Source organism: Gossypium hirsutum, chromosome D02 (assembly GCF_007990345.1).
Source record: "Gossypium hirsutum isolate 1008001.06 chromosome D02, Gossypium_hirsutum_v2.1, whole genome shotgun sequence".
NCBI classification, from domain to species: Eukaryota; Viridiplantae; Streptophyta; class Magnoliopsida; order Malvales; family Malvaceae; genus Gossypium; species Gossypium hirsutum.
In genome coordinates this window covers 55,246,265-55,318,353 of record NC_053438.1, presented here as the reverse complement: position 1 = coordinate 55,318,353, position 72,089 = coordinate 55,246,265, and the positions used below count along the sequence as shown (strand labels likewise).

General features: G+C 32.2%; 1 protein-coding gene and 2 long non-coding RNA genes across 3 annotated transcripts; 1 reads left to right on the top strand and 2 right to left on the bottom strand.

The window, feature by feature from the left end:
* The first annotated feature begins 35,982 nt into the window (after positions 1-35,982).
* On the top strand, positions 35,983-37,366 carry LOC107908299 (uncharacterized). The gene is made up of 2 exons (XR_001686963.2): positions 35,983-36,631; positions 36,978-37,366. It is a non-coding gene; the product is annotated as an uncharacterized lncRNA (long non-coding RNA).
* A 23,583-nt stretch (positions 37,367-60,949) lies between these two features.
* On the bottom strand, positions 60,950-62,962 carry LOC107908300 (uncharacterized). The gene is made up of 2 exons (XR_001686964.2): positions 62,606-62,962; positions 60,950-61,353 (listed from the first exon to the last, which is right to left on the bottom strand). It is a non-coding gene; the product is annotated as an uncharacterized lncRNA (long non-coding RNA).
* A 5,926-nt stretch (positions 62,963-68,888) lies between these two features.
* Positions 68,889-70,148, bottom strand: LOC107910021 (uncharacterized). The gene is made up of 3 exons (XM_016837753.2): positions 70,074-70,148; positions 69,308-69,960; positions 68,889-69,223 (listed from the first exon to the last, which is right to left on the bottom strand). The coding sequence occupies exons 2-3, from the start codon at positions 69,926-69,928 to the stop codon at positions 69,002-69,004; spliced, it is 843 nt and encodes a 280-aa protein (XP_016693242.2). The 5' UTR covers positions 69,929-69,960; positions 70,074-70,148; the 3' UTR covers positions 68,889-69,001.
* Positions 70,149-72,089: the final 1,941 nt, after the last annotated feature.

Below are 72,089 nucleotides of genomic sequence, written 5' to 3'. Positions count from 1 at the left end.
GATAGCCAAGACTAGTCATCTCTCTAATTGAAATTGTAGACGACATAATAATGCTTCTCAGTATTTGAATCAAATGCTCACTTCGATTCTTTTACTGGATTACAGACTTATTTAGATTATTTACTAAAGTTAGTTGTCTTTCTCGTAATGTAAATATTCTTACAATGTCACTTATCTTCATTTTGAACTTAGACAATCAATAAGCTAATATTTGTTTGTCACAATTTCGTTATGCATGTCAAATATAAAATATAAAAGAAAGAAATACAAAAGACATAATAGTGAAATGTGAAATTAACTTTATTTATTTATTCATTGTTCAAATAAATAGAAAACAGTTACATGTTTACTACAATATTGACATATTTCCCAACAACCGATACCTTTAACCTTCATTTTTATTCGAAGGCTAGCACCATCATAGACATAAGAGGACTCTTAGGCGGGGAGCGGTTGTTGCGGTGTAGTAAAAGTGAGGCTCTTTTTGGGGCAACGACGGTTGTCATTATTACACAACCCATTAATAACTACAACCGTTGTCGCGTCGGCTCGAGTTTGACCTCTACTGTACCGAAACATCCACTCTCCACCTGAGAGCCCTCTTGTGTCCACCTCAGTGTCAACCTTCGGATAAGAATGAAAGGTTAAAGATACCAACTGCTTGGAAATAGAGAAAAAAATTACGTTGATTACACTAGAAGTTCCTAGAGTTTTTTGTATGATTATGGCATCAATCTTATGTATGATATATATAGGGCATTGTTTATGAGTATGCAAAAAGCTTGAACTCTTAACTGCGTAACGACCGTCACCTAATCCCCCGGTTATACTCGAACCCGTGATCGCATCACGGCCACTGACTGGGATCTCCACCTAGACTTTGACCCCTGATCATATCAAGCATTATTACCCCGAAATCGGATTTCCCCACAATGGGTTTCTAAGGTGAGGATCCTATCCCGCCATGACATATGAAATGTATGTGTGTTGAGGCGTGTTATCACATCCCTAGCCCCTCAAAACTACCTAAGAACTTCTGTTATTTTAGTCAGAAACCCTGAACACTTTCAAAATACCCTAAACCATAAAAATCCCTAACCCTAGAGAGAGAAAAGGAAAGTGCACCCAGCTGGACACGCTTTCACTTTCTCTCCTAAAAACGACCTATTTCCCCAATTAAATTTAAAATCGGCCTAAAGGCCTAATTAAAATTTTTTTTGGCCTATTCGCCTTATTTAGCCATTAAAATTTACTCTAGAAATTTTGAAATCTTCCAATATATTTACTCAAACACGTAAATTCATATTTTAGAATTTTGAAAATGTTGATACAAATTAAATCCCTCTTACAAATTTCTCACCCGAACACACCCTAAATTATTTTCTTACAACCAAATAATTTTAAAAAAAAACCCAAATAAATCAATATATCATTTTTATGTTTTAAAACATGTTTAAATAAACAAATATGGTGTCCTCTTTTTTTTTGTTTTAAAACATGTTTTATTTGGGAAATTATTTAAAAAAGTATAATGAAATATTAAAAAAATAAATATTTAAAAAAGGACACATGTCAATTTTTTAAATTTTTTTGTGAAATAAAAAAAATACACTGCTAGTGTGCCAAATACTCACCTTTTTTTTTATTTTTGGATCTTAGTTACATTCAATAAGGTAGTATTGGAAAGCCACCTAGTAATTGGATTTAAATGTATTGCTTGTAATTACACAAGGATGACATGTTTGGGTAACCATTGTAATTGGTGGGTCTCATTGAATTGGGTGTAATAGGAGCACCCATATTACACTTTCCAATTCTTAGGGAGAGGTTGAGAATTGGACACTCAAATCCAATTTTTAAAAAATATTATAAGCATAAACATTTATAAGTGTTTGACATGGTTATGATAAAAAAATTTATTATATTATGAATACTAAAAAATCATATTATAAAATTAATTTGTGTATTTATAAATTTATAACAAAAAATTATAAGAGAGTGTAATTACCACCATAATAATTACATTTTCATTCAATTATTGTACTTTCCAAACAGATTCTAAATCATTTGTTCTATAATGAGCTTAAGGTATGTTTAAAATGTATTGATTATCTTTTATTGGTTTAAGGGTCAAAAAAGTCAAAAGAGCCCAATTGAGCACTTGGTAACCCAAATAGAATAGTTAGTTCATTCATTAATAGAAATTATTAGTTGACTGATTTGACTGTTAATATTATTGATATGATTGATTAAAGCCAATAAAAACTATCATGTGGCATGTCACATAAGCGAAAAAATAAACAAAAAAATTAAGATAAATAATTAAAATGTGCATACAAAATAAATTAGACAATCATTTGGAAATATATTAAAATTTGAGGTAAATATAATTTTAAAATGTACTGATTATTTTTTATTAGAATTTTTGTTGTCTAAATTCTTTTTGAATGAGTGCAAAATTAAAAATTAAAAAATAATAAAAGAAATTCTAAAGCATATATAAAAGCATCAAGTATGTAAAAACTCAAAAAAAATTATTAGAACTATATTAAGGAAAAAAAATAGTAAAATATAATAAATAAATACTCTTGCAGCATTGTTAATGGCGCCTGCAATTCTGGGCTTCGTCCCAGAAATGCTTTCAAAGAAGAAAAAGCAGGTATTGAAGAAACTTCCATGTTTGAAATGTGGGTTTCTTAGGAAAGTTGAGGAGCAGCTTGATGTTGCAGCGAAGGGAACTTATGTCTGGAATCGAGATTCCGATACACTGAGTCAGCTGGTTTCTAGGTTAAATGATGAAGTTGAACACAAGAAGGAAACGATAGGGATTTGTTTGGAGAGGCAGAGGGAAGATCATAGATTTCTGTAAATTGTGAAGGAGTTGAAGAAGAGCAATGGTGGATTCTAGAAACAGGTGCAGGAGCTTGACATGTTTATTTGTGTCTTGTAACAATCTATCGAGCAAAGGCATTAGTAATCAAGGAAATGATTGCATCTTTTACGCAAGGTTTCATTATTGTCAAGACCAAACATCCCTGGCTAAATTGCATTTTTTTTAATTTGGTTAAATAGATTTTTTTTTAAGATTTAAGAAAATAAGTCGATTTTGAAGAGATAGTGTGAAAGTGCATCCAGTTGGATGAACTTTTCTAATAATTATACAGAAAGTGCACTTACCTGAAAGCGTTTTCTGAAAATTCCAAATAAAACACGTACAATTGGACGCGCTTTCCCTGACATGTCAGCAAAAACTCTTCCAACTAAAAGTGTTTTCCTCAACTGTTTCATATCTTAAAAAAAAAAAAGCCTATTTAACCAATTTGCATTCACTAATTAATAATTAAATTTAAGTTAGAAACTATTATAAAAAAGTTACAAACTATATATAAAATTTTATTTTCTCACAATCTACTATTATAATATTTATGTATTAAAAACAATTTCAAAATATGGCTACTTAAATCCAGTCTAATATCATTTATCATGTTTTTAAAAATAAATTTATATATTATTATACTTTAATTGCATAACCATAATATTAATGAAACATTACAAACTTTATTATTTAAAAAAATGTAATTTATTTAATACATACAATACATTACATGAATAAAAAAACCTAATTTAATATATTTTAACAATTTACATTGACTAATTAATAATTCAAAAGCAGTTAGAAACTATATATAAAATTGGGTAACTTACACCATTAATCACTAAATTATAGGTAAGTCTTCGAAATTTTTTTCTAGGTCACCTGACTATTAAGTAGCACTATTTTAGTTGGTATAATAACAATTTTAGTACTCAACTTTTATAATTTCTGTCAATTTGATCCTGCTTATATATAAAATGAAAAAAAAATGAAATTCTTTTACAAAATTCTAAAAATTAAAATAAAAATAAAAGTAGATAAAGTGAGAGAAAATAAGGGAAAATTATTTTTAAACCCTCTAAAATTTCTCTTTGTATCATCTGTATAAAAATATCCAATGCCCATTCTTTAAAAAAATATAGAAGAAAATAAAAACATTAAGCAAAATTATTGGCTATTTGTTTTTTACCTCTTCTATTTCTTGACATACCTGTTTTGTTATAAGAAAAGAAAAAATTCAGAATATAATTTGTTTTTTACAATTTGGGTTTTGAGAAATAATTTAAATAAATTTATTTGAATTGAGTTTGAAAAAGAAAATTTTATGGTCTATTTTGTATATTTTAGGTAAAAAAAATGACATCAAAGTCAATTTCACAAGCCTCTATAATATCAATTTGGGATGTTCTTCAGGCGAATGAAACTTGATGTTAGCTCGATTGATCACCGGAAATAGCCAAAATGGGAGAAGAGGTGAATTGGCATTTTTAAATTTTGGAAAGAAAGAGTAAAAATAGAGACTATGAACACGACGATATATAGTGGTTCAGCCCCAATTTCCTACTCCACTACCTTAACTTTCCACAACTAAGGATTTTCCTAAATTCACTAATTTGACAACCTTTGAGGATGAGGTTTAACCTAACAATTCCCTTAAGATTTCTACACAAATCTTAAGATTGCAACTCGCTTAAGGTTTCTACCCAAACCTTAAGAATCAACCTTCTCAAAGAGAATAACAAATAAGCAAACAAAGAAATAATCGTTACAAGATTAGGATGTTTCCAATTAAGCACAAATACAAGAAAAACACTTGAGCTAGTAGAAAATACAATGAATGCTCACAAGTGTTTATAAGAAGAAGATAAATAATTGAAGCACAAAGTGATTGGTAATAGATTTTTTATGTATCTTGAATCACTTGATCTATTGTAATCTCACTTGTTGTGGTAGAGCCTTTAGAAGCTAGTATTTATACCTTCTAATTGATTTCCAACCGTTGTGGTTGTTGAGGAATTTAATAGAGTCGTTGGGGATGAAAATACCAGATCATTAAATTCACCTGCAACAAAAGGTATCGATACTTTTTCTACGAGTATCGATACTATTATCATTTAATGTTTGATTCAATGATCGTTAAATTTGGCTTACAACGATACCAAAGACATTTTATTGATACCTGGTAAAAGATATCGATACTTTTTATGATTGTTTGAAAAATCATCAAGTCAGAATGCAAAAACAATATCGATATCAAATATGGAATCCATAAAAAATACAATAGGTATTGATACTTTTTGAACAGTATTAATAATTTTTGCTTTTGTTCAATTTTTTGTTTAAAGTGAGTAAGCAAGTTTTGTATCGATCTTGAAAAATGTATTGATAAAAATTGTATGGGTATCAAGACTTTATGAAAGGTATTGATATTTTTTTGTAGGGAGTAATTTTTATCACATCCTGAAAATTGGGTTAGTGAAACCAATGGCATATTTGGTTGGGTGTAATGGCATAGCCATTACAACCCAATTCTGTGGGCCCACTAGAAACCATAGTTTGGTTTAATGGAATGCCTATTATGGGCTTATTCCATTACAACCCAATTCTGTGTTTAAGCATAGAAAGAGGCATTCCTATTCTGTTTCTTTTTCACTAAATAACTATTGAATATAGGTCTCCTTTCCATTTTACCCTCCTATTTTCTCACGCAAAAAAAGTTCTCACTCAGCTCAATCTCAGTCCCGACCTCCCTTGCTTCTTTCGTCTTTGGCCAGTAGTAGTCCTCCCTTAGGTAAACCTTTCGATTTCCTTATTCATTTAGATTTCCTCTTTGCCTCTTTTAGTAACCCTAACAAGACTGGTTCAAAGTCTTGAAATTGGAAATGGAAAATATGTGTTTTGCTAAAAGGGTTATCTATATCTCCATCTGAATCTTTAATATTCTAAAATTTTCCCCAGATTTGCAGTCGATTCATCTACTTATCTCTTCTCCCATTTTAATTTCTTTTTTTTTTTTTTTCATGTCTATCTGTTTGTCTGTCCATTTCTTTCCTCTCTTTTTAATCCATGGAATTAAGTAACATCTAATCACAACTAGTTTGTTCTTCTTCTTTTCCCACATCTTATACTTATAAACAAGGCTCATTTCCCTTGCATGCTATGGCTAGCTTTCTTCGAAATATTTCATCTCTTAAACGTTCTCTCTTCGCTCCACAGGTTTTAAAAACCTTACCATTTTCTTTATTTTCTTCCATAACTTCATATCCTTTGTTTCTCTCATGTTTAATCTGATTGTCTTGCACTATGTTCATTTTTTATATAAAAAAAGTAGTTTAATAATAGTAGAAATATATATATGAAACCGTGAATCAACTTTTTTCATTTTTTCCTTTTTGTAGGTTTGTGGAGGAGGGGTGTTAAGGTCATCTTTTCAGCTGTGTAACTTTTCTTCTAAAGGTAACCGAAATTCCATCAGAAAGCTTCAATTTGAATGTCGGTACTCAAATATTTTTATTTGGGTATCTAGTATTCTAATTCTATGTTTGGTTAAATCACGTTTTGGTTTTTGAGTAGTATTTTTTATTTAGGTAATCATCTGAATGTGATTGTAGAAGAGTGTTTTGTCATGGGATTTTTATTAAATTAATAAATCTTTGAATTCTATAATGATATTTAATTGAAATAAGTTAGCTGTACTGTAAAGTGTAGTGCTTAAAGTAGTGTCATCTTTTATCTAACGATAAAAATCATAAATTCATGTCACATAAAAGATGGAGTTCTTTGGCTATTTTTGTTGAACTTGATTCATTTGAGTTAAAAAGTGAAATCTAATACTTTTTTTTGAATAAATAAAATCTGTGTTCGTTTATTTCTTTGTTTGTGTCCTATTGAAGGTAGAAGGAAATCCAAGTCAGATTCAAGTGATTCGTGCGATGAGAATATGTAACACCCCTGACCCGTATCCGTCGCCGAAATAAAGTTTCGAAGCATTACTGAATAAACATAAACTAAATCATTCATTTCAAAACATTTCAATAATCATAACAAAATCCATCATTAAACATACATATCATCCCTTATTCAAGCCCTCGAGGCCTTAGAATCACTTAAGAAACAATTTGGGGCTAAATCAGGAACATTTGAAAAATTGAGGAAAAAGATAGAAAAATTCAACTGTAGAGGTCATATGGCTGAGACACATGCCCATGTCTTAGGCCGTGTAACTCTCGAAATAGGGACACACGGTCGTGTCCCAACCCGTGTTCGTGCCTGTGTAACTTTTTGATTTGGGTTACACGGCCAAGCCACACGCCCGTGTGCTCGGCCGTGTACTAGCTAAATGGCTACCTAAGAAATCATCAGATGACACACGGCCGTGTCGCCTAGTGGTGTGTCCTACACGGCCAAGTCACACGCCCATGTGTCTAGCCGTGTGGACCTACAATGTACCTTAAACAACAAGTTTACCATTTCCTACTTGCTTGGGCATTAAGCAACTCAAAAACCAATCAATTAACCTATCTGAAATACGATCAAACATACTCCAAACATGTTAAAACAATCATCTTAGGTTCCTAACCAATGTACCCTCATTGGTACCACATTTATATCATCAAAACCTATCAACAAGGCATCATTCAAATCAAAGATTAAAACATACCGAAATCACTCAATTTATCCTAGTTTATAACTACCTAAAACATCAAGCTTAAGTTCACATACACCTAACAAGCATTTATTCAAAACAATATGCCAAATTATGGCTTCAAACACAAACATATAGTATATACTCAAACCAACATTAAACTTATAACTACATTTACAATCCATCCAAAAAATAACTATCAACTATGACATTTTAGGTACATGCCATCACAAAAGGTAAACATCACCACATTTGAGGTCGAGATTGTTGTTGGATGCTGAGTCAGCGATCAACAGAGAAGTACCTAGCCTGCACACGGGAAACAAAACTGTATGCTGAGTAAAACTCAGTGATATTTCTATAATCTGAACATTTAAAGACATAATAATACATGAATGCTCAAATTGAATTATTCAATCAGACTATTAACTAAGCATACCATTACAAGATATCATCATTTCAATTTCATGCATATTAATACATCATTTCATGTTGTACTCAATTTTTCACATGATTTCATACTTGATTTGACTTTAACAAATATCTTAATTCACATCACTTTCTATATAAATAGCTTTCCATATATCAATCAACATTGCATTTATACAATGGCACAACTCATTTCATATTCAATTCATGAGCACATAACTCATATATTTCATTTGTTCACAACAAATTTCATATTCCACTTTTCAATCCATTATCTAGTTTCCATTTCACATACCATGCCATTTCAATATCAAATATAAAACTTTATAATTTATTTACCCGTATTATCACGACTCGGACTTAGACAAATACACGGATCCAACTAACACACCAGTTTGGCACCTAGTGCCTCATCGGATAAATCTAAAGTAATAACTGCACCCAGCACTATATAAATTGAAACTCAGTGTCTCATCGATTAAACCGAAGCAAATTGGCATCCAGTGCCTCATCAACTCGAAGTCGAAGAAATCCTTGAACTCTTCATATCCTATGGCATGCCATCTATATCCGACTCAGCCTGATACAGTTAATAGGATTTTATTTCACTTTTCAAATACAACCAATATCCAATTCTCATATTTGCACATTATCGCATTTAAACATATATTCGTTTCAATTTCAATTACTCAATACATTCTTAACATATGCCAAATCAATCCAATTCAATCAACTATGAATTTAATTAAATTATAAAGCACATTAATTCTCACCTCCAATGCTTACCATATGCAATAATTCAAAATGCAATAATTTACAAGTTAGTTCGGATTATAGAAACACAAACCATGGATTCCGGGTTATTCGACGTCAATTTTATCATTCCCTTTTTTAGTTGAGGATTTCGGTACGACGTTAGCTACGAAATTAAAACAATTAAAATATATCAATACAACACAATTCAAATTCACATTGCATATTTCAATTTTTACTCAATGTTTGCTTAAATTCCAATTTAGTCCTTAAACTGGGACTAATTTTTATTCTTCATGTAACGCCCTGATTTATTTAATTTTGTTTCTGTGAATTTTGTCATAAATGTGTATCTAATTCAGTGGCTAAGTTCTGATTGTGTGTTTGAGGTATTGTATTCAAGTCCCACTTTTGGAAATTTTGTTATTTTTTATCCTAGCCTATTCCTTGGCAGTTTGGCTTATATTCTATTTCTGGTCAAATCCTATCAGAATGAGCTTGCTGGTTCAAGTGGTAAGGTGTTAGCTTACTGAAGGTCTCATGTTTGAATCCTTGTGTGAGCGTGAATGTTAATTTTTGTTTCGGTTGTGTAACACCCCGAACCCGAGACCGTCGCCGGAGTCGAACACGAGGTGTTAACAGACTTCAAACCACTTATTTGACATTTCCCAGACAAGCTGCCAATCTGCGTACTAGTCGCTTTAAAAATCATATCTTGAGTTCTGAAACTCAAAATCTAGTTCCGTAAATTTTCCCTAGAACTAGACTCATATACCTATATGGTAGAATTTTTGTAGAATTTTTGGTCTGGCCAATTAGTACATTTTATTAGTCAAAGTCTCCCATGTTACAGGGATCGACTACACTGACCTTTGTGCATTACGACTTGGATATCTCCCTGCACAGAGATTCAATACCGATGACGTTTATTTCTATAGAAACTAGACTCAGAGAGGAATCTGTACATATATGGCATGACTCCTAATTATCTCTGGTTAATTCATAATTAATTTCCAAAGTCGGAACAGGGAATCCAGAAACCGTTCTGGCCCTGTCTCACAAGAACCTGAATATCTCTTAACATACTGTCCATATGATCATTTCGTTACTTCTATATGAAAATAGACTCATCAAGCTTCGATTACATAATTTATTAATTAATTAATTCCACTCCTACTATTTTTAGTGATTTTTCAATCTCATGTCACTGCTGCTGCCAGCATCTGTTACGAAAGCAACTATGCCTATTTCGTGATTTCTCCTTGATCTAACTAGTAATTCATCATACATATCACCAATTATGATCATGACTAGCCATGCCAAAGGCTAATCATTGTAAAACATCTCCCTACTACACTATTGCCATATCATGAATTTTAACACCAAAAATAATCAACCATGACATATGGCATAAAAAGGTCGAATTATCAAGACTTACGACCTAACGTTATGAAACCAAACCCAACCGAACATTTATGCCATTTTCGCATGGCTAAAAGTTTACATACCAAATTTCAAACACAACATAATAGCCTATACATGCCGAAATGTTCTCCTAATCCGACTAAGAAGAAAGTACCAAAACTTGCTAGGCGGTGTGATGACTCCAATGACGGCCCGATCACACAAAAAGAGACGAGTCCAAGAAACCTAAAATAGGTGACAAGGAAACACCGAGTGAGTATATAACTCAGTAAGTCATAAGCAATGCACTACCATCCATTAATAACATTATCACAAGAGGAAGCAAAATGGAACGAGGCTAGTTACTCCATCCATACCGAACCATACCATAGTTCCTCAAACCTATCGGTTCAATCTCATACCAAGTCATGCATTCACATTCCATATACTAATCAATAGGATATTCGAGGCATTTTCATACATCATTTTATTTTCGTTACAATCATACCACTAAACGACCTTTCACCTATTCCACGATAAATCTTATGTACGTGACTTCAATTATAATTGTCACATAGGTTCAAACTTACCAAGCTCAACTTCAAATATAAACATAGCGCCTAGTAGTCACGAACTCAAGGTACTTACCCGATCCGCTGTCCATGATTAACTCAATAATGTCGCACACTTAGTGCCCATAGTGATTCAAAAATATATATTATGTCCGCACACTCAGTGCTATATAATCAACTCGCACACTTAGTGCTATATAATCAAACTCGCACACTTAGTGCTACATAATCAAGCTCGCACACTTAGTGCTACATAATCAAACTCGCACACTTAGTGCTACATAATCAAACTCGCACACTTAGTGCTGTACAATTTAAACCCGCACACTTAGTGCCAATCTCATGATCATAAATGTTTATACCGCACACTTAGTGCCGAGATCAACAACTCAATACATCTCACCTCTTTTCTTTCATTCAACACTTTCATCACCACATGCATACATGTATATAAATTTATCATTCCATTCGGCATAATTACATAGACATTATGTCTATTTAGATCAATACAAAATATATGCTTGATGACTTACTTTGTGTTGGGTAGGACGGTTCCAACTCGGCTACTCGATGATCTTTTCTTTGCCTTTGCTTGATTCTCCTCCTTTAACTCCTTGAGCTTAATCAATAAATCAACTAGTTTAACCATCTTGCTAAACATTCATAATTCAATTACACATGCACATGTATGTTTGTATATTCGGCAACCATCCTCACTAATTACCCATTTAGTCGATTATACACATAATTAAAGGTAACATCACGAATGGGCATACTTATGTATATATACATATATATGTATATATATATACTTCGGAATGGGCATCACAATTAGATTTAACACCACCTTCATACTCAATGAGATGGCCGAATGCATGTATATATGCACAATGTCAACTATAACATTATTTAAACACCTAATTTCATCTCATGAACACTCGACCCATTTTTACCCCATATGGCCGAATGTGTAAGATTACATTCAACACCACCGATGTACTTAATTAGGTGGCCAAATATACCAAGTTAGACTTGACATTATATGTCACAAGAACTCTAATTTAATTTGTCAATTGCTTGGCCAAAGACTCACAAGTGCCTTATCTATAACCTATTCGGCCTTACTACTTAAACTTAGCCTTTCATACATTTATATCTAATGTCATAGAGATGTCAAATCCTTAAGTGTTCCAACCTCTAACTTACTCAATTCAACACATCAAACAACATTTATACCGATTTTGCTAGCACACAAGCCTTTGGCCGAATGTCATTAACCTCTAGTCACCTAAATTTTTATTCTTTAAAATTCATCCAACACTATATTCGGCACCTCCAACCTATAATTTAGATATTCTCAAGTTCATTCACAAGTACATTTATATGACACATATATCATTAACATTTTTCAACATGAATCTATAACATGACCGAATACTCATGCACATACATACATAAAGAGAACTCAAATAACACCCAAAAATCTCCTTTCCAAAGTGCATATATACCCATACATACGGCAACTTCCATTCTTATCTCCCAACAATGAATTCATGAATTTAGCTATGGGTTAACTAGACTATACACTTATCAACTTAATCTCAACATCAATTAGCATAAAATCACAATGCATACCTTTCCCTTGAACTAGCCATGGCCGAATGCCTTGGTTTCTTTTTTTCAATCTTTCCTTTCTCAATTTCGGCAATGAAGGAGATGAAAGATGAGCCTTCCTTCCTCTTTGTTTTCTTTACTTTATTTCACTAATATTATTTTTTCTCACATAATGTCATTTCTTATTTTAATAACTAATTAAACATATATATTTTCCCATCAACACCCATCTTGGCCGGCCACTATAAAGAAAATTGGGCAATTTGACATGCAAGTCCACCCTTGTGTTGACATGCACTAATAAACCATTTAAAATTAGTCTATCATATTTCACCATGTCTCATATTGATCCCTATTTAATAATTTCTCATGCAATTGGCAAAATTAGGGAATGAAACGTCGACATATGCATGTACACACATAATAAGCATAGAATATAACAATTAATTATTTTTACGACTCGGTTTTGTGGTCCCGAAACCACTTCCCGACTAGGGTCAATTTTGGGCTGTCACGGGTTGTCTGATAGAGTTTGGGTGGAGTTAAAATTCTAAGCTAGTTGGATGTTGATTGAGGTGTCAAATTTGGTGGGATTGTGTGGTTAGTGGGAGTGTTAGTAGGGGATTTAGTTTTTTTTCAAATTTTAGTTAGTTAATTTTGTTTTCAAAACAAAAAAAAAGAAGAAAAATCCTCTCTTGCTTTTCACGTAAGTTTTTTATTTCCTTCCCTTTTTCTACACAATCTTCTTTTTTTCTCTATTCCTCTTCTCTTATGTTTCGAACTAAAAATCAAGGTTACTCTCTTTTGTTGTTTGACATAATATTTTGTGCAAATCCCTATTTCGTTCGTTTCGAAAAGTTTGAATAAGTATGGTTTTACGGTTTCTTTTAGTTGTTGTTAATGGGAATTCTCGTTAATTCTCGTCAATTCTTGTCTAGAGGAAAGTCAATGTGCAATCGATGCTTCTCCAACGATTTGAGTGCGGGGTACTTTTGGCTCATTGTCGGTAAGTGGGCAAATACTTTGAATGTTGTTGTGAGGTTTCGTTTTCGATAATTGGTGTTTGAGTTTTGTGAATGCTTACTGATATTGGGCGTTGGAATGTTGTTTTTAGGTTCCGATTGTCTTGAGATTGTGTTCCCAGTAAAAACGAATCAGATGTGTAATAAAAATGCGAGAAAATGATGTTCGATGAAAGCCAAAAAAGTGGTCTGTTGACTCCACATGGGCGTGTGCTCGACTGTGTGTGACACACAGCCGTGTGATGGGTGAGTGTGTGGTCGTGTGGGTCACACGACCTAGGTCGATTTGAGCGTATGGGCCTTGGGCTAGGCCGTTTGGGCCATATGAGAAGGGCTAATTTGGGCATGTGGGCCCACACGAGCATGTGGTCACAAAATTCAATATTTTTTTAGGGTCACACACATCATTCTGATCGACTGTGGGCCTTCCATAGGGTCGATAAGGGTAAAACAAACCCTAATGCATGAAATTTGTTATTCTGATAGATTGGTTTGTGTACTATATAGTACAATACGTGTGATTTGTTGTTCTGTATAAACATATGTAATATTTGTATTTGAGCATGCAGGACACGTTGAATTTGATATATCTGTTTATTTGTTATCTCTATCTGTGTATGGGGTGGGATTTGTTTATGTGGAGGAAGTATTCTGTGAGGCGACATTTCACCAGTATACTGGTAGCGTGGCTGCAATCTATTCTAATAAGTGTCGTATAGACACTATGTGGTGTGTAGGGATGGGTGGGTGTTTTATACCCCACATGGTGTTTTGGGATGGTCGGAGATGGTGTGTAGAGCATGGGGGTAGGACTTTGCATATCTGCATGATTCTGTATAATCTGATTCTGTTAAAGACCTATGTCGTATCTGTTCTGTTATGCGAGAAATCTGTATTTATATGCATGTATGTTTCCGTTGAGTTACACATTGAGTTTTGAAAACTTAAATTTGTTTGTTTGACTTGTTCAGGTAATCCTCAGGCATAGGCGGGTTTGTGCGACGGAGGCTCAGTGGTGACCACTAGTATGGAAACTATTTTTAGCTAATAATCTAATTAATTTTTTTCTGGATTTTTCTTTGAGAGCTTTGTAATTTGGGGACTCTCTGGACTGTTTTGTTTATAATTTTTGGATTTGGATGCATTTTTTATTTATATCCTGCCACGTTTTACAAAACCACGGTTTTACGCAAACAATGTTTTGAAAATACAAGCTTGATTTTCAAATATTATGACTTTCAAACTTCTGCTGCAAAATTACGTTTTACTTAAAAAGGAAAAAAAAATGACGGTGTTTTAGAAGAGTATAATAATATGATTTTCTAAAACGTGGACTCTTTTTGGTAACAATTAACACGAGAAATTCTAACATAATAAGATTGATTTTAAAACCCTTCTTCGTAACATTCCCGGGTTCGGCCATAACGTCTAAACCGGGTTTGGGATGTGACACTTCACATTTAATCCTATATTTTTATACTAATTTCACTTTAAGCTAAATTTAGCTCTTTATTTTCAATTAAACCCTTAAATTTTGAATTTTTCACAATTTAGTCCCTATTACTCAAAATTTACAATTTGTTCTACAATTTAATCCTTTTCCATTTCTAACTTAAAAATCTATCAATTAAATCTCTAATACTAAAACTATTCAATAATAACAACATCTAAAATCTTAATCAATGTTAAAATTTCAACATGGGTCGAGTAGCTCAAAACACCTAGATTCTAAAAATATAAAAATTATAAGAAAATAGACTAAATTAACTAACCAATTTTGAATTTAAACCTTAACGTCCCTATATCTGTGGGTTAACCCTTCTTCTCTTCTTTCTCTTTTCTAACTTTTGTTTTGCTTGTATAGAAAATAAAGAATGAATAAATTTTGTTTTGTTTTAATACGTTAACTAATATATTTATTATTATATAACTGAAATAAATATATAATAAGTTAACATATATATAATGTAACTCATTAATGTCCTCCACTTACTAAAATTAAATGTATATTTGCTATTTTAATTCCTTTAATTAATTTTAATTTATAACTCAACTTTTACTCTATACGCAATTTAACCCTTATACTTTAATAACTCTTAATTCTACAAAATTCACTTAATCAAAATCTAATTAACTACACAACTAATTTCGTAAATATTTTTATTAAATATTTACGAGTCTGATTTTTGAGAACGGAGTCTCAGGAATGCACTTTCCAACACCCCTGACTATCGAGTCGTTACATAATATGTCCAAAAAATAATTAATTAGGCCATTTTTTTCGAATATAAATATTCGCCAAAAGAAGAGAAAGTGCATTAATGAAATTTAATTTAGTTTTTATGTACAAGAGTGCTAGTAATTTTTATGTACAAGAGTGACATAGTATTACTTGGTACCTTGTTTGCTTTGCTTGATTTGCCTTGGGGGAGGGTTAAAGAATTGGAATTAGTAGCCTTTGATTTGTTGGCCAACCATGAATTTGACACTACCTAACATGATATATTTATTTTTTACTTTTCTGATATACTGGTCATCATATTTAGAGTTTTGAGCATGAATGTAAGGTCATTTGTTTTACTTAGTTTGAGATTCCAGTGCCATATCTTATGCCATCTTCAAATGGGACCTTACATACTGCATATAATCTTTGAAGCTAAGCCAACTTTTCTGTATTCATTCTAATATATTTTCCAATTTTTTTTATATTCAAAACATCACTAATCTTTGTCCATTTTTTTTAAAACAGTGCTGTTATATGTCTTTACTTTCATTGAAAATTTGCAACTCTTTTTTTCTTTTTAATTAAATTGCTACTATCTTTGATTGGTTATGATAACATTTAAGAATAATGATTATTATCCATTCTTCTTATAACTTTTCCCTGGTGTTTATCCTTGCTGGCTTCTCTAGTTTAATACCCAGGTTTGAATTTAAACACCCCATCAATTTTTTTCTAATTTTTTTGTAATTTTTCTCGATTTAATTTAATTTTCTATTTTTTTCTCGGATTAATAGAAGTATTGAATTTTAATTGGTTATATTATGGATTGATAGTATCAATACACTGTCGCAATTATGGATCGACTTTTAATTTTTTTATTTTTTTTCTCGGTTTAATAGAAGTATTTTAATTGGTTATATTATGGACTGATAGTATTAATAAAAATTTTAAAAAAAAATTAAGTTCAAATATTAATATATGTCTCTTATTTTTCAATGTTTTCAATTTCTTGATACATTTTAAAGGAATATGTGTCACCTTTTAAACAGTGCTTGTTCAGTAAAATATTTCTCTTATACTATTATTTAATGAGCTGGGAAAGAATTTTCGCTTATTTAAAAATATAAATAAATTATGTCGATGAATGCCTCTGAAACCTTCTATATAATAAAATATTAAAATTTACTTCATTTTCTATACGATGAAAAATATATCATTCATTCTCTTTTACAAAATTACCATAATTAAAATAAAAGTAAAATATAAATGTGGAGATTTAAATTTTGATTTGTCAAACATGACCTTCTAATATAATTATTCTAATCAATTATGCTAAATTTAAATAGCTAAATACGATGGCAAATCTTATTATTCGTTTTGGTGTTTATATGTGATGTATAATATTAAATTTAGCTCTTAACTTTTATTAAAAATTAATTCTTGTACGTTAAAAAAGTGAATAAAACAGTCTTTTTAAATTTAAAATTGCACCATTAAATATTTGTTTTGGTGTTTATATGTGATGTATAATATTAAATTTAGCTCTTAATTTTTACACATTTATTCAATTTAACCTTTACGATCTTTTATTGGAAGCAAAGTAAATTTTGAAACCAATAAGTCTAAAAGGTCAAAAAGATCTTATAACATATTAAAAAATCAATTAAACCCTTTTAAATTTAAAAAATCATAAAAATTATAAAAAAAATATTAAAAGTGGGTAAGATATTTTCGGTCTTTTGATTTCCCCTTAAACACATTGTTGATTAAAGTAGTAGAGAATACATCTTTTTTTTTTTTAATTTGGAAATGCAATAGTAACATATGTTATGTCTTAACTAAACCACAATTGAATGTGCATCCACATGGAAAGCTTATTACTTGTTTCCTACATCCAACTAGCATCCTGTTTTGAGATTAATTTATATTGTGATTTGAAAATATTTAACACTTTAATATCTTGCAGTAATGACTCGTTTGCCTTTAATAGTGCAAAGGGAGAGGCAAAAAAGAATTGGTCTTGTATTGAGAACATAGTTGCAAATGTGTACAATTGCGAGTTGGTTTACATTGGGTGTCGTCTATAGTCTACATACTTATAGACCAAGGATTAGATCATATATTTTAGATTTTTATGCACAACGAGATTATGTGAAAAGACCTGTACATGCTAGTGACGAAACTTGTATTGAACAAGTTAGGATGAATAGAGTTACTTTTTTTTTTTAAAACTATATGAGATGTTACAAAATTTAGGAGGATTGAAGTCATCAAGGAACATACTTGTTGATGAGCAAGTGGCAATGTTCTTACATATTATTGCTCATCATCTTAAAAATCGAGTTATCAAGCATCACTTTAATAGGTCTAGGGAAACCGTTAGCAAATCATTTCATAATATTTTAACTGTTGTCATATGCTTACAAGATGTGTTATTTAAAAAGGTAGAGCCAATTACAACTAATTCTACAGACCCAAGGTGGAAATGGTTCAAGGTATTGGAGTGAGTTCCATATATAGCTCGTACATAATTTAGTATTTAGATTTAAATATAGTATCCTAACCCGAGGTTTTGTACATGTGATTTAGAATTGCTTATGTGCTTTAGATGGAACCCACATCAAGATTAGGGTTCCAATAGTTGATAAACCTAGATATCGAACGCGAAAAGGTGGCATAACAAAAAATATGTTAGGTGCTTGTACATTTGACATGCATTTTGTTTATGTTCTTCTTGGTTGGGAATGTTCTGTTGCTGATGGACGGGTTCTTCGAGATGCCATTAGTAGGAGACATGGACTAAAAGTTCCTCATGGTAAAGTGCAAAATTGGAGGAATTTGAGTTAATATTTAAGATCATACTTTTTTGGGAAAATAACCATGATAAATAGTTTTCTTATAGGTTGTTATTATCTAGTTGATGCTAGATACACAAACTGTGAGGTATTTCTTGCGTCTTTTAGAGGAGAAAAATATCATTTGAATGAGTGGCATCAGGGTTACCAACCAAATACTCCAGAAGATTTTTTCAATATGAAATATGCTTTAGCGCGTAATGTTATTGAAAGATACTTTCGGTTATTAAAACTTAGATGGGGAATTCTTAGGAGTCCATTATTCTATCCTGTGAGGGTGCACACTAGAATCATTATTGCATGTTGTTTGCTCTATAATTTTATTCAAACCTATATGAGTCTTGATCCTATTGAAATGGAGTTGGGAAAAGGATTACCTAGTAATGTAATAGATGACGATGAACTGAATATCATAAATATTCATCCATCAAATACATGGGCTACTTGGAGGATGGAACTAGCCAATCAAATGTTCGATGAATGTCAAACATTTAGAAATTAGTTAGGTTTAGGGTAAAATAGTAAACACTAATTTGTTTATGATATTTCATGTATCTAGCTTATAAAACTTTGGTGGTGTTTGATTTTTTTTTGTATTGTACTAGACTTGTTGAATTATAATTTATTTTCTTTTGATTCATCATGTGTTATAATTTTATAAAGTGCCGACCTTTTGATTCATAATATTGAACTTAATTTTAATTTGTGTTTTTTCTTAAGATAGTTATGTCAGGTTTTTCACAATTAAGTGTTCCTTCCCAAAATTCTCGAGGAACCAAAAGGAAATGGGTTCCAGAAGAAGATGATGCGTTGGTTGTCTGTATGGTTGACTTGTACAATGTTGGAACCTTTAATGCAAATACGATATTCAAAGTTGTTTATTTAAATGAGCTGGAAAAAATGTTAGAAAAAGTTTTACCCCATGCTATGTTAAAGGCTAAACCTAATCTTAAATCGAGGATTAGGACATTGAAAATGGATTAGGCAATCGTTTATGACATGCTTAGTGGAAAAATCAATAGCGACTTTGGTTGGGACGAGTATAGGCAACTTGTTATTGTTGAAGATGCTGTGTGGAACTCATATATAAATGTAAGAATTATTTCAAGTATTTATTATCTTATTTTAACCAAACTTATAACTAATATGGATTCCTCATTTTTTATAGAGTCATAAAGAAGCTGGTCAATTCAAACATCGTAGTTTCCCTTATTATGACCAACTTACTGCCATCTACGCAAAAGATCGAGCCACTGGAAAAGATACTTAAACAGCTGCTGATATTATTGAAGAAATAGATGTTGAGGATGTAGCTACTACAAATACTCATGAAGAAAGAAATAATTTCCATGGACGCGAAGCTGATGTTTCTTTGGATGACATGGATCTTTCAGCTACACATCCGCAACTACCTAGAAACCAAGGTGATTCCACATTTTCAAAGAAGAAAAAAAAGATTTCTAGTGCAAGTGATCATAATTCTTCTACTTCATTTACTGATGCTACCACTTTATTGGCAGAAAACATACGGACTGTTGGCCTTAAAATCAATAGGAGCATTGCCTCCGAAGTGCTAATTCAACAAAAGTCAGAAATGGTCATTCAAGAAAGTGATCTAAAATTATATCCAATCTTATGTGAAGTAGAAGCTTTAACTGAAGATGAGCGCAAAATTCCAAACCATCCAACGTGAATGCTCATTTTCTTTAGTTTACCTTCTTTTGTGCGATTGGAATAGGTGAGAAGATTTCTTGCTGACCATTAAAAACCATGGTTGTGTTGGTGATGTTTTGGTAACCTTTTGTGTTTGTAATATTTGGATGGTATAATGACACAATAGAATGCCATTACAATGTTGTAACTTTTTGATGTTGTAAAATTTAACATATAGATTATGACATATAAGCTAATGAAATCATGTAACTTTTTGTTAATATATGAATATTATGTTTGGATGTGAAATATAATTCTCAAGCTATTTATTACTTCTAATATTTTGTTTTTTTATTTTAGAATAATTAAATTATTTATTTCATTAATGATATTTTAACACATTAAATTACCTATTGTAATTTAAAAATAATAAAGTAGGTTATATATTATTTTTATAATATTATATATTATGATTTTTTAATTCATATTGTAATAATTATATTAAGAATGTTATTAAATTATATATTATTTTATTAAATTGTATTTAATAATAATTATGTTAAAATATGATTAAATTATTTATTATTTTTATTAAAATATATTTAAAAATAATTTTATTAAAATTTAATAACAATAACAGTAATCATCTACCTAAAAAATTCTGTGAAAGGTACTTTGGTCATTTAATCTTTTTTCCTTATACTATTACAACATCTACTCCATTCAACCAAACACAAGAATGTTATTACAGCTCTATTCCTTTCCATTCAACTAAACAATTGAATTACTAATTACAACTCTATTCTATTACAACTCTATTCAATTACAGCTCTATTCCATTATAGTGAACCAAACGTACCCCAAGAGTGGTCATATTCAGTTTTTGAATTAAGGTTATAGGAATTTTGTTAAGTGAGTTAATCTGGTTCATTGGATAGGTGTTGTGCTTATGTGTGTAAGGTTCTAGGTTTGAATCTTTTCCCCTAAATTTTTATTATTTTTGTCCTAACCCTATCTTTGAACGTCTAGCTTATATATTATTTTCACTCAATTGATGATAAAATAAGCTTGATGGTTTAGTGGTAAGGTTTTAGCTTACCCTTCGGTCCTGTGCTCAAGTCCTTGTGTATGCAAAGTGAAAATATTTTTGTTAATCTTTGTCTGTGTCGTTCAAGTTTTTGAAAGGGTGTAGCATTTGGACTCTGGAAGAAAATCTGATAATGGAGCAAATAGTGGGATGTGGGTAGGTTGGTTGAAATTTTGAATTAACCCAAATTATCTCTTAAATCTTCTCCCTACAACCATTTCTCTCTCCTACTCCCCTCACTCTTGCCGTCCCATTTTTCTCAAACTTTCCATTTACTTTTCGGGTTCCCCTAGTTTTCTTCTACAAATTTTCTATTGTGTTGTTCATTCCTAGCATTCCATAGTTTATTGGTTATTGTTACTTTTCCTTTCCTCTTTGCTAATTATCATTATTTTTCTCATTCTACTGCTCCCTTCGTCTATCTTTTGACTTGGCATGCACCGGTGTTATTTTTGTTTTGGCCAGTTTTGATCATGAGTGGTAAGGATTTTGTTTTAAGTTTGGTATTTTGCTAAAGGGTTTTAAATTTTTGGAAGGGGAACTTGCTATATTATGTTTTAATTTTAGGTTATTTGAAAACGTAGTTTTAAGAGAAGTTTCAATTTGACTGATTCCGGTTCTATTTAGGTGGAAGTCTTGAGATGAATTTTCCTCCGAGGAATTGATTGTTGTTAGCTGCAGTTTATGCAAGGGTAAGTGTTTATCTGCCGTTCTAGGGGTTGATTTTTTCGTAATTAAGTTTGATTGACTTTGATTGTGCCAAATTAGTGAATCAGGTTTGGTAAAATCATGCTAATTAATCTTTTCTTAATTGTTGTTTAGGAGTCTGTAAGTGTGTCGTATCGACACATATTAAAAATTGGTCAGGTGTGTAATGAAAAACCCGAAAAACAATGAACGAAACAATGCCAAAAAACTCATTATCGACATCATATGACCGTGTGACAGGCTTTGTGGTAGACCATGTGGGCCACACGAGCGTGTGGGCCCTTTTTTGGGAATTTCACGTAGGATCGTATTTATCTGTGATGCGTATTTAGCCACTCCATAGGGTCCATATTGTATAAATAGGACTTGAAAATATGATATCTGATAGTATGATACTGTAAGCAATGTGGAAAAAGTATGTGAAATATATATGCATGATCTCTATACTAATAATTCTGATGGCATGTTTCTGTTTTGCTATGTTTGTATATGAGCATACGATGTCTGATTATGTTAATTTGTATATCTCTGAATCTGCTATATGACCATGCATGTGACGTTACGGCGAAACTGATTTGCTTTTGTTGAATTTGTGACACATTGTTCTGCAAAGCATGGAATTCCATGCCTTCTAATTTCTATTATTGTACAACTACATGTCTTACATGCTTTTCATTTAGATTTTGTATTTGCATGTCATGTCACATTGCATTGGTTGAAATAATATGGTAAGGAGGAAGTTCTGGCAGTTTAATGATCTGCACTATCTGTTGATTTAACCATATTTTTGTTCTGGCAGCTTGACTGCATTTATAGTGGCTCGACCACACATATTTGTTCTGGCAACTTGGCTGCAATATAGTGGCTTGACCACATATATCCGATTTGGCAATTCTAACTGCAACTCGATGGCATTGTTCACAATTATCTGTTGATGTGTTTTTGGATGGAAGAGTTTTGGGAACTCTAATTTGGTGTGTAGCAAAGATGGGTAGGAAGTTTTCTGAAAAATCTGCATTTCGTTTTCTAAAATATTGCATTTGCATAACCATGCATGCACAGTTTTGTCATTCGAGTTTGATGAATTCTCTGCAAAGTTTTGATATGTTATTATATTATTTGTGTTTCTATTTGAGTTTAGTTATACACTGAGCTAACAAGCTCACCCAATTTTTCTAACTTTTTAGGTAATCAACAAGTTTAGGACCGGATGGCGTGCGGGAGCTCAAATTTTTTCCCAGTAATTTAAGTATTATGGTTCATGTTTTTAAACTGTTCTAAAGTTTTTGGGCTTTTTGGGTTGTAATTTTGTTTCAGACTTTGTTTTTGGTTTTTGTTTTGTTTCGTCGGTTTTTAGTATTTTTAATGCAAAACTGCAAAATAATACTAATTAAAAAATTGAAAATTCGGTTTTCAACTAAAACTCTGAAAGTTTTTCTGCTGTTAAACTAAGAAAATGATTAAGTGATTTTACTATAAAATAAGTGTTTTCGAGTATGAGTTTTTCTAAAGAGGACACGAAAGGTTTAACTAAAAATTATTATTTTCTGACCATTCGTTTTTTGAATCTTTGTTTTCAAAATAAGATATATTACGGGAAGAAAGGGTTAAAGTTTTAAATTTATCAATGTCACTTTCACACTCGGGTCATAACTTCCAGGCTGGGTGTGGGGTGTTACAATTTTTCAATCGATTTAAAAATGTTTCAATTGAGTTAAAAATGTTTAAACTGTTTTTGAATTTTGTTCAAAATTTTTCTAAGTGTTCAAAACATTTTCTAAGATTTTTGGAAATCTTGAAATGATTTTTATGCTTTGAACTTTATAATTTCTTTGTTAAAAAAACAACTTTATTCAAAAACATTTTTGATTGTTATATTAAAATAATTTATCAAATAAAGTTGGATTAACACTAATTTGGTTTCGAGAAGCACCTAGGAAGCATGTAATGATCTAACTTATTTTTAGTTTTGTTCTATTTTTAATTTATTATTGGATTCTATTAAATGATAATTTTCTTTATTTCCCATACATATTAGTTCTTCGAGAAAACATTTTTGAGATTTTATTTTTCTAGAATTTTTATATAGAAATTTCTGCTTTTTAAATAAGTTTTTTTTATAAGTTTTTTTATAGAATTAGGGTCAAATTGACTGAAAATATAAAAGTAGAGGACTAAAATTGTTATTATACCAACTAAAAAAGTGTCACTTAACAATTGGGTGACAAGAAAACAATTTTGAAAACTTTAGTGATCAAATTGTAATTTTTTTAAGTTAAGTGACCAAAACGAGAACTTACCCATAGTTTAGTGGCTAATAATATAGTTTACCCTATAAAATTTGAATTTCACACAATCTACTATTATAATATTTATATTTTAAAAATAATTTCAAAATATTATTTATTTAAATATAGTCTAATATCATTTATCATGTTTAAAAATAAACTTATATATTATAAATAATTATTTGATATACTATTGGTGGAGTTTTTTAGACTCCACAAGTGGGTTTAGGGTGTGACAAGTATCACATTTATTTATATATTTATTTCATTATTATTTTTCTACTACACCCTAAAATATATTTGTCAAACCATTAACCCATTTGTAAAGTCTAAAAAACTTCACTCACGGTGTATCAAATAATTTTCCATATATTATTATGTTTGAATTTCATAACCATATTATTAATGAAACATTACAAAATTTATAAAAAATTTAAAAAATAATTAAATTAAATTAAATTAATACATATAATCAACCCGTACATTACATAGATAAAATACTAATTTAATATATTTTAACATAAGTCAATAATTAAGTTTTTTTTCCTTAATCACTATGAAACCTAACCATTTTCTTCATTTGTTTTTATATTTATTTAAATAATTGTTTTTTCTTCCTAAATTTTTTAAGTAGTTTTTTTATTGATTCACTAATACGAAATTTTTTATTAAATTAGTAACATGAGTAAACTTAACATTAACTCAATTAAGAAAATTAAAAAATTTGATAATTTTTTTTATAGTTAAGGGTGAGGATATGTTATACTTAAAATTGAACTCAAACTCTCATACCTCATAATATAATATAGACTAACAAAAATATTAACTTGATTGAGTTTTAATTCAGCTGATACTATTATTGATAGAATTAAATTTAAATGTGTTTTAAGTGTGTATATATATTTTTTTCAGTTTATAGGTTAGGAAATCATGAAAAGCGGTAGGAAGTAACCATTTTCAATTCTTGATTGAAATAATTTTACAGAAAATTTACAATTTTTTAATTTAATTAAACTAATTTCTTCAACTTCATATGAAAACATTTTCTTGTAAATCAAAATAATAATTCTTTTATACCTTTAATATTTTTATTTTTACTTTTTTTAACCAAAAATTCAATGTCAACCTTTCTAATTATAAATAAGGTAAGGGCCAAACAACCGACCAAAAAGCACCAAGCGGTGCAAAACGAGAACAATGAAATTAGCGGCTCAAACTTGTTTGTCTCTTCCTATCTTCTTTTTTACGGGTGATGTCTCTTCCTATTTTCTTAATTGGCTATTTTTCTTAATCAAAATGATACCAAATTTTATTTTTTAAAATCGTGTTAAATTATATTTTTATCTTTTTTGCCATCCATTCTCGTTTCACTTAGATAATGTTAATCGAGTAATATTAAATAATGTTAAATTATTAAAAAATACATCAAATATTTCTAAATTTTAAATTCATCTCAAAATTTTAAAACATTATAATTGAATCTTCAAAATATTAGTATCATATTAATTAGATCCTTTCATAAACCTAATCGTTATTTTGAATGTTAAATGTCAGTTAGTATATTGACATAAAATACAAATTTAAAACACGTGAATCAAAATTTAAAAATGCGTACATTTACAACATGGGCAATTTGGATCAATCATAGCTCTTATAAATTTTAAAGACACTATGTTTTTTAAACATATCAAATTCAAGTTGTCCATATGGCGAATACATGTTAACAATTTAATCTACACATTTTGAATGTATCTCATGTCATATTTGAATTGGCATTTAAAAGTTAGATTAACAACTAAACTAATGCTACATGTCATATTTAAAATAGCATTTAAATGCCAAATTAATGATTGAACTGATAAAAATGACTAATTGATACAATAGTGATACTTTTAAGATTAGATTAGAATATTTTGACAAAAAATTGTCATTAATAGGAACCATGAACAATAAAAGTACAAATACATGGTACATATTACAAACGATACATAAGACACTACCAATTGATGTACAAATGCCTTGTAGAATAATCTCAAAATAGGAGAAAGAAAGACAAATTAACAATTGCTACAACATTGGAAGGATTTAGAAACAAATCAGAGATGCATCACCTTGATCAAACCGTTGAAAATAGCATCCTAGCCTTATTGTCATCAGACCAACCTGAGAAGAAGACCAGCCAACCAAGAAACCATTGTAAAAAGCTCCAAGAGACCCACCACATCAGTGATGCATGAAATGCCAAGTTTCCGATGGCTTATCATATTGGAGTCCAATTTTACAAACACTATCACAGTGCTTTTATCATGATAAAAGTCCTCCATGAATAGTTCCGAATTGATTTTGTGGCACCCTTACCCTGGAAAATCTCGTATATAAGCCTGAACACGACTAGAAACTAAAACTAAAACCATCGTTGCTTTCAAAGAAAACAAAGTAAACAAAAATCAAAATAGTGTGGGCTAAAACAAGAACCACCACAACTTTTATAAAAGATAGAGTAGTCTGAAACTAGAAATAAAAGAAAAATCAAAGAATATTTTTGAAGAAGTTGCGACCAACATCTAGGTCATTGCCACTTCCAACAAAGTTAGGCATCATACTAACCGTTCAAAATATGACTGATTGAATTAATTTTTGTCCCAAGATTAAATCAAGTAGTCGTCCTCAGTCGATAGGCAAGTTGATCTGCCACAAGCTAAACTCCAAACGCAATGTTATTGTGAAAAAGTTAATTTTTTTTATAAATCTAGACTCCATTTAATCATTCAAATTGATTTTCAGCTTTAATGATGCTTATGCTGGACAATTAATAGTAGTTAGAAATTAAACTTGCCTAAATAATTTCTTTTGAGATTTTTCTGTAAACCCTTAATTTTTTGTTTAATGAATTTTTTCCTATTTTATAATGCATTATTCATTTGTACAAATCTAAGCCGCCAATTTATTTTCATTCACAAGTCCTGCAAATGATTTTCTTTGTTGGAGGATTATTTTTTAATAGTTTATCTAACACACACTCTCTATATTTATTTTTTCAAAACACTTTCACATAAAAAGTTAAATTGAGCTTCTTAATATTGGTTGTCTACAACCTACTAGGCTTCTTAATAAAGGATGTGACTATTGTTGATTGTTGGTATTAATCTACACAAGCTTTGAACTTTCCTTAATGAGATACTATTGGATCGAACTTGCATATTAGGCAATATGAGGACCACTCTTATTTTTAGCCATCACATTTTGGCAATTAATAGAATACAGATAAGATACCTTGGTAGTGGCAATTACGACCTTTACATACAAAATCAACAACATAATGATTTAGAAAAATTATGGACTTTATCATTAATCGAAAGGTTAATAGTCGTCTTTGGTGAACCGAATCTTATCTGGTTCCACCTGAAGTTTAAATTTAATTTAATCAATATTCAGTTTGATAAAAGCATACAAATATAATACTTATTATTATGCTACCTTATCAACTTCAATATCAACACAAAAACATCCACTCTCGCCTAACTTATCACCTGATTTATTGTACTCCGAATCACTAATTTCAACACTAGTTGATGAGTTGCTCCCATCAGTACTAGATATATGGCAAGTACAAAAATTGTGTCACACCATTCCACTTCTTGAACATGTGTAGTTTCTTTTCTTTCGCTTATCCCGCTTTGCTAGAATCTAGTTAAACCTCTTACAAGGGTCTTCAACATTTGTAGCTACATTCAACCCTTTGGTCTGTAGTTTTCCCAATTCATGAAAAGTTGTAGCCAACTCAGCCAGAACCTTTCCTACTCGATGAAAATATTCTTTGCTTTTGAAAATAGGATATGAAACAAGATTAAAAAGAGAAAATAATTATGCATCCTCAGTTTCTCCATTGCATCATTTTCAATAACATAATCAAGGCTTAACAAAGTTACATCTCTTGCATTTTTGGTCCAACGACTCATTATGCATGAATGCAATATAGACTTCAAATGCTCCAATAACATAACAAATATTACATGCCTAAAAGAGAAGCCTTCGGTTTCAAACATTCAACATGAACACTTCATGTTGCCATCAATTGAATTGTAAAACAATGTTGTCCCCTTCTTAGGCCATAAATAATGTATAAGACTATAAACTCTCCTATGATCATCCACTTACACAACACTTCCTTTTTAGATGATCATATATTGCCTCTTAAGCTCTTTTCTAAATCAGTTGAATGATTTTTGGGTATCAACATGTTTCTTAATTGGCTAAATGAAGGTAGTTAGTACAGACTCACTTGCCTGGTATCAACATCAACTTCAACTTTTGATCCACGAATACTTATAATGACATTTTCAATCAAATACAAAAGTTGAAGCAAAGAACCACTTCTCCTAATATTTCTTCAAGTATGAGTTGCATTCTTCACATCTAGATGTCAGTTTCATACGTGCAAATAATGTTTTACTCATGTTCTCGCATTCTCGGGAAAATTCTTTTTTTGACCACCATGAATGCATGTATGTCTTAAATGCACATAAAGTTTCAACTTTGTGGAAATGTGACACATCATTCTTTTGTATGTGTCACACACAAATTCTATGGGTAACTTCTGGTAAAACAATTTTCAATTCGGAATGCACTGCCCTATCTTCGTCCGAAACCACCTATATAAGCTTCTTATGCAAATAAGGAACTCATTCAACACCCAAGCAAAACTGTTATGTTTCTCTTTTAATATTATTGTAAATCCAAATGTAATGGTTTGGTGATGACTGTTTACTCTTACGAATTCCAACAACAATAGATCATAGTTATTATTCTTGCATGTCATATTGAATGCAAAGACATCTCCAAAGTATGCATAATCTATTCTGTTGCATGAGCTTACTTAAAAAAGATTTTCAAGGTGGGTCTTTTTTTCAGTTGTATACTCCATATACAAACTAGGATAAGTTGTTCTCTTCGCCTCAAAATATTCTATAACAGCATTTGTATCATCAAATTCAACTGGTTTCATTACCTCTGCTTGTAACATGTTCAACAATTTTTTCTGCTGAAGCTCAATTTATTGAAGCCCTCTAATTGGTTACTAAACCACGACATCATTTGAAAAGGTTAGGTTCCTACTCATCTCATTGCCAATGCTCAGCCTTTGTAGTAGCTAAAACTTCACAATTTGATCTTATTAGATTCCTCCATTCAAGGTCAACCACCAATTCATGATTGCGTTCTTTAACAAAATTGGTAACTACCCACCCTTGTTCACCCTTTTTCATATCCACTCTTATCCTCACCTTACATCTAGTTCTAGTCATAACTCTAAGATTTCAAACCCTTTTGTTATTTTTCATCAATGTATTCGTATGTTTCCTTCTTTATTCTAGAAGTAATTCTTAGCAACAACATTCCTAGATGCATTTGGCTTGGTACCTCTTAGGCTAGCACTGGAACCCACTATATGACCATAACTAAAATAAATTTCTTTAACATCAACGAAGCAACTGAATTTCATTCCTTCTATTTGCTCTACTGTTAGTTTTTTTATGTCATTTTCAGAAAAATATCTTTTAAAATGAGTACTCAAATAATTTCCCATTCATTGTTCTACTTTCACACCTTGTTCTAATTCTTCACTAGAATATGTTTAATCATTTAAATCGAAGTTTAATTGTTAACGACTTTTTCTAGTTCCTTCTGCCATTTTTATATGCAACTATGGAATGTAACTACTAGATCACAAAATATCATTCAAAAATATTTTGCCTAATAAATAAATACTACAATCATTCACTAAAATCGACTTCACAACTTTAAAACCCTTAAATCATAAATACTATTAACAAAGAAAAAGTTGAAATGGTGGCAAACCTTATTATTAATGAAGAAGGTGAATTTTGTTGGAAACTAAAAATAATACCTAATAGACGACAAGAAATTCAAAAAAAAATCCTTATTCTCTTTCTTCATGTTTGAATTTTTTAAAAATTAAGGTTAAGTATTCATGTGCTTCCTTTAAATTTTTTCCATCTCTCGTTTACTCTAATTCAATTCATGCTTTTTTTTTGTCTATCTCCAACATTTGCATGGAAATGGAAATGCTTCCTCTACAACTGATGCTTTGGGTTTCTCTACCTTCTTTTCTAGTTTTGAAACTGATTAAATTGGTGAAACAGTACACTCACATTTCCCAAGCGCTTCCAACTTGGCTTCATCTAACAACTACAACAACCTCATTTCCTCTTTTCTATTTCTATCCGTAGATTGCAATGGATCCCACTGTAGTTATCACCCTTTTTAAATGCTTAAATCAATAGGCTTTTTTTCTTTAGTCACATTTTATCGTCCTCTCCAAAACATCAAAACTTTCTTGTTAACCTAATTATTTGGATTCTTTTCTTATTGTTCCTTGGAACCAAGTCTTTGCTACCTTTGATCCTTTATAGATTATATGTCATTTTTATTCACCTCCTACTTTCCTCTTCCATTTTGTTTTATAACTTTACTCTTATAACACCCTATACTTGACTCGACCGTCAGGTCTAAGCTACAATGTGCCACATTCATTGTTGAAGCAACTATGATCAAATTATATTCAATTAATACCAATTAAAATGTAAATGCAATTAATATTAGTATAAAATATGACGTATAATCATTTTTGGGTCTTATATGAGCTTACGAAAGCTCTAAAGCTAACCCGAGAACGAAGTAGTACTAAATTGTAATGTTGGCAAAACTTCCAGTTAACGTCGTGATACAACATACTGTTTGGTGTTGTCTCAACTATCCATGCATGACGTCACACCGTGGCTTGGAGTCATGATCTCGTCGCGACATCACATGTTTCTACAATTTCTAGAGAACCATGACTTACAATTTTTCCAATCAACAATTATATACATTCACATCCTTGAAATTCTCAAACAATGATCATAAACCCTTATTTATCAATATACTAAAGTCTTAACACCTACAAGTTTCTTATCAATTAATCTTCACATATGTTTTATATAAACATACCAAATTCACCAAAACTATTTACATTGTAGCATTTAACACATTTCAAACCATTTGATTTATTTATGTACATATAGCAATTTAAATACTCAATTCTACATATATCAATTTCTACTCAAAAGTTTACATAGACATAATGATATACCGAAAATAGACACAACTAGGTACATGCCACACCTTATCAAAACAGTAATATACGAACTTTGCTGAGTCGAGGGATTGATTGTTGGATGTTGAGATAACCATTCGAACTATCAAAAATCTGTTATACCTACGCACGGAGAAAACAAACCGTACGCTGAGCAAATACGCTCAATGGTATTTCCATGATTCAAGGTAAAATTACCAAATTAAACATATGCATACATTTATATCCAATTCAATACAAATTCGAGTCTCATGCCATAACACTTTCATTTCCAAATCATTATAAATATGTATATATAACCATACTTATAACCAATTCATTTGAGCATATATAGAAAAGCTTAGCAACCACCTACCATTTTCAAATACCATTTGGTTTTTTTTCCATTTTGTAATACCCTCACCTGACCCATTCGTCGAATCCGGGAGTGGGGTGCCACAAATGCGCTGATTTAGACTAAATATCAAATTAAAAACTTGAAAATCTCGAGATATACTTTATTAAATAATAACTATACTTACAACAAAAATCATAAAATTTAAAACAAAAGTTTAGTATTTCAAAATTTCCAAACTCTACAAAAGTTATTTGGTTGCAATATATTCAACCCCCGAGGTGGTGCATTTAAGTTAACCCTTTTTCCTAAGTGCATGACACCTTCTTGACGATGATCTTGGATCTAACACGATCCTTTCTTGAGTTCCTTAATCCCCCACTTAGACATGTAAACATGAACTGAAATCCTGTAAGTTCAAAGAACTTAACGAGTTTCTTTATATATATAACATAACTAAACCTCATATTGCCGATGTTTTAACTGAAAGGGGGCAAATCACTACACCTTGTTAGGGTTAGATGCTTATGCTTCATCTGGAGTGGTGGACTCCAAGACAATTTTCTATTTTTCCTTCCTGTTGGATCGATCGCTTAATGACCATTACTCGGTTAAGTTTATGACCAGCCATCACACTATGGTGATTCATAGACCTTCCGTCATGCTTGTAGATTCACACTATTTGTTACATACTTTCTATCCAGATTATCCTTTAGTTTTACTCTGGTTTGTAAGCGTCATAACTCTAATGAATACTCTAATTTTCCACTCATAAGGCCTACTAAAAAAGGGTCACACCACATTGGTTGTATTAACCTTGCTTCATCCTTTTTTACTTCTACCTTGCACTCGAGTTGCAATGTTGTTTGGATCACTCCCTTGTAACGCTCTTTAATCGTGATACATTTCTTTTAAGGTGAAACGTATCCGTCCATAAAAGACCATTAATGGAATGTTTTTTGAACACAATTTGTGTCTCATTTATGAGGTTTACCCTATGGATCTAACTCTATGAGGTTATACTAGAAATATCATTTACTTCAAGAGAAATAGTCTTGACAGACACATCTATCACTGGAGTACTCTTTTTGGGTATCTCTTTCTTTTTCACATCCAAGTTTCATTTTGTGCCCTTTGGCGGTCCCTTAATGGAGGATCCTTAAGTGTGATCCTTGGATACTTCTTTTCTCATTTGTCTTTATTGTAAGCATTACTTGTAACAGCCTATTTTCAGTTGTGTCAAAAATAGTGGTTTCTAGACCATAATTTTGACAAGTAAATTATTATTTTAATATTTATTTAATGTTTACGAGATTACATTAAGGCCGTGTTAAAATTTATTTAAGAAATTTTGATATTTAAACGGTTAATTAGGTAAAAAGGACTAAATCATAAAAAGTGTAAAAGTTGAGTTTATTTTAGCTTAGTTTAGCTAGCCTAGGGGTTAATTTGCAAAACTATTAAAGGTTGAGGGACTTGCTATGGATGCTTTTGAATTTGTTTTTGTGTTATTTTATAGATTATTAATATTTTTTGCAAAATAAACATGTTCTATTAAGTGATTTTTGTTGAATTTTGGAAACAGGGATTAAATTGTTAAACGTATAAATTCATGGGTTTTGTTGCAAAATTTTGGTAATAATGGGTTTTTTCAAGGTCCCTTGTAACATATTTTAAGTTAGATTTAGGTTAAAATGAGTTATATTCAAATTATAAGCTTAAGGACTAAATTGTGAAAAGTTAAAATGTTAGGGGTAAATTTATAATTTTGCATAAATATGAGTTATGGATTAAATTAAATTATAAAAGTGCTTAATTGAATGAAATTATTTATTTAGATCAAGATAAACCACAATAGGACTTAAATGGAAGAAAAGCTAGAGCTTCGGATTAGTTCGAATTCCACTTCTACGACTTTATTATCGAGTTAAGTTCGTATGAACTGTGATCGTTTTAATGTTAGCTAAATTTGAATATATGATATGTTGTTTTAATAATAATTAATCTACGTATATAAATGTATTCATGTTATGATGAATTGACGGATGACGAGTCCCGGTTGAACCTTAAGAATTCTTAGGATACAAATGACATGTCATTAGGGATTTCATGTTTCGGGTGCTAGTTTTAAATTTCTTACCGATGGCTGAGGTCCTGCATTTGTTGCGGATTCTCCACAGCTCATGTGAGTAGCATCATGTAGCTTACATTCTGACCCACAGCTCGTGTAAGTGGGCCCATTTCACAACTCGTGTGAGCATTGATGTAAAGGAAAGGTTATGACTATATGGAAAGGCACACTATGTGTGAGCATTCCCGAGTATCCGATGTAATTCTAGATGGTTCAATGTGTAAGAAAAGGAAATGAAATGATAAGTATGCAAATGGAATGAATCATGGTCTTATGGAAAGATTTATGAGCTAAATGATGTATTTATATATGAAATTTTACTTATGTTTTGGTTGAATTCATTTGAATCATGAACAAGTGTACTAACTTGTGAGTTGATGATGTTGTATAGGCTTATAATAAGCTTATGGCATAGGTAATGACTTATGCTTAATTTATGATTTGTACTAATGAAATGGTAAGTTATGTTTAAATTTATACGAGCTTACTAAAACCTCGTTGCTTAGGTAGTTACTTTCCTTTATTTTATATATTATCAGAAGCTCGATCGGTTGGAAACTCATCGGAGACCTATCACACTATCCAGCAACTATTTCGGTAGATTTTGAGTATTTTGTTCAAGTTTAATAATGACATGTATAAGTCTTTTGGATTGGTAATTCATGGATGTGTGATGAATGTGTTTGTATGTTTAAGCTTTTGGAAGTTATGTTTGGTTTGGTGAACCTTAACACTTCACCAAGATATGTCATTTTGGTCACTTTTAATGTGCTTGTATATAAGGTCTTTTTGTATGTTTGTTGTTGACACCATTTTTTTTTTGAAAACGGGGTCAACTTGGATTTTGAAAACGAAAATTAAAATGAGAGTCGCCACCAATCTTTTTTGATGAGGTGTGATCGGGTCACCAAAAAGAGGTTGTTTTTAATAAACGATTTAATTTTTATTAAAACAACGATTTTGGTCTACGAAATTAAAAAAACGGGCTCGGGAGTCGATTACGCACGAGGAAGGATTAGCACCCTCGATACACCCAAAATTGGTACCTAGTTGATTAATTAATGTCTCAGTGTCGAAGATCAAAAACTCGAAAAGAATTTTTAAAAAATACGATCCATCTTTATTGTGTTATTTTAAAAATACTCGAATTAATAAAAAAATGAAAAATGCTTCCTTATCTCGAAGTAACAAGATGTCACATCCAGTAAGTTAGGACACGACACCTCGTATTTTTTAGAGTAAGCTTTCCTTTTATTTTTATATTTAAACCTCATTTATTTTAATTTTAAAAGGATATTCGGTTATTTAGGTTCAACGCAAGAAAAATCGAAACCCAGTAAGTTAGGGCACGACTTCTCGAATTTCTAAATACGAAATATTGCCTTTATTATTTGGAAAGTCTAAAAGGATATTTGGCCATTTGGTCGAACGAGAAATCAAAACCCAGCACGTTAGGGCACGTTTTCTCGATTTTCCAAATGCGAAATATTGCCTTATTTTAAAAAAATTTCCTTTTGATGCATGGTGGTAACATGTGTGACAAAACAATAACGAATATAACGAGTTAAGGATAAATAATACAAACAATCATCAAAAATGGAATAAATAAATATAAGAGATGAATCAATCACTTAATAACAAGTAAATAAACGAATAGAACTAAAATGTCCTTTTGAAATGATAATAAACACGTAAATAAGTAAATAAATAATAATAACATTAAAGAAGATGAATAAAATTTAAAAAAAATGTGAAAAGACATATGTATATTTATGTGGACAATTTTTATAAAATAAAAAACGTGTATATATGTATATCATAAAATATATGTCAATATTACATAAAAATATATGTATGCATGTACATATTTTAAAACGATAAAACATAATAAATGTATTTTTTAGGAATTATAAAATATATGTATAAGTTATAAGAACATATATATGCATATATATTTTTTAAAATTATAAAGTATAAAATTCGTATGTATATACATAGATATATAAAAAAATGCATATAGATTATAGAATATAAACATGTATAAGTATGTGTATTAATTAAACTGTATGTGTATTATAAAATGTATGCATGTATATGTATATGACAAAATCTGAAGTTAAAATATATATAAGTAAATAACATTAAATAAAATATTAAATAAAACTGATTTTTAAATATGTATATTTATATAAAAAATAAAAAAAAAACTTGAAGTTTAAAAGGCTAAGGATCAAATTGAAATCAGACCAATAATTTGGGGCCAAATTCGCAAATAAAAGGTTCAGGGGGCTGAAATGAAGCACACGCAAAGTGCGAAAGACTGATCGGGCAATATGCCCAAGTCCTGAAGCGCAGCATTTATGCGCGGACTAAATTGGAACATGCAGCAAAATTGCGGGGCCAAATTAAAAACAATAAAGAAACAAGCAGAAGGATTAAATTAAAACAACACAATAATATGGAGGGACCAAGGGCGAAAATTTCCCATTCAACAGAAACGCGTGGATCCCATAGGCGGGTCGGGTTGTGCGCGGATCCTAAGGGTCGAAACGGCGTCGTTTTATTGCGATTTAAACACCCTTTTTTTTTATTCTTTTCATTTCCTCCCCCCACACTAAAAAAATCTGCAGCAACCCTCTCAAAGCCTCCCCATGCCCTCCAACGGTTGGACTTCTCACCGCCGCACATCTGTCTATCGCACCGCCACTAAACCGACGGCTGGCGAACTATGACGAAGGGCTTTTAAAGCCCAGCTTTCGGGCGACTTGAAAATTTGAGTCTTTGAACCCCCATGAGTGCCAAGACAGAGGCTCATAGCCCCCCTTTTCGGATTCGGGTCAACAACAGAACCACTCACCGACAGCGCAGTCGAGAGGTATCTTCGGTAAGCCCCTTCCTCCTTTATTTTCTTTCTATGTTATCCCCTTTTTTGTTAAAACAAAGTTGTAAAATAAATAAATAAATAAAATAATAAATAAAAATACAAAAAAGAAGTAGTGAAGGTTTAACCTAAAAATCTTCCGTTCTGTTATTTATTTCTGATGCGCGTTTTTTACAAAGAAAACCCAAGAAGAACGAAACAATGACCAGCTTTGGCCTTTATAGCCGATTTCAAACTCTTAGATCTATTGTTCTTGTCGTTTTGCATTTTGGATTGTTCGTCTTTGTTGTTTTCTGCTTTGTATTTTCCTCTTTGTTTTCTCTGCTTACGTGCTATGGGTGCTTTGCAGGTGTCAGGAGGCCGGTGATTGGCGAGCTGAGCGGCGGTGGCGCTGAAGGCTGACCAGGGGTGTGCAGCGCTGGAGGCTATGCTAGGTTTTTTTTTTGCTGAAAAGTTTTGTTCTTTGTGGGCTAGGGTTGGTTGGGGTATTGGGGTAAAAAATTGGGTTTGGGTATGTGATGGGGTATTGGGTTGAAAATTGGGCTGGTTTGTAAATGGACTTTTTATTTTTTGGGTTTATTTTTGTTTTGTTACTTGGGCCCCGGGCAGAAATTGGGCCTTACATTTGTGATGGATTGAAAATGTTCATTGTGATGTGTTTTGGTAAGTGTTCGAACTGGTTAGGTGCTTGTGATATGATCAAGTTGCTTTGGTTTAATCCATAATGTTTTGAAACAATTGTGGTGCCTTTAAATGACATATTGGTTAGATGAATTAGGGTTTTTGAAAATGGCATGTTTATGTACATTTGAATGATGTTTAAACCATTGAATGTGTAATGACCTGATAGTCAGGGGTGTCAGAAAATGCATTCCTGGGACTCTGTTCCTGTAAATTGGACTCATAAATATTTATTAAAAATATTTATGAAGTTAGTTGTGTAGTTAATTAGATTTCAGCTAAGTGAAATTACATGAATTAAGAATTATTATAGTATAAGGACTAAATCGCGTATAGAGTAAAAGTTGAATTATATATTAAAAATAAATTAAAGGGACCAAAGAAGCAATTATGCCTTTGTTCCATTAAGTGGACGGCATTAATGATGAATACATATTTATATATATATGTAAACTTATTATATATATTATAATAGTTAATAAATTAAAAGTTAAAAATATGCATGCAATTCGAATAGAAAATAAAAGAAAGAAGAGAAGAGTGGGACGGCAACCTAAGGGTTTCAAACTTTTCAACTTCGATTGGTTAGTCAATTTAGTCCCTTTCTTGTAATTTTTATATTTTTGGAATCCCGATGTTAAGTACTACCCGACTCATGTTGAAATTTTAGCATTGATTAAGATTTTAAATGTTGTTAGTGTTGAATAGCTTTAGTATTAGGGATTAAATTGATAGATTTTTAAGCTAGAAACATAAAAGGATTTAATTGTAGAACAAATTGTAAATTTTAAGTAATAGGGACTAAATTGTGAAAAAATCAAAATTTAAGGGTTTAATTGAAAATATAAAGCTAAATTTAGCTTAAAGTGAAATTAGTATAAAAATATAGGATTAAATGAGAAGAATAAAAATTAGTCTCGGTTTAAGGACTAAATTGGAATTTAAGCAAACATTGAGTAAAAATTAAAATATTCAATGTGAAATTGAATTGCGTTGTATTGATGTATTTTAATTGTTTTAATTCCGTAGCTAACGTCGTACCTGAATCCTCGACTAAAAAGGGGAAAGATAAAATCAACGTTGAATAGCTCGAAATCCACAGTTTGTATTTCTATAATCCGAACCTAGTTGTTAATTGTTGTATTTTGATTTAATGCATATGGTAAGTGGTTGAGGTGAGTATTTTTGGCACTTCGATAGTGAATTGAAATTATAGTTGACTGAAATGGATTGAATTGGTGTATACATTATGAATGTATTGATTATTTGAATTGAAATGAGTATGTATTTAAATGTGATAAGGTGCATATGTGAGATTTGGAAATTGGATGTATTTGTAATTGAATTGAAACCCTATTAACTGTTTCGGGCTAAGTCAAATATAGATGGCATGCCATAGGATAGGAAGAGTTCAGGGATTTCTTCGACTTCGAGTCGATGAGGAACTGGGTGCGAATTTGCTTTAGTTTAACCAATAAGACACTGGGTGTCAATTTATATAGCATTGGGCACAGTTATTACTTTAGATTTATCGGATGAGGCATTGGGTGCCAAACTGGTGTGTTGGTTGGATCCGTCTATCCGTCCGAGTCTGAGTCATATTAATAGGGGTAATTAAATATTAAAGCTTTGTAATTGATATTGAAATGGAAAAATATGTGAACTGGAAATGGAAAAGTGGATTTATATATAAAAGGTGAAAATGTTGTGATCATAAATGAGATATATGAGTAATGTACACATGGATTGAATATAGTTGGTTTATGCCATTATGAAAATGAATTGTTGAATGATCTATGAAAAGCTATTTTTATAGCAAGTGATATTAATTGAGTTATATGTTAAACCAACTAATGGAAGAATACTGGTGAAGTTGAGCAAATCATGAAATAATGAGGTATTATGCATGAAATTGAGATGGTGATAAATTACAATTGCTTGTTTAGATAGTAATGTGATTATACAATTCAAATTGAGTATTCATGTATCTTATGTATTTAAATGTTCAGATTATAGAAACATCATTGAGTTTTACTCAGTGTACAGTTTTGTTTTCCGTGCGCAGGTTAGGTACTTCTCTTTTGATCGCCGACTCAGCATCCAACAACGATCCCGATCTCAAATGTAGTGAAGTTTATCTTTGTGATGGCATAAACCTAGGATGTGTTTGGTTTTTAATTAATTTGGTATATGTGATGTAATTAAGTTTAAGTATAATGTTGGTTTGCTATATATAAACATATGTTTGTGTTTGAAGCCATAATTTGGCATGTTGTTTTGAAGCAAGGCTTGTTAGGTGTATGTGAATTTAATATTGATACTTAGATGGTTATGAACTAGGCTAAATTGAGTGATTTGAATGATGCATTGTTGATAGGTTTTGATGATATAAATGTGGTACCAATGATGTTACATTGGTTAGGCACCTAAGATGATTGTTTTGGCATGTTTGGAGTATGTTTGATCGTATTTCGGATAGGTTAAATGATAGGTTTTTGAGCTGCTTAATGTCCAAGCAAGTAGGGAATGGTAAACATGTTGTTTAAGGTGCATTTTAGGTCCACAAGAGCGTGTGACGTGGCCGTGTAAGACACACAACTGGGCGACACGGCCATGTGTCGGCTTTTACTTGCTGACAGACTAAACATTTCGAAACAAAGTTAGAAATGTCTCGCTTCCTACTAGGCCACCAATAAAGTTGTTTCAGATCATTTTACATTTTTGTACTACCCAGATGAATAGATAACCGACTACTATGAGCTTCATTAAAAATCATTTGAATCAACTCTGAATTTCTCGGGACACATATTCGGTCTTTAAACCTCAAACAACCTTCAGAATCAACTCAAAACTCTGAATCAGTATTCGCATCACATTGAGCCCGTTTTTCTATCAATTCGTTATCAACATTTTGAGCCTCACAAATCTGTTGCAGAAATATTGGCTTAGCTTTTAATTCAGCTAAAATGGATCCATCATCACATAACATCATCTGAGTGTTCATTGCCCGCAAAGAAAATAGGGACTTCCGGCTTAAAGCGTCAGCTACAACATTAGCTTTTCTCGGATGATAATCAATTACAAACTCGTAATCTTTCAGCAACTCAAGCCATCTCCGTTGTCACAAATTAAAATCTCTTTGTGACATCAAATACTTCAGGCTCTTATGATCTGTAAAAATTCGGCATTTCTCACCGTACAAATAGTGGCGCCATATCTTCAATGCAAACACAATAGCTGCCAATTCCAGATTGTGTGTCGGATAGTTCTTTTCATGCAGCTTCAACTATCGAGAAGCATAAGCTATAACTTTTTTGTCTTGCATCAATACACAACCCAGTCCGTTTAACGATCCATCGCTGAAAATCACAAACTCTTTACCCGTTTCAAGTTGAACTAACACCGGTGCCTCTATTAACAGTGCTTTCAACTGTTCGAAACTTTTCTGACACTTATCAGTCCATTCGAATTTCACATTCTTTTGAAGTAATCGAGTTAACGGTACTGCCATCATCGAGAATCCTTTTATAAATCTCCAGTAGTATCCCGCTAATCCCAGAAAACTTCTGATCTCAGATACATTTTTCAGTGGTTTCCAATCCATTATTGCCGATGTAATAGGCCTAATTTTCTCGGCCCGCTATTAAAATAATAATAAAATAAATAAATAAAATAACACTCCAAATTACATCAGCCCAATACCTAATCTTACCCAAACCTAGAGCGGCCCAATAACACCAAAATCAGCCAACCCTAGCCCAAGTTAGCCTAACCCGAATGGCCCACCTACCTAGCCCTAAAACATTCTAAAAAAAACCCTAAAGTAACTATTTGCCTAAGCTGCCGCAACAGTAGCCTCCCACACGCGCGCTTCCACGCCACGCTCCTCCGTACGGCCGTACCTACAACAGACACACAAACAAACAACAAGAGAAAAGTAGAGAAAAAGAAAGGAAAAAAAGGAGTTTTGTATTTTTTTTTCATTTTTGTTTCGGGGCTATAAAAAATCCTTTCAAAAACCTGTAATGGGGGGGATTTTTTATTTTCTCTTTTGCTTCTCATTTGTACATACACACAGAGATTGAATACAAAAAAAAAGGTTTATTTTTCCTCTTTTCCATTTTGTTTCCGATTGCTTTTCTTTTTCTGTTTTGTTATTAATCATATATAAGTGCATACATAAAATAAAAAAGGAAAAGGGGGAGATTAGAACTTACCTTCGTACAAGCACCGTCGAAGCCTCGTTTACTCCGTCCAAATCGGAGTCTGATGAGGTTTTGGGTTTGGAAGCGGTGGAGGAGGGTGAGAGAATTTAGGTTTTGTTTCTGATGGTTTAATGGGGGGTAGAAAAGATTTTATTTTTAGGGTTTTAGATAGTACTTGTGCGATGCTTAAAACGACACCGTTTGAGGTTGGATTTTATAGCTTCAAAACGGCACCGTTTTGGCTGTTCAGTAACCATGACCCGCACGGTGACCTAACCCGGGGAGGATCCGCGTATGTTGTTCCAATGGCCTATTTATGTGTTCGGTCCTTCTATCTTTTTCGATTGACTTCAATTTAATCTTTTTGTTTTTTTAATTTCGCCGCATAATTCAATCTTGTTTTCAATTTCGTCCTTTTATCAGTTGAGGAGACAAACGCTCGAAACGGTGCCGTTTCCTGTGATCTGATTTGATTATGAGTTTGTGCGTTTAATTTCTTTATTAGTCCCTGTGATTTTAAGTGGATTTCAATGTGATCTCTTTTATTCCATTTTATTGTGTATTTACTCCCTGACTTTATGTTTTAATTTCAAATTAGCTTTATATATATGTTTATTTATTATCAACTAAATATACTTATTATTACAATTATTATTTTTAATATTACTATCATTACGATTGTCGATAATATCATTGATACTAATCTACATATATTTATTTACTTCTTTATATATATTTTTTTCTTGTCATGTATTAATATTAAGTTTTATATTATCATATATTAGTATACTATTTCATTATATTTTTATTGATATTATAAATAACCATTTTAAATTTATTATGCATTTGCTTTAAAATCTATTATATTCTATTATTTTAAAATTTATTTTGTATTATGTATTGTTATATATTCATTATCACTTAGATTAATCATTTTCATGAAAATTCGTTATATCATATATACATTCTTTAATATTTTATTCTATAATATGTTTTTTCTTTAATTTCACTCATTACATTTTTTATTTGTATAAAAGCATTTTCTTTAACATACTATTATTATATATATGTACATAATTATTTTTTAATTACCCTCCTCTATATTTTGTATATTTCAACTTTTACATATTATTATACATATCATTGATTTCATACTTACGTATTTTTTTATTTCATATATAACTTATATCTTTTAAAATACTCTACTATATACTTCATTAATCTCAACCTTTTTATACGTACTATTATATACTATTCTACGAAGTTTTTAAAATCCCTATGCATTACTTATTTAAATTAACATACGTATATTATTATGTACCTTAATTTTCATAGCATTGGTACAATGTATGCTCGAGATTATTGTTGCTATGCTTGTTGGTATTTATCTATTGATTATTTGATGTTATTTACAAACCATCCTTTATGTTGTATGTCATCATTCACTCGCCTTTTATTTCATTCACAGGTTGCATATTGTTTAAAGACCAAAATCATTTTATACAAAAGTCTTTCAAGATAATGCAAAGTTCGGTATTTGGAATCTTCGAAAGATTGAGCGCTAACGTATTGGGTTCCAATTTTCCTCGTTGAATCTAAATAATCGAGGATATGCCTTAATCAAAACACGTAAATAAAAAAGCTCATTCTCAAAAATTTGATACGTCGTGTCCTAATGCATTGGATATGACATGTTGTTTTCTCGAGACGAGGATTCTTCTAAAAATAAATGCAATATGCGGTATTTAGGAATTTTGGGAAATTGAACCCTAACTTACTGGGTTTTGATTTTTCATTCGACCCAAATAACCAAATATCCTTCTCAACATGCATGGGTTTTTAAAGTCAAAAGATAAACTTAATTTTGAAGATTAAAAATGTTGCGCCCTAACTTACTGGGTGTGACATTTTATTTCTTTGAAATAAGAGAGTTTTATAATTCAATTTATTCAAGTTAAAATAATCGTATATTAAAATATTTTCAAAATTTCGACATTAAGACATTAAACAATCAATTAAGTACCAATTTAAGACATTAAACAATCAATTCAGTACCAATTTTGGGCGTTACGAGGGTGCTAACCCTTCCTTGTGCGTAACCGACTCCCGAACCTATTTTCTCAAATTTCACAGACCAAAATCATTTTTAAGGTGAGCCGATCACACCTCAATAAATGATCGGTGGCGACTCCCATTTTCATTTTCAAAGTCAACAACTAAATTTTTTTGTTTTTCAAAAAAATGGTTTCGACAGCCGATATCTTGCTCGGATCAACCCTGATGCCTTCCGCTGAGACAATATGACCCAGAAATCCATCTTCCCGAAGCCAGAATTCACATTTGCTGAATTTAGCATATAACTGTTTATCTCTCAAAGTCTGCAACATGATTCTCAAATGTTCAATATGCTCCATCTCCTCACGAGAATAGATCAGAATGTCGTCAATGAATACAACAACGAATATGTCTAAATACGATCTAAAAACATGGTTCATTAAATCCATAAATACTGCAGGAGCGTTAGTCAAACCAAAAGGCATAACTAAAAATTCATAGTGACCGTACCGGGTTCTGAAAGTAGTCTTCGGTATATCAGAATCTTTAACTCGCATCTAATAGTAGCCGGATCTCAAATCTATCTTCGAGAATACTGAAGCCCCTTTCAACTGATCAAACAGGTCATCAATCTGTGGCAGCGGATATTTGTTCTTTATAGTCACTTTGTTCAACTGACGATAATCAATACACATTCTTATCATGCCATCTTTCTTTTTCACAAACAAAACCGGAGCACCCCAAGGTGATAAACTCGGTCATGCGAAACCCCTATCGGCCAGCTCTTGCAACTGAGCTTTTAATTCTTTTAATTTGGTCGGTAGCATTCTGTACGAAGCTATTGAAATCGGAGTCATCCCCGGCACTACCTCATCCCAAACTCTACCTCTCGTATCGGTGGCAAACCCGGTAATTCTTCAGGAAACACATCCGGATACTCATACACAACAGGTACTGATTCAATCTTTCTTTCAGTTACTTTAGAGTCAAGTACATAAGCAAGTTAAGCTTCACAACCCTTTTTCACATATTTATGAGCTAACATCGAGGATATCACTGCTGGTAACCCATTCAGATCATTAGATTCAATCCGAATAATTTCATCATTCTGACTCCGTAAATCAATAGTCTTTCGTTTACAGTTTACAACAGCATCATGCACGGTTAACCAGTCCATACCCAAAATTATATCAAACTCGTCGAATGGCAACAACATCAAATCAACCGAAAAACACGAATCTCGAATCATTAACGGAAAATTCTTACACACTTTGTCAACCAAAACACATCGACCCAGGTGGTTTAATACTCTAATCACAAACTCATTAGACTCAATAGGCAAAGTCTCATTGGATACTAAAGTCTCACACACATATGAATGAGTCGAACTAGGATCAATAATGTAATAACATTAGTATCATAAAGAGTGAAAGTACCACTAATGACATCTGGGGAAGAAGCCTCCTCGCGAACGCGTATAGCATATGTTCTGGCAGGTACAAGAGCTTTAGATCGAACTATCGTATCTTTCGACCCTCTCTGACTGCCACTTACATTACCCGAATGCCTGGGTGGTCTACCTCGCACTGACATATTACTCGGTCTGGCACTCTGAACAGTGTTTTACTCGGCTAACATCGAGCACTCCCGGAAAAAATGATCCTTCAATCCACACTTAAAATAAGACCGATCATGTAATCTGCAATCTCCAGGATGCCATTTACCACAATGCTTGCACTCGGATCTATTCTGCCACACGTTGCCAACACTAGCAATTGAAGTGGCTCGTGAACTCACAGGAGGTCGATCTCGATCTCGTCTAGAAAAGCCTGTAGTAGCTTTAGATCGACTATGATCATCTCTGGATTTCTTTGAGGTTGACTGAAATGATTTACTGAATGTTCTTTTTCAGGAATCTCTAGCTTCAAAGTTAGCTTTTCTCTTCTCTTTCCCAAGCTCTTTAGCTTTGCAAACTCGTTTAACAAGTATCACAAACTCTTTTATCTCAAGTATGCCAACTAACAGTTTAATGTCTTCATTCAACCCATCTTCAAATCTCTTACACATAATAGCTTCGGTCGACACACACTCTCGGGCATATCTGCTAAGTCATACAAATTCTCGCTCATATTCAGTGACAATCATACGACCCTGTTTAAGTTCAAGAAATTCTTTACGTTTCTGATCAATAAATCTCTGACTAATATATTTCTTGCGGAACTCCATCTAAAATAATTCCCAGGTGACACGTACTTTCGGTACAACCGACACTAAAGTATTCCACCAATGATAGGTAGAGACACGTAACAAAGATATGGTACATTTCAAACATTCATCGGATGTACATGATAGTTCTTCAAATACACGGATAGTGTTATCAAGCCAAAATTTAGCTCGTTCAGCATCATCATTAACTGTGGCCCTGAACTCTTCAGCCTCGTATTTTCTAATTTTATCAATAGGGGGCTTACTTAACCTCATTAGATCAACCATCGGAGGTATCACAAGTATCAGAGACGAATTATTCTGAGGTGGGGGTTGTTGCACAGCCGAATTAGTTTGAATATACTAAGTAAATGAATCGTTCATCATTTGATAGAAGGCTTGTTTAGCCTCCCCCTCATGGCTACTCGAGGTAGGCCGAGAATCAACTGGCGCTGTCCCATGCACGGGAGCAAGCGCTACACTTTCAACATCATCTACTACGGCTCTATCGGGATCCATTTACTATACGAAAACATATTTTAAATTGTCAGAAGTCATCACACTATCATAGTATAATTTATGGCATGTATGGCTAGACCCTCATGCGCTACGTTAGTCCTAAAACCGACTAAACCGTAGCTCTGATACCAATTAAAATGTAACACCCCTAACCCGTATCCATCACCGAATTAAGGTTACGAGGCATTACTGAACAAAACACAACTCAGAACAAACGTTCATTTGAATTCAAGAATTTTAACCATTTACATGCAATTTGTTTAACTCAAAATATACCTGAACTTAACTATTCATTCATATTCATATTCATATATTCACATATTAAAATTCGAAACACTATAATATAGTACCAACTAATACAAATGAATATATATTTTATCTATTTAAAAAGAACATAAGCCGAATGTGCAATTTACAAGTCAAATATCTCAATACACATAATTGGTTTAATTTCAAATTATACATGATTTATAATCTCATATAATAAAATATATACATAAGCAAATTACTAATTTATTTCATAACATTTTATTAACATAGACACCTTTTCATGAACTCAATTTAGCAATCACTTCATCCAAAACATACTTAACTTTTGATCGATATGCCAAAACCGAATTCATACAAAATAAATCCAAATCCTATTTCAAGTATGCGAAATTTTTTACTAATACTAACTCATTATTTATAACCTATTAGCATTCAATCTAAATGTCATTCTACCTTATGTATGTTCGGCCAATTGACTAAATCCAAAACTAAATCAACTATTTTAAATCAAGACATGTGCATCACATATATTTACATATAATAAGCCTAAACTATAATCAAATATGCATAATTATATGTCCTACTTTTGACCATTTAAAACAAAACATAAACACTGCAAACAAACTAAACCATAAGGAATTAAGCCATTTTTGCATGGCTATTATTTACATATACAGTATATCAAAATACGACATTCAAAACATTATCCAGACTATACATGACATAAGTTGAGTCCAAACATTTAAATACCGAAACAGAAGATAGAGTGATGAACTTTGCTGACAATCCCCGAGCTTGAAGCTTGATTTTTAAGTCTATAAAACAGAGAGACGTAAAAAAAAAGTAAGTTTATATAGCTTAGTAAGTCTTTAACATAACTAAAATATATACGAGTCATATAATTTCCTAAGTACATTTATTGAAATCGAAAATATCACATATGATTACTATTTAAACTTTTGCTAACCTTAGATCATTTTATTGATAACCAAATATTTGTACTCACCGAATGTATATAACCAAATGTATGTATATACTCATCAAATACTTATAACCGAATGCATATATACTTATCAACTACTTATAACCGAATGCATATACACATCAAATGTATACAACCGAATGCATATATACCTATCAAATACTTATAATCGAATGCATATACACATCAAATGTGTACAACCGAATGCATATATACCTATCAAATACTTAAATCGAATGCATATACACATCAAAGGTATATAACCAAATGCATATATATACTTATCAAATAAGATATAAATAGCACATACTTAATTATTATAATTTTATAATTCATTTGTTGTTATTTTGACAAAGAACTTACTAAACACATATTTTAAATGATTCACCAGTATATAGCCTGCTAGGCTTGAAACTTGACTCAGAACACCGGCATTAAGCTTGCTAGACATTAAGTCTGAAAAATTTCACCAGCATTAAGCCTGCTAGGCACAGAACCTGAATATCACAGATACAAAAATGATTCCTCATATAATTCTTAATAGCAAACACATGTTCGAAACATTTATGTACAATTCACACATTAACTTCACCTCAAGAAGTTTGTAATCCATGTTCAAATCTTATAAGTATTTACAATTCATACTTTTAATTCAACTCAAGTACTTGTATATGTATATACATCTATTCGAATCACACACATACATATGTAAAATTCATACCTTTAATTCAATTCAAAAACTTATACATGTATATACATATATATATTCGAACCTCACTTATACATATATATAATTCATAACTTTAATTCAATTCAAGAACTTATACATGTATATACATATATATTCGAAAACCTCACATATACATATATAAAATCCATACCTTTAATTCAATTTATATATTTTTAATTACAGCTCATCAAATATACAATAGATATATATGTATATATGTTGATTTAATAACTTTAAATTGCTAATAGACTTACCTCGGACAGTGAAGATTGAAACCGGACGATTAGTCGACGATTTTAGTTTTTCCTCGATCCAACTCCGATTTCTTTGGTTCTTGATCTAAATATATTCCAAATGAACTGTTTTAAATATTATTTCATTCAATTTAGTCCAAAAACACATAAATGGGCAAATTCCCATTTTCCCCTGACATTTACAGTTTTTGCAATTTAGTACCTATTGCATAAAACACAAAATACACAAAATTTGGCCACACTATGCTAGGGCCGAATATTCATAGGCTTCATACAAGTCCACACGTTTCATTTATTTCACATTTTAGTCCTTCAAAAATTTATTTTCACAATTTATCCCTAATGACTCAATTTCACCAAAAATTTAAAGACAAAACATGTTAATCTTTTACATATCTTTCATATTTCATCATCAACTATCACAAAGCTCAAGCATTCATCAATGGCACATCTCAAAATCACCATCAAATTCTAAAATGAAAGCATGGGTTTGATAGAACACGAAGCAACAATCACAAAAACGTAATATCATCAAAAACCGAAACCAAAACATACCTTAATCTAGCTATGGAAATGTCGAAACTTTAAAAATCCATGGATGAGTTCTTCATGTTCAACATTTGGCTAAGAAAGATGAAGATATTCATATTTTCATTACTTATTTTAATTATATATTATAATTTACCAAATGACTAAATTAACCTTATTATAATAAATATATATAAAATATATATTAAGGTCAATTTTGTCATATGCCGCCCACTATCTATTTCATGGTCTAATTGCTTCTTAACTCCTCCCATTTTAAAAGACAACAACAATTAGGTGCTTTTAGATTTAACCCCTAAATTTCCATTTTATGCGATTAAGTCATTTTATCAAATTGAGCACTCAAACGATCAAATTTTCATACAAAATTTTCACACATATTAATTCACATGCCTTAAACATCAAAAATAATATTAAAATATTTTTCTGACTCCAATTTGTGGTCCCAAAACCACTTTGTCCGATTAGGGTCAAAATCGGTTGTTACACCGGGTGTGACACACTTACCATCTCTAGTTCGATTCATACTTATTCATTTTATCACTTTTAGAATATATAGAATATGTTACAATTAATACCACATTTCAATAATTCCCAAGCCTTTTGGCTTATTATTACTAGATAGGCCTTTAAAGCTCGTTTTTGCCCATTTCAAATATTGTCACATATTAACTACAATGTCATTTACTCATTTACATATCATTTATCAATTCTTATATTTATAACCCTATTAACCATACACAGAATTGGAATGGATACGCAGATCAATCATCCTAGGTTTGTAACACCTCTTACTTGGTCTGATCATCAGGCCTCGCTATAGGTTGCTACAACAATTAATGGAGAAAATTGCATACATTTCTAACTTTAAAAATTCAATTAAACAATATAAAAATTCATAATCCATGCATAATATGGTTTACAAACAAATCTGAGTCTCAATCGAGCTTGCGAAAGCTCTTAAGCCAACCCGGGAACAAATAAGGAATTAATTGAAAACTTAACAAAAGTATAGAAATTTCTAAAAATAGGGGTCACACGGCCTTATACCTAGGCCATGTAATAAGCTGTGACCATGTGTAAGGGAGTCGCATGGCCATGTATCCAGGCCATGTAACTCACTGAAGTCGTGTGGACCTAAATCTAAAAATTCATTAAAAATCACACGGCCGTGTGGTTGGGCTGTGTAACAAACTGAAATCGTGTGAAAAATAGATGACCAATACAACAATGATTACACGGGCGTGTGGCCAGCCCCTGTGACAATCGGGAACCATGTGGTATGTATCCATCCTAATTTCTTAATAGCACATGGCCATGTCACTAGCCCGTGTGTCGAACCGTGTGGTGCAAAAATTGTGCCTTTTGGTGTAAGCTACAAAAATCAATACCTTAATTGGATTATGCATACACTTCTATCAAATTTGAAGCCTGTTTAAAATGTACAATACCTTACCAATACATACCACAAATCAACATACCTAACATCTAAGCAACATGCCTCAATGGCACTATCACATAACATGAATCAATTCAAATAACTAATCCCATTTCATACCAATTTAGACTATAACCAAATAGTTTCGCTATAAAAAATCAGAACACTAAGTTATAGCCATCTATAAATGGCTATATTATCAAAACCAACCATAGATAAGTTTAGCACCAAATTCACACCCAAGACTTATACCAATTCCACATTTATATCACTTCAAACATGCACCTAGGAACCTTATACAATTCACATACCAAAATTCCATTCAATTCAACCATTAGCGTATACCAAACAACCATTTATACTATATAGTAATTACAACCATTGTAGTATTAGATGACATATAGAGACCAAAGTGACAAGTCTTTACTCGATAATGCTCACACGAGCTATGGAGAATTCGCAACATATAAAATTACAAGAAATAGATTAAAAACAACTTAAAAATTGAAGAAAAGCTTGTTCAAAAGCTTTGGCTTTCTCTTCAATGGAGAAACGGTGGTGATGGGTTGAAAATGATGAATGAAAGTGGCCATTAACCTTATTTTTATGTTTTAATAAATTTTAACTTAATTTTAATATTAAAATAACATATAATTTATTAATAATTCATTAATAAATTGTCCACTATACTTAAATAGTGATTAATTTTCACTTAAACCCTTGTACTTTCACTTTTTAAGTCTTTTAACTAATAAAAATCTATAGCAATTAAGTTTTACAATTTTTATGATTTCGTCCCTCTACCCTAATTAACTATTCAATCAACTAAATTATTGGACCAAAATTTAATATAACTATAATAGACTCAAAAATATTAATACTTAATATTTTACTGACTCGATCATCAAAAAATGAGGTTTCAAAAACGGGCTGTTACAGGATTGCTTAGCAACGATGACTCTATCCATATACATAAAATACCACCTCGGATTGCCTAGCAACAATGGCTTTCTCAATCGGATTAATCTATCACCCCGAGTTACCCAAAAACGATGACTCACTAAGTATAATCTACCATCCCAGGTTTTCTGAAGGTGATGGTTTTCAATCAATAATATAAACCAAGGACATGCCAACTATATCCGACACAGTCCGAATAACTAATAAGGTAACCACACACTTTATTCATGATAAACATCATTCAAACCATATTTAATCATGTCCAAATAATCCATCAATCCACCAATTCATCATATATACAACATATACCAACTCAATTCCAAACCAATTATCACATATCAATCAATTCATATAACTTTCTACTATATTCAATTTCGTCCCTATGTCGATATTCAATCTAAACTATATCGATTCAATTCAATAATCCAATAACGAATCACCTTGATAATATATAATGTAAAATAACATAAATATGCAGTACTTAAATGGGTCCCAAATCATATAAATACAAGCCGAAATTATGAACTATTCGTCATCGACTTTCGATTTGTATTTCCTTCTCAATGGTTCTGTGTCAACATTAGCTAAAAAAATCATAAAACATATGATATTATCAAATTCCATTCAAATCAAGACCAATCACAAAATCAAGCATATTTTACAATTTATTCAATTTAATCCCTAAACATAGGACAAACATAACTTTAAAGTTAAAGCTTCGAATTGAAATCTTATTTTACAATTACTAATTAGGGACCTCCTATTTCTTATTCCTATTTTAAATTTTACATTGTATTCAATTTGGTCCCTAATGTACAAAACTAACAACTAAACTTTACAATTTAGTCTTTTTTCTTAAACTAAGCTTAATTTCTATCAATTTAACACCTAAAACTTTCAACTATCAACAATGAAATCTCATCAAAACTTCACTAATTTATCAAATTGATCCTTGGATTAGCTTAATCAAGCTTTCAAGATAAAAAAATCTATAAAAATTAAATAAAAATGGTTAGGGACTTACTTGAATTAAGGACCAAAAGCTTCCAAAACTTAACAATGACGTCAACCCTTATTCTTTTCATTTAATTTGGTTGGGGAAGGTGAGTTTTATCTCTCATCCCATCGAAATTTCACTTATATAGTGAAATTAATTTCTTAATTAAGTTAATTAACCTTAATTTAGTTAAATAAATCTTTAATTAATTACGTTAATAGCCTTATGATTATACCATCCACTAATACTTACTTTGGAATGGTCTAATTGTTGTTTTGGACCATTGGTTAATTGCAATTTAGACCATTGGTTAATTTCAATTTTAGTCTCAAAGCCATTTTCTAATTAAAAATCTATGGAGATTGGACTTTACAAATTAGTCCCTGAGCCTTAATTAATCACAATTTTGGTTAAATTAACTATCAAAATTTCAATTCACATATATAATAACTCTGTAAATATCTTTATTTAATATTTACAGGCTCGATTTATGAAAACGAGGTCCCAAAACCATAATTTCCAGCACCACTGGAAATCGAGTCGTTATAACTATTCATTACTTTTATAGTTTTCAAGAATAAAACTCATAGTTTTCTTTCATTTATTAGGTGAAAATAATAATAAAAAACTTGATAATTGGAAAACCCTTTGGGGATTTTCATCTTGTAAGTTGAACTTATATTAATTTTATAAAAAAAAAACTCATTTATTTTCTTGTAAGTAGTTGCAATTTTCTATTTGATTGGTTATAGAAAGTGGGGAGTGAAGGAAAATATTAAATATTGGATTGCATAAGATAATTGAAAACAATAATATCATTTTATCATATAATAGGATGGATAATTTAGAGTTAAAGCCTTAATGGTGTTTTTTTCCAGTTTTATAAACTAAAAAAATGAAGGAATGACGCTGATGTTCTATACAATGTGATGGGGTGAAGAAGCTAGAATTCTACGAAACAAAAATTGTGGAATCAATTGTAAGTAATAAGAGCGACATACCAATTTCAAAGAGAATGATCATGTTGATACAGTGGTACAACAAAGAGGAGAGTTTAGTGGTTACAACGGAGGCTGGTTCACACATTCGAGGTAGAGAGTCGTGTTGGAAAAAATCTGATTCAAAAATAATTTTCTTGCACAACGGAAACTAAAAATTTTGAAAACTAACACAGTTTGTGATATTTAAAGCAATAAACCCTAGATCGAATTCGCACCTATGTTTTCAGATAGACGGGTCCTTACCGTTCCCGACTTTTAACCAAACGATCTTCTTCGATATTCTCGTACCACAAACTGCTTCAAGTGTGGGCTCAAACAAATCGAATCAAACATAGAATCAGAAATTGTTTTCTTTTCTTAAATGTAAAAACAAAAATATATTCTCAAATAGAAACTGACAAAATCATTATTCTGAAAAATATATTTAATTCCTAGAGAATAAAAATCTTTATATTTTTAGCGAAGTAGTGATATCTTAATTTTGTGTCTATAGTCCTACCAACTCTTGTTGAATTGTAGAAGTTTATTACAACTAGAAAAACAAAGTAGAAGTTTATTTCAACTAGAAAAACAAACTCCTAGTCTAACTATAAGTATAGGTAGTGGCAACCCTAGTTAATATTACTAGGGTTTGCCATCCACCCCTTTAACATGAAGGGCTTTGGGCCTCTTCCATATCGAGTCCAATTATAAGTACTTCCCAGGATTTTAACCCAATACATTATAATTTGATCCAAATTATTTATTTTCATTTTTGAACTTCATTTAATTCAAAAAACATAAATTCATTTTTCAGGTCATTTTCATTTTTCATTTTCATTTTCATTTTCATTTTGGAGAAAACCATAATCATTTCCATATGATTCAATTTCTCCATTTTCATTTTCATTTTGGAGAAAACCATAATCATTTCCATATGATTCAATTTCTCCATTTTCATTTTCATTTTGGAGAAAATCATAATCATTTCCAAATGATTTCCCATTTCTATTCATTTATGTTCGTTTGATTCAACATGCAATTCATTTCTAGTTTCAACGAGCTAGCAGAGTGATCGATTGAACATATGCGATTGAGGCTCAAATGATTTATAATTAAGTTCTAGCTTTTCACCTATTAATTATAAACTCATTTAGTCATGAAGTTATTCAACTATAGTATCGTGACTAAGCTCTCCCCAATGACATACCATTACGAAAACAACTCGATCATTACTCGTCCAATGACTTTGTCATAAGAGTGTTACCCTCATAGGATAACCTTAATCTCTTTGGAATAATATCTGTTCTCCCGATATGATCCTATTCTATCTCATGGTAACCATCATATCTTTCTTCATGGAAATTCAATTACTATCAAATAGTAATCAAGTCATTTACAAAGAGGATATCATTTACCCATGTCTCGAGCTATGAATTCCACTGTTGTGAATGATGCTACATGCTGCAGAAGTCGTATACCCAATACACCAACTTTCGATTCCTTATCAATTTGAACTCAGGATTTTACTTACATCAAAGTATACGAGTCACGCATACATAGTCCGTCATCCACTCAGGATTTAGGTATGTCACACTATGAATGACCCAAGTGAATAAATTCATAAACAGATTTAGAATCTATTCCCCTTAGGTCCAGTTCGATGTACTGTCGGTTCACTCCGATGTACTATCAGTCCAGTCAGTCACATTCATGTCTCTATCTTCTGGGAGTCGTCCATTCTGATGCCCAAGATAAAACATCTCCCCAATTAGGCGTCATAGATGACATATTAGTCTTTCAATCAGTTTGCTTATTTCCAATTACACAAAGGATATATTTAGGTTTATCTACTAATATAAGTTGTCTTTCTGTATTACGATCCTGTTGGAAAAATGGGTTTAGAAAATGCAGTGAAAAATAAATTTAAGGAAAAACCAGAATTTTAAAAATTTTTCAAAATAAGATCTTGGTTGTGATATCTAAAGTAATAAACATTTAATCAAAATTGTACATTTTTTATTCATCTAGGATGATTGCTTCGACCGAGCAATCTTCTCCACTATCCTTAAGCTCACATCTGCCCAGTGTGGACTCGCTCTGAATTAGAAAATTTTTCACAAAAATTACTAGTGCGGTAATTTTGTAATTTTTTTAAACTTTTGGTCAAGTTGTAAATCAAAAAAATATCTTTAGAAATTTTCTAGAATAATCTCTTTAGAGAATTTTCTCTCTACAACTTTCTCTTGAATTCAAGTGTGAAAATAATGACCTAAGACTCTCTTTATATAAGAAAAGCTTAGAGAATTCAACTATGATTAAACTTAATCCCTTTAATATTCAATTAATATAATATTTACATTGATAAATATAAATATTAGATTAAATTTAATATCAAATCTTATTAAAATAATAAAATATTTATCTACAAGATAAACATTAAATTAAATTTAATATTAAGATAATCACTTCAATATTAAATTAATAAAATACTATTAAGGTAAGTATTAAATTTAATTTAATATTAAACTATTAAAATAATATTATTTTTGAAATAATTAATCTGAAATCAAATTCTTTGGTAGAGTCCCAATAGGAGTGTAACTCTTCCACTTCTCAACCACTGATGACCAATCGCTGTCGACCACCGGGACGCCATCGCTGCAGCCACCGACACTGCTGTGTTCGGTGATGCAGGTGCGATACTCGTACGGCCTCCTGAGCCAGTTCGACTGTTGCCGGTTCGATCCGGGCTAGTGATACCCGACCAGTCCGGTCTAGCCACCGGTTGGACCGTCAGCTCGATTTCACATACCGGGCCTAGTTTAACCAGTTTTTGGGTAATAGTCTCGATTTTGGGCTCCCAGGCCCAATTTAAGATCTCAGGTCCAATTTTCAAGTTCAATTACCCATTGGACCAATTGTCTGACTTGAAAATTAACTTTCAAAAATATCATATTAATTTTAATTGATTTGATTAATTTAATTTTACTTGATCAAAATTAATTTTTTTTTCCAAAAATCACTTAAATTTTCCAAATTAATTTTTTAAGGAAATTTTTTAATCAAATTCTCTAGTTGAACAATTCTCACGACTACCTAATTTAATTCCACATCGACTAAATAGACTCAATTAAATTATTCCCAATGTCATTGAATATTTTTCTGATTCAAATGCAGTCCGATAAAGCTTTTGTTGTGCTGGCAGAGGGACCAATCAGACATATATAGTTAGGCTCTAGTGATTGCAATTATGTCCAGAAGTTTCGTTCCAATAATTCGCAATTACTTAATCATGGAGTCAGTCCACAAGAAGTACCATAATTGAAAACTCCTTATTATATACTATTTACGAAAGCAATTTATCCAACTACTTTATCCAATAACCTCGTCATATATGTGTTACCCTCATATGATATCCTTAATTCCTTTGAGTTAAATCTATTCACTAAATACAATCTCATTTTATCTCATTCTACCATTGTGTCTTCTTAATGATTAATATGATCACTGTCAACAAATGACTATGATAAATTGCTCATTCGAGAATAAGCAACTCGTGGCCACTTTCCATATTTACCAATCCATACAATGGCAACGAGATGATATCATTAACTCTTTAATTGAGCTATGAATTCCACTGTTACTAGTAAAGTCATGCCTTCACAAGTCACATACCCAACATACCGACTATGGGCTCGATCATCTTTAGAGCATAAGCCTCCACTTATATCAAAGCACATGAGTTGCATACACATAGTTAGTGATTAACTCAGCATTTAGGTAAATCACACCATGAACTTCACAAGTGAATTAATTTACAAACGGGTTCAGAATTAATTCATCTTAGGTCTAGTCCAATGCATCATTCTACCAATGAATACTGTAACACCCCTAACCCCTCTTTTGTCAACAAATTAGGGTCACGAGCATTACTGATAAATCAATCATAATTAAAATTCAAGCCATTTCATTCAAATCATAGTAAAAATTATCCATACAGTCCTAAATACGAGTTTACAGGTCCCTAAAAATGATTTATGAACTAACAGAGGCTAATTTGAAACAATTCTAGAAGTCTAGGGTGAAATCTCAAAATGCCTAAAAATAGGGGACATACAGCCTTGTGGCCAAGCTGTGTGACTTTTGAAGTTGGGACACACGGCCGTGTCCTTGCCCGTGTAACTCACTGACTTGAGACACACAGTCGTGTCCCAGCCAGTGTCTCTGCTCGTGTAACTCTCTAACTTGGGTCACACAGCCAAGTCGCAGGTCGTGTATCAGCCCGTGTGAAAACTATACTTATGCAATTATTCTACACGTTAAGGGCACACGCCCGTGTGTGCTACCCGTGTGTGACAAACAGCCGTCTGACAGACCGTGTCTCAGGTTGTGTACACCTAAATGTACCTTAAAACTCAAGTTTACCAAATTGTGATTGCTTGGGCATTAAGCAACCATTTCACTAGCCATTTAACCTATCCAAAACACAATTAAACGTATTCAATTCATACCAAAATAACCATCTTAAGTGCCTAACCAATGTACCCTTACTGGTACCACATTTTATAACTTCAAAACACATCAACAAGGCATCATTCATTCAAGAATTTCATCTATATCAAATTTACCAATATAGAACTAACCTTTAGTTATTTAAGCTATCAAGCTTTGAACCAAAGGCATACCATCACATTAAACTATGCAACATACCAAAACACAACTTCAATCACCACCATATAAACAAATTACTATCATTTCACTTAAAACCAAAATATTATCAAATATCAACAACATCAAACCAAGAACTTCCTAGGTACATGCCATTACAATTTATAACATCACCACACTTGAGTTCGAGATTCATTGTTGGATACTGAGTTGACGATCAAAAGAGAATACCTAACCTACGCACGAAAAACAAAACCACACGCTGAGTAAAACTTAGTGGTATTCCTACAATCCAAACATTTTAACTTAGTACAAGTAATTGAAATGTAAAAATGCAATAAGCAAGGTTATGAACATACGTTTTATATCAATAATGTGCATTTGCTCATTCTCTAATCTCATCCACGAGATTTCACATGTTCAAACACATATCAATGTTATTCAACTCATGCAATGGCATGATTCACCTTTATGATCAATACTTAATTTCATTTCAAAATTCACATTTCAATTCATGATCCATTGACATTTCAATATCAAGCACATCAATTTTTATCGTTTAACTTCCCTATTAACACGACTTGGACTCGGACGGATACACGGATCCAACTAACACACCTGTTTGGCACCCAGTGCCTCATTAGATAAATCCAAAGTAATAATTGCGCCCATAACTATATAAGTTGACACCCAATGTCTCATCGGTTAAACCGAAGCAAGTTGGCACCTAGTGCCTCATCAACTCGAGGTCGAAGAAATCCATAAACTCTTCTTATCCTATGGCATGCCATCTATATCTAATTTAACCCGAAACAATTAATAGGGTTTCATTTCTCTTTTCAATACATAAATGTCCCAATCTCATATGTATACATTATCACATATATTCAATTCAATATTCAAATAATCAACATATTTCATACTATACAAAATCAATCCATTTCAAATCAACTATGAATCTAATGCAATCCCAAAGTATTCAAATGCTTACAATATGTAAACAATTAAATATACAATAATCTACTATTTAATTTAGATTATAGAAATACAAACCATGAATTCCGAGCTATTCGACGTCAATTTTATCCTTCACTTTTTTGGTCAAAGATTCCAGTATGATGTTAGCCACAAATAAAATAATTAAAATACATTATTATTACACAATTTAATTTCACATTAAATTTTCAATTTTGACACTATATTTGCTTAAACTTCAATTTAGTCCCTAAATCGAGATAAATTTTAACCTCCACAGTTAACCTCAAGTTTTTATACTAATTTCACTCTAAGCTAAATTTAGCTCCCTATTTTTCAATTTGATCCCTTAATTTCAATTTTTCTCAATTTAGTCCGTATTGCTCAAAATCAACAATCAATTCCACAATTTAGTCCTTTTCCACTTCTAACTTAAAAATCTATCTATTTAATCCCTAATACTAAAACTATTTAACAATAGTAACATCTAAAATCTTAAAAAAATACTAAAAATTACAACATGGGTTGGTTAACTCTAAGTATCGGGATTCAAAAAATATGAAAATTACAAGCAAAAGACTAAATTACACTAACCAATTTGAATGTGAACCCTAAAGTTTGTCGTAAGCTTCTTCTCCTTTTCTTTCTTTCTTTAATTTGCATGAAATGTTTCCTCTCTATCCACTTTCATTTTATTTCACTCATTTTACTTTAATTTTTATTCATTAATAATATATATTAAAGTTAACCTATTGTATAATATATAATATATATAATATACATAACATTAATGACTTTCCCCTACAACTAAAATGAAGGTATAATTTCTACTTTAACCCCTTTAATTTATTTTAAATCTATAATTCAACTTTTAGCCTTTACGCGATTTAGTTCATGTACCATAATAAATCCTAATATCATGTAAATTACTTATCCAAAATTTAATTTACTACTAAACTAACCTCGTATACATTTAATAAAAATATCTATGAGTTCATTTTACAGAAATGGAGTCTTGAACCTCACTTTCCGACACCCTAACTATTGGGTCATTACAAATACATCTATGTCTCTACTCATGGAGTCAACTGCTTCGATATTCAAGACTAGTCATCTCCCCAATTAGAATTGTAAACAACATAATAATCATTCTCAGTATTTGAATCAAATGCTCACTTTTATTCTGTTACGGGATTACGGGCTCATTTAGATTATCTACTAAAGTAAGTTGTTTTTCTCACAATGTAAATGTTCTTTACAATGCCACTTATCTTCAGTTTAAACTTTAGACAACCAATAAGCTAATATTTGCTTGTCATAATTTCGTTATGCATGCAAAATATAAAAGACAGAAAATACAAAAGACATAATAGTGAAATGTGAAATTAATTTTATTTATTTATTCATCGTTCAAATAAATAAATAAAAAGTTACATGTTTACTACAATATGGGAACATTTCCCAACAGATCCAACCACGTAATACTGCTTAGTATTAGTTAAACATTAGACAACCCAGTGAGCAACATTTGCTTCCATTTTACTTTGCGTGCAAAAACCATATGAGGGAAATTATACAAATTATATTAATGTAATCAATGAATTTGTTTTATTAATCAATCTATTCAAAAAATTATAAGGTTACATTGACAAAAAATACTTCACTTAGGGCACCAGATCCAACAAGCCAAAGGTAGAAAGGGTTGGAGGTGAAGAGAATACCAAGGTTGAGAGTTGAAGATAAGTTGACGAAATATCGAGTTAGTACCCCATTGTAGATTGATGTTATGCATCGTACAAACGTGGGCAGAGCATTGTATAAGTTGAACGACATTCATTAGAAAATGTAGGTCTCGAAGGGGAAAGTGAATATTGCATTTTCCTGATCACCGAGATGAATCGGGATTTGATGATAGCCAGAATAACAATCAATGAAGCAATAATATTCTCTCCCCACTAGTCTATCTAACATGATCGATGAAAGGTAGCTGGTCTTCCAGTGTTGCATCATTGAGTTTTCTGTAGTCGATGCATATAGCCATCCGGGTTGGGATAAGTTCATTTTTCTCATTAGCTACCACAGTAAACTACCCTTTTTGGGAACGCACTATGTTGAACTAACCCATTCACTGCCAGAAATTGCATGCACTATGCCAACATCCAACCATTTTGTCAATTCCTTCTTCACAACTTCTTTTATGGTTGAGCTCAACCGCCTCTGGGCATCCACAACAAGTTTTTTACCCTCCTCTAACCTGATTTTGTGTTGACAAAGAGTGAGGCTAATTCCCTTGAAATCGACAATTATTAGCTTATACAAAAGAGTTATTAACCTATACAAAAGAGTGAACACTAATAATGGAAGAGAAATATTAAAAAGTATTAAAATATTTATTGAATTGAAAATTTTAACAAGAAATTTAATTAACTTTTTTCTTAAAACATAAAAATTTCCCTATCAACAATTTTAAACATCTAAATTGGTCTACTAATTTGAGTGGCTTCAAAAGTAGCAAAATTGATACACATATAGACAGATATAATATTATATATATCAAATTGAATCTATCTATTTTTACTTTTTCAACTTAATTTGATGTATTTTTACCCTAAACTATTTTTTTAATTCATAATAGTTATATTTAACCTAAAAAAAAGGGGTAAACACTAATAATGGGTGGAGAATATTAGAAAAAAAATTTAAAAAGTATTTATTGAATTGAAAGATTTAATAGAAATTTATTCAAATTCTAAAGAAAAAGAGAAATTTAATTCAGAACACTTATATTGCCCCTATTAACATTTTAAAACGCTTAAATTACCGTATTAATTTCAATGGCTCCAAAAGAGTTGGTTTTATTATATACAATATATCGATATATAAACATATCTATAAAGACGTATAAATTAAACAAATCATATTCATTATTAAGAAAAATAAATATAAAAGAGCGTAAGGTTTTGAATAGGAAAAAGAAAAGCAAAATATTGGGAGAAAAATTGAAGTAAATGAAAAGAAGAAAGTGGTGGGAAAAAAACTTTTATTAGACTTAATTAATACCTTAAAGTAAATATTCAAAATTAGTTAAGAAAACATATATTCCATCCTTATTTAACTAAAATAATCCTATACAAAAATAAAAGATCTAAAATAACGATTTTAACTTTATTTATTCTAATGGCTAGCTAGTTTTATACTGTATATAAATTTACCCAAAAATAGAGACTTAAAAACAGCATGCTGCATTAAAATTAGAAGATGATAGGCCGAAGGAGCAAAACATAATTAAGAGGGTAATTGTTCATAGCTCTGTTCGAAATATCCAAATAGACCCCTTGAATTTATCAAAATTAAAGGACATACCCAAACTTAACAAATGAATCTACGAAAACTTCTAATCAAGAGGCATGACTCGTTTCCTATGTTGAGCTTTTTATAGGTTGAAATCTTTATACTCATTAATCGTAATGCTTAATTAATAATTAAAAACATCATCAATCACTCACTTCATCTACTTGCTTTAAAGGTGGAGAGCCATAGCATTTTGTAGCAAAAGCAGAGATGCTACAAACCTTGGACCCTTCTTAGCGCATGCAACTGCTTTTCATGAGACCATGATCCTCATTACATCTAGAGATGTTATTGTTACACCTACTCAATTTACATATCACATCATATAAACAAAAAATATATATACACATACATGCAAAAGGGTGTGTTCGTTTCATTTTAAAAAACATTTTTTAATAACTTAGCCTTCTCTTGTTATTCTTTTTTTGAAAAACTTTTTACAGTGCTCCGTGAGTAACTTCATTTTCATATAAACATTAATTTGAATCAAAACAAATAAATTTTTAATTTTAATTTTTAAAATATTTAAATATAAAAATATTAGTCTCAAATATTATAGTTTTGAATTATATGAAATATACACATTTATATTCAATTATATACTAAATTATTAATGTAATTATCACAATTTTAGTTTTATATAATAGTAGTAACATTTCAACCTATCTAATAATAAATATATATTATAATTTATAAATATTTTATAATATAAACACAAGCTAAACTCCTACTTAACTTCATTTATCTCTTCCAACTCTAATATCTCACTATCCACTCATACTAATTCCAAATTAAATTTTAACTAAAATTTTATTTAAATCTAATATAAAATAAAGTTTTTTATTTTATTTTGAACACTAAAAATAAAGAATTTGCATTTTATGCAATGAATTCTTTTTGGTAATCTCAAATATTATAATTTTTAATGTTATTAGATACATATATAATTAAAATAATATATTTATTATATTAATAAAAGTATTTAATATGACAATTTTTATTTTAGTAATAAAATTTAACATTAATAATAATAAATAATTTATAAATATTTAATAATAAATGTTCTATAATATAGATACGAGATTATTTAGCTTCATTATAAAACATACTAAACAAGAAAAGAGAGAAAACTAGATGGGTTTGGATTTCTGCAAGCAAAACTCTGATAGTCTCATCTAATCTTTTATTTTACTATTTGATCACTTTAAAATTCTATTCATGAAGAACTCAAAAGTAATCCTTACATGAAGCCTCCTAAAAAAATTTAAGCCCTTACCCTAAACCCAATATATTTTGATATGTTCGGTGAGCAGTAAATTGAAATTTTCAAGAGCCAACAAAAATAATAAAAATCAAAGGATGGGAAATCAACCCATTTTTTGCTTTGTTTTGAAGGTAACTTGGACATAAAAGACTGAAAAGCTATAACAAATTTCTAAGCTCAACTGGTAAGTTCCATATCCATTGTTAAAAAGCTAAAAAATGAGAACAGACTAGTGTTACAGGAATGGAAGTATTATTTGTTTTTGATGAAGTTGGTTTAGCATGCAGCAAACTCGACAGCATGCAGGCCATGAAGACCAAGACATGCAGGAGCTGCTGATGCAAGCTTATTTTATTTATTTTGTAATTTCTAGTCAATGAAATGTAATCTTAGTTCATTTCTAACTAAGTTAGGTTGTTGACTGATGTAATTAGCTTATGTATGAGCTGTAAACACAACTTTGTATAGGTTTACAAGCTAAAATTTCAAGTTTCCATGTAATTAGTGGGAGTAGGTGATGTTTAGGTAATTATTTGCTATTTTTGACAAGCTTAGTGCTTGGTTTATGTATTGGCATTATGCCATTATTCAATTTTATGAATGAAGTTCAGTTTGTTCATCAATTTTTCTCTTCATTTCTCTTAGCTTTTCTTCCTTTCTCTTGCTCGAATTCTCTTGTTTGCTCAGCAAGTCTCGAGACTTGCTCGACAAGTCTGTACTGAATCTGTTAGTTTCAGTTACAGCACCAACAATTGGTATCTAGAGCCTATTTCTTAAGGGATCTGTTATACAAATACATGGCTTCATCAAGCTTTTCACCAGCTGCACCTCAAGTCTTCAATGGAGAAGGCTATCACATATGGGTGGTCAAAATGAAGACCTACCTGCGGGCATACGATCTGTGGGAGGTGGTCAACTTAGATGTTGAACCAGAACCACTTAGAGGCAATCCAACAGTGGCTCAGATCAGGCAGCATGCTGATGAGAGGACCAAGAGGCACAAAGCCATGTCTTGCATCCAGAATTCAGTGTCTGATGTGATTTTCACAAGGATTATGGCCTGTGAATCACCAAAACAGGCCTGGGACAAGTTGCAGGAAGAGTTTCAAGGGACAGAGAGGACAAGGCAGCAACAGTTGTTAAACTTGAGGAGAGATTTCGAGAATTTGAAGATGAAGGAAGAAGAAACTGTCAAGCAATATTCTGGCAAGATTATGGCTGTGGTTAACAGCATCAGGCTCCTTGGAGAACAGTTCAATGAAGCTAGGATAGTGGAGAAGGTTATAGCAACTCTGCCTGAAAGGTATGAGGCAAAAATCTCATCTCTCGAGGACTCAAGGGATCTGTCCACCATCTCCCTGACAGAGTTGATCAATGCTCTATATGCTCAAGAGCAGAGGAGAGCAAGCAGACTGGAGGAGCACCAAGAAGGTACCTTTCAGGAAAGAACAAATACTGCCTACAAAGGCAAGAAGGCCTGGAGAGACAAACCAAAGAATGATGCAGCAAGGAGAGAAGGTCAGACTTGCAAGCACTGCAGAAGGGTTGGTCATCCAGAAGAAAAGTGCTGGTTTAATCCAGAAGCTGTATGTCAGTATTGTAAGAAAAAGGGTCATGTTGAGAGAGTCTGCAAGAGTAAGACCAAATCGAGGCAGAATCAGTTTCAACAGATGAAAGCTGAGGCTCGAGTAGCTAAGGAGGACAGTGATCAAGAGGAGCAAGTCTTTGCTGTGTCATGCTCAGCTGCTCAGGAAAGGTCCTCATCTGGTTGGCTCCTAGACAGTGGATGCACCAACCACATGACACCTGATGTTGCAATCTTCAAGTCTTTAGACAGAAGCTGCAGAACTAAAGTCAAGATAGGAAATGGTCATTTTATTCAAGCTGAAGGCAAGGGTGATGTGCTGATATGCACTCTTACAGGTACCAAAGTGATTTCAAATGTGCTGTTGGTGCCTGAAATTGACAGAAACCTGCTCAGCATAGCTCAGTTGCTGGAAAAAGGTTATTCAGTTGTGTTTAAAGACCACCAGTGCCAAATCAGTGATCCAAGTGGATCCAAACTGATGGCAGTCCCTATGGCTGATAAGAGCTTTATGGTTGACTGGACAAAAAAGTCAGACATTGCCTACACAGCCACTTCAGATGAATCCAAGCTGTGGCATCAAAGACTGGGACATGCCAACTTCAGATCGATGGCCCGAATGGTCAGAGAGGACCTGGCTGAAAATTTCATCAACTCAGTGGACCATAATGATGTATGTAAAGTATGTCAATTAGGAAAGCAGGCCAGACTCCCATTACCCTCGAATCAAGCTTGGAGAGCCTCTAAAAAACTCCAACTGGTGCATACTGATGTGTGTGGCCCTATGAAGACTGAGTCATTAAGTGGAAACAGGTATTTTATACTGTTCATTGATGATTTTTCAAGATATTGCTGGATTTACTTCTTAAAATAAAAATCTGAAGTGGCCTCAGTGTTTTGGAAGTTCAAGACTGCTTCTAAGACTGAAACAGGCTGCAAGCTGAAGACCATAAGGTCTGATAATGGGACTGAGTACACCTCAGCTCAGTTCCAAGCCTTCTGTGATAAGGCAGGCATCAAACATCAACTTACCAACACATATACACCTCCGCAGAATGGTGTAAGTGAAAGGAAGAATAGGAGTTTGATGGATATGGCCATGTGCTTGATGATTCAGAAGAATCTGCCTAAAGCACTATGGGCAGAAGCAGTTAACACTGCAACATACATTCAAAATAAACTTTCAACCAAGGCTTTGGATCAGAAGACTCCATTCGAGGCCTGGTTTAGCTTCAAGCCATCACTGGCTCATCTGAAGGTCTTTGGATTCATCTGTTATGCACATGTACCTGCTGTTAAAAGGGACAAATTGTCTGAAAGGGCTCAACCTGGTGTACTGGTGGGCTACAGCACTGTTAAGAAGGGCTATAGGATCTTGGATCCTTCAACAAATAAGGTGTCAATTAGCAGGGATGTGGTATTTGATGAAAGGTCATGTTGGAACTGGGAAAGACATGAACCTGAAGAAGTTTCTGAAGAACTAGCAACAGACCAAGCTGAGCCAGACCAAAATGTTCCAGAAATGGACATTGATGATGAACCAGTTAGAGGAACAAGGCCATTGACTGAGATTTATGAAAGGGCTCATGTAGCCATAGCTAAACCAAGCAACTTTGAAGAGGCTGAGGCTCAGCAAAGGTGGAAGCAGGCAATGGCTGAGGAGATCAGCATGATTGAGAAGAACCAGACCTGGGAATTGGTTGAAAGGCCAGTCAAAAGGAAGGTGATTGGGGTGAAATGGGTGTACAAAGTCAAGCACAATGCTGATGGAACCTTGAACAAACTGAAAGCAAGGCTAGTTGTCAAGGGGTTCAGTCAGAGGTATGGCCTGGACTACTTGGAGACCTTTGCACCAGTGGCCAGGCTCGACACCATCAGACTGCTGATTGCCTTAGCAGCACAGCTCGAATGGAAAATCCATCAACTTGATGTGAAATCAGTCTTTCTGAATGGTTTCTTAGATGAAGACATCTATGTTGAACAACCACAAGGGTTTGAAATAGCTGGCAGAGAGCATATGGTCTACAAACTGAAGAAGGCCCTATATGAATTAAAACAAGCTCCAAGGGCTTGGTACAGCAGAATCGATGGCTACTTGACTGATCTGGGATTCGATCGAAGCAAGAGTGAGCCAACACTGTATGTCAAGAAACAAGGGACACAAATACAACTCATTGTGTCCCTGTATGTTGATGACCTTCTGGTGACAGGAGGAGATCGAGTAGTGCTGGCTAATTTCAAGACCAAGATGCAGGAAGTGTTTGAAATGTCTGATCTTGGGGAGATGTCCTATTTTCTTGGAATGGAGGTGTCTCAAGTACAGAATGAGATATTTCTAAGCCAGAGAAGCTTTGCCACAAAGATTCTGACCAAGTTCTCCATGCAAAACAGCAAGGCAACTAAAACACCTATTACTGTTGGAAAAAAACTATCGAGCCAAGGTGATTTTGAGAAAGTATGTGAAACAACCTACAGGAGTCTAGTTGGTTGCTTGCTATACTTAACTGCCACTAGACCAGACATCATGTATGCTGTAGGATTGCTCTCAAGGTTCTTGCATTGCTGCAATGAGAAGCATTTCCAAGCTGCAAAGAGAGTGCTGAGATATGTCAAAGGCACTTTAAACTATGGTTTGAAGTACAGCAAAGAAAGAAATCTGAAGCTAGTTGGCTACACTGATAGTGACCGGGCTGGCTCGATAGATGACATGAAAAGCACCTCAGGGTATGCTTTTAACCTTGGTTCAGCCATGTTATGCTGGAGCTCGAAGAAGCAAAGTCTAGTGACTCAATCTACTGCTGAAGCAGAGTATGTGGCAACAGCAAGTGCTGTCAACCAAGCCATATGGCTAAGGAAAATATTAGCTGACTTGAATGTGCATCAAGAGGAAGCTACTGAGATCTTCTGTGACAACCAATCTGCAGTAGCAATTGCTAAAAATCCAGTGTTCCATGGAAGAACAAAGCATTTTAGCATCAAGTTACATGTTGTTCGAAAAATGGAGCAAGCTCAGAAAGTAAAGCTGATCCACTGTAATTCAGAGGATCAACTTGCAGACATTTTAACGAAAGCCCTTAGTGTCACAAGGTTCGAATGTCTAAGGAAGAAGTTAGGTGTTTGCTCCATGCAAACTAAGGAGGAGTGATGAAGTTGGTTCAGCATGCAGCAAACTCGACAGCATGCAGGCCATGAAGACCAAGACATGCAGGAGCTGCTGATGCAAGCTTATTTTATTTATTTTGTAATTTCTAGTCTATGAAATGTAATCTTAATTCATTTCTAACTAAGTTAGGTTGTTGACTGATGTAATTAGCTTATGTATGAGCTGTAAACACAACTTTGTATAGGTTTACAAGCTAAAATTTCAAGTTTCCATGTAATTATTGGGAGTAGGTGATGTTTAGGTAATTATTTGCTGTTTTTGACAAGCTTAGTGCTTGGTTTATGTATTGGCATTATGCCATTATTCAATTTTATGAATGAAGTTCAGTTTGTTCATCAATTTTTCTCTTCATTTCTCTTAGCTTTTCTTCCTTTCTCAGCAAGAATTCTCGAGACTTGCTCGACAAGTCTGTACTAAATCTGTTAGTTTCAGTTACAGCACCAACAGTTTTCATTACCAACTGTACTGTTTAATGACACATAGGAACCACTCAACACATAGGAACCACTCAACACAGGAGAGGGTGAAGAGAGTTCAATTCAATCCATTTTCCTATCTGTGGGTCGAGACTTATTTGGTGGTGTATTAGATTTACCACGCTTATCCTCCGACATCTTTTGATGAAACTCCTCAGTTTCCCTAAAATACCTCTCAAATGCTCGAGGGAGGAACCGCGGGATCAAAAAGCATAACAGGTTGATTGCGAAATACATTAGATTTGCAGCTGACAGCCCCTTCCCGAACCAATCCCATGCTATGTCCTACACACGTACAACTCACATCTGCATCAACATTGCAGTTAAAAGGCATCGAAACCATAAATATTTCGTTCAAACAGTAGTTACCTTCGATGGTGCATTATAAGGCAGAGTTTTGTTCACCCAAGTATCATGCACCCAATCAAGTATAACGAACACCCTCCTAACTGTATATAGCAATGGCACCAATGCTCTCACCGGCGGCGAAAACAATGACAGCCCACTTATTACATTCTCCGTTAGTATCTGAAACGAAAGCAAGAACAAGTGAGGTGTTGCTGACCGAACGGCCTGGTCGTCCGCCCTTGCAAATCCACCCAACACATACGCTAGTGGCAAGAGAAGACCTATTGTGGTTCCCAGAATCACATACAGATTAAACAGTCTGCTGCCTCGGAAAATCTCTTCCGAGCCACCGGAGGATACTCGACTGCCACGGGACGGGAAGGCGAAGCGTGAAAGGGCGATGAGGTAAGCGGAGGTGAAAGCCGGGAAGACTAAATCCAGAAGTGGCACTAGACCACTGATAGAGAAAACCATAATGAAAGCTACTAGTTGGAGTTCGATGAGACGCAATGATCCCATTACACCGCCCACCACTGGTTGTTGCTCCTGGTAGCGAATATGTTGGTGTTCAGATTTTCCGCCGGGTGCTACGGTGTGGTCTGGCTCACTCCTAGGAGCCACTGCAAGTGATACACCAGACATCCTCGTGCTTTTTGTTGCTCTATGGAAACTACCTGATAAAGATTGTAACATACATTATTATGATTTTTTTTTATCATAAAACATAGTGATAAAATGAAAGTTCAAACGGAAAAAAGGAAATGTAACTAAAGAGCAGAGGTCTTACTATGTAGAACGATTGAATCAAAACCCAGAAAGAAAGATGAGGAAATGAAGGTTGAGAAAGAGGGAAGATTTTGGCATTACAAATACAGAGAGGACGGATTACTATGAACTTGTTTAAGAACGGTGCATATGTTTGTGGCACTACACGTGGTCACATGGATGTGCAATTTTCTTACACGTATCCAGTTTTTGCTTACGTGTCGCTTCCCCTGATAAAATAAAACTGCCTTCACTATTTCTCAATTGTCCATGCCTCTAGGCTCTATGGTCTCGGATAAGTATAGGTCTAGGGCACTTTGATATTTTTCTTTTCAACTGATCTAGGGCGCACTTCATGAATTTAGATAATTCTATGGTTTTGACATTCGTTTATTATAATTTAAATTTCTTTTAGGATTGATATTGAATTGAATTATTGGTGGAGTGATCAGTTTAATATGGTTAATTTTTTTTTAAATTAATAATAAATTGAATTATAGGTGGAGTGATAAATATTTTATTGATATTAATTTTGTGTATGGATATTTAAAATGGATCGAATTAGTCAATCGGATTATTAGATTGAAAATCGATTGTGGTATCAATTTCGGAGAAAGATTTTAGATAGGTTGAGCCTTGAATTAATACGAGTTGATTGAATTGGGCTAAAAAATCAATTGAACTTGCAATTGAATCATTTGTTTATATTTTATTTTTATAATTTTTTAATGATTTATTTAACTGAACCATCCAAATTAATTGGGCCAGTGAACAAGTAACATGATCAATTTAACCACTAATCTAATTCTAGAAACACGGATTTTGAGTTTGATCTATAACAAAATCTTTACTTGTTAAAAAAAATTATTACTCTTTAACCCTTATAAAAATAAAATTTAATATTCATATTTTTTTATATTCTCTCTCAAAAAAAATTAATATTTTTTAATATAATGTTGACTGAGTATTAATTTAGTTGAAATCATTACTATTGCACCAATAAAGAGGTTGTGGGTTTGAACGCAGGGGATTAAGTGTATTTTTTTCTATTTGAAGGTTGGAGGTTATGTAACACCCCAAACTCAATCTGATAAACCGAATTCGAATCTCGATTGTAACCACTCTAATTCAAATGTAGGCTCAATCTACTTGTACAAATTTCAATGAATACAACTTACTTACATACCGCCTAAGCTAAAATACAGGTGATTATACATCATATAATAATTGTAGTACTGGGTAAATTAATTACAAGGAAATTCTAACTAATCTCATCGCTTATTTACAACATTCCAATATATAGACTTTTGTGCAAAACTATTGATTGCATTTATACTACCAACTTGTTTTGTATGCATAATAGCTTAATACGCCACTCCATTGGCGTAGCCCTGGCATCGCCCCTCCTGGCATTGATCCATCTCAGCTTACCTGTAACAATATACACCGAGGTAAGTTCATAAGAACTTAGTGAGACAAACACCAATTACCTGGTTCATGTTTTCACATTGCATCTCGAATTTCAAATAGCCATTTTTTATGCTTATTTTTCAACTTGTCTCTTGGAAAATACTTTTCTAGAGTTTCATTCCCCATACCATAGTCGTCGTATCCTATTCTGAGATCATGTCTTACCCTTCTCGTCTTCAATACATCATTCACGTTCCTTGTTATGAACTTTCACGATTTCTTGCCCATTTCCTTTCCAGATGTCCATGCAAACAACCATTGTTATTCTTGCATACATACTAAGTCATTGTTCCTTCGATAATTCATGATTGATCATATATACAGATGGTAGATACCTCTTTCAATTATTCAATTTGAACCCTCATCAAAAGTCTCTTTTTTTCCTCTATATATCCAATTGCACTTGTGAACTGTGTTGGCCTTACCAAAACCATTTGATACAGAGTCCACCACTGAAAGTCTCATCCTTGCACGCCAAGCGTTTTTTTTCCGAGTTCGTTATTAGTACTATTACTTCAGAGTGCATCACGGAGGTGGTTCATTCAGATTATTGCCACAAGGGCTTTCA

Bases quoted from the DNA above. Each gene is read 5' to 3' on its own strand.
- LOC107910021 (XM_016837753.2), bottom strand. From the start codon at position 69,928: ATGTCTGGTGTATCACTTGCAGTGGCTCCTAGGAGTGAGCCAGACCAC. The intron at 69,224-69,307 runs GTAACTACTGTT...GTACGTGTGTAG, and splicing joins CTTATAATGCACCATCGAAG to GACATAGCATGGGATTGGTT.